Source organism: Crassostrea angulata, chromosome 2 (genome assembly GCF_025612915.1).
Source record: "Crassostrea angulata isolate pt1a10 chromosome 2, ASM2561291v2, whole genome shotgun sequence".
NCBI classification, from domain to species: Eukaryota; Metazoa; Mollusca; class Bivalvia; order Ostreida; family Ostreidae; genus Magallana; species Magallana angulata.
The window spans coordinates 51,562,301-51,634,389 of NC_069112.1; the positions used below are offsets into that span (position 1 = coordinate 51,562,301).

General features: G+C 31.9%; 1 protein-coding gene, 1 long non-coding RNA gene and 1 pseudogene across 2 annotated transcripts; 1 reads left to right on the top strand and 2 right to left on the bottom strand.

Annotated features, from left to right (window-relative positions):
- Window positions 1-826, top strand: part of LOC128174458 (uncharacterized) — a 1,371-nt pseudogene extending 545 nt beyond the window's left edge.
- A 6,295-nt stretch (window positions 827-7,121) lies between these two features.
- LOC128174459 (uncharacterized) lies at window positions 7,122-58,257 on the bottom strand. Its single transcript, XM_052840013.1, has 9 exons — window positions 58,109-58,257; window positions 41,284-41,473; window positions 41,064-41,174; window positions 39,984-40,041; window positions 37,849-38,048; window positions 37,444-37,548; window positions 32,748-32,807; window positions 32,229-32,288; window positions 7,122-12,831 (listed from the first exon to the last, which is right to left on the bottom strand). The coding sequence occupies exons 1-9, from the start codon at window positions 58,178-58,180 to the stop codon at window positions 7,640-7,642; spliced, it is 6,048 nt and encodes a 2,015-aa protein (XP_052695973.1). The 5' UTR covers window positions 58,181-58,257; the 3' UTR covers window positions 7,122-7,639.
- Window positions 20,936-23,507, bottom strand: LOC128173203 (uncharacterized). Its single transcript, XR_008242447.1, has 3 exons — window positions 22,371-23,507; window positions 21,878-21,976; window positions 20,936-21,484 (listed from the first exon to the last, which is right to left on the bottom strand). It is a non-coding gene; the product is annotated as an uncharacterized LOC128173203 (long non-coding RNA).
- Window positions 58,258-72,089: the final 13,832 nt, after the last annotated feature.

Here is a 72,089-nt window from a genome sequence, read left to right on the forward strand (position 1 = left end):
GTCCTCAAAGATGACTATAGTAACGGCCTAATGGAATCTGGGAACGTTCCGAAAAGGCTCCGGAAACATGCATTTCTCAACAAAGACGTACTTCAAATGGGCGACCATATTCAAGCATCTGGTGAATCCACTGGTGGTGTATACAGATTCAGAGGAGTTCAGAGAGTTGATGGAAAGGCTGCGATCTGACCGTGTCAACAACACGATGATTTACCTGACAAATCGGACTGACTTCTGGCCCTTTAGACTCCTTAATGACGTCAGATCTGTCTATAACGTTCCAGGTTATCCCAGAAACAACCCGAATACAGTGGTTCCAGAATACAGCGCGACTCAAAATTCCAAATACGCGGTGGTGGCCGACACCTTGCGTAAGCAAGTTTTCCAAAATCCCTACTGCGCTTGGCTCGATTTTTGATAATTTCGAGACGAAGTTGATAAAAATGTGCAATACGTGTTAGAAATTCCACCAGGATTTGACTCAAAGAGAGTGTCTTATAATCGCATCGGCGAGTTTTTTAAGAATGTTGACCCTTTCACGATTTTTCGGAATACTTTGCTGTGGGTTTGCGGGGGAATGTTCCTTGGAACAGGTGAGGTGTTCCTACAGTTTGAACAGCTTTATCACCGGCTGTGCTATATTTCCTAGACGAAAAGCTAATGAACACGGACCAGCAGTTGTTGTATTCTATATACAGTGAAAAGGGCAGGGAAGCTTCAACACCAAATGTTGAACTACAGTTGTACATTTCCGAAAGGACCTGGAAATCCCTTGTTTTATTTGGAATATCTTTGTCGGAAGGAAATTACAAAGACAAAATTATAAGAGAGTTATACTTTATGCATATAAACGAATTCTTAGTTGTATTTATGTGTTTTACATTTCTATCATACAATTCTAGACTTGCTGACTATGAAATACGGTATGACCAAACGTTACTGAACAGCAAAACAAGGACAAATACAAAGAAATTATAAATATGTTTCTCTTCCTTCCCACTTGTCATGTATATCAACGATATTCGTAATTCTCAGCTGAGTTGAAAGCTTTCATTTGATTTGTCCGTCAGGCGTTTATGGTATGATCCTCTTCTTAGCCGCCGCACGTCTATGAAGGATGTGCAATTTAAAGAAGATGGGTGGATAAGGCGTGTAAAATGCCCATACGCGGTCGGACAGTCTACTAAAAAATTAAAGTATCAACAAATCTGATGGGTTTTTTTAAAATCATTTAAAACAATATATATTTAACGAATCATTGATTTTTAACCTATAGGTATGTTCAATATTTGGAATATGTTGACTCAAACAGGCGTATACCTATCAAAACCTGCAAATACTGTCATTTTTTAGAACTTCAAGGCATTTTCTTTTATAGAGTGGGTCTGTGCTCCATATTTTTCTCATAGTCTAATTAAGGTCTATTGGAAAACAAACCGATTTTAATCAACAAAAACGTGGAGAGATGACCCACTATACATTAAAAATATCATTTTGTATCCCAACAATTGAACGTTTTGAAAAAATAATACAAGTCCGGTGGTTCGTGGCCTTAGTGACACATAATATTTAAAAGGCCCACTTTGTTGTGTCTGAAATGGCTCAGTGGTTAGAGTACCTGGCACATGCTAACCTTATATATCAAGGGTTTTTATGTTACGGGTTCGATACCACCAAAATTTCCGACAATACTTTTTTTTCTTATTTTTTGTTAAATATATTAAAAACTGACTAAAGTTAGAAATTTTGCTTTTGCAAAGTTGTATTATAATATATTTGAATAGATTTAATTGGGGAAAAATAAATTCAAAAATGTATTTCACTACTATATCGAATGGGCATTTGCGCCATCTTATTCCCCCATCTTCTTTTAAGTTTATCAGTTGAAACAAACAGGGAGAATTTGATTCGAGTGAAATTTTTAAATGTTTAATATTGTTGAATGAATTTGCTGAAGTCGAAGGATATATCCATGCTCGTATCTAGAGGGGAGGGGTTCTCAGTAAATTCAATTGTTTAAACTGACATAGTACTTAACTGAAAATAGGTATTAGACCCTTCTCCCTCCCGAGGCAAACAAAATTATCCCTAGGAGACAGATACGTACCCAAGACTGGAAATTTTTTAAAGATCCGCGTCTGTTCTCTATAATGGTGAAAATGTTTTATCCAAATATTATAGCACACGAAAAGATAGGGAATCAAAAGTAAAACAGGTCAGACAGGAATACTCACTTAATGAACAAATCTTTATTGTTATTATTACAAAATCAAATGAAATCATTTCTAACTCAACTCTCATACATCAATATAACGATAGACAAGAAGTATCCATCAACAGACGTCTATATACATGTAGATAAACTTTGATGCTGAAACTAGTACACCTCTTCAACAGTCTTGAGTTCTGGGAAGAAATCTAGAATTTCTTTTTCCTCCGTCTTTTGCTGCGAGTACTTAGTCCCTCATTGCTCATAGACCTTCATGGCACATAAGCCTTTTGATTACACGGTTATTTATTTAAACAAAACAAACAATTAAACATGGCAGTCCAATGCTAGGCGTAAACTACCGAGTGTTTTAGATGTTACATGTATATATCGAACTGACGATAAAACCCATACATACGCGAATCTTACTTAACAGCCCAGTATACAGTGTTTGTTTACAGAATAAGTTCCCTGGTGACGTATGCAGATTCACGAAAGATTCACAAATAATGTTATATAGTAATCAATCTGGTTATTGTGATGTCACGTTGAAGTTGGAAATCAGTTGTATATACTTCATTGGTGATTTATGAATTCAAAATTATTTTATATTAAATGCAAATTGATGACTTCCTTCCTAAAATTAATTATATATAATTATACCATCCCTGACATTAACACTTTTAATTATTTTGTAGATAAAATTACGAGATTCTCGGTTACAAAAGTAGTTTGTAGTTCAACCCACATGTTATTGTACGTGACCTTGCTTTTGACCTTGTTATTGACCTTGCTATTTTGCCATTCTTATTCCCTTTAAAGATAATCATTTCTCCTCTAGTATATCTGTATTTAATTGTTTGTTCTATTTCTCCATATCGTGATTTTCCCTGATTCATAATATATAATATATAAGCATAATGTAAAGTTGTTCCTCTTTTTTCCATAGAATGCTATCATCGATATTATGAAAGTAGTAAAGATCATAAGCGTTGATTCTTAGATTTTTATGAAAAATTTGGACAACTTTGGTTTCAAATACACAAATAAATTAAATAAATAAAGTGAGCTAATTATTTTCTTCAATGAGCGATTTTAGTTTTGATTGAAAGAACTTTTTCAGAAAGAACACTGGTTAACGTTGACTGTTATGGCAAAAAAGCGTAGGAAAAGTTCATTACAAGTTGCTGTCCTTTAAAAAAGGACTACAATACGTGGACCATTTGCATGTGTTTCCAACGAAAACATGAAAGCCTTAAGATTATCAGAGATTCCACCGACTCTAGCCCTCTGCTTTTAACCACTAAATTTGTACGTTGTATTACGTATACATGTATGTATAGCCCTGACTTTTTATCTCAGAATTTAAAGGGTTCATACTTCTCAAATAATTATGATCTATCTATGAATGAAATTTGCATGTATAGTATCAGGCATTCGGTGAATTCTACTATTTGAGCACACAATACGATGCGCACTACTTTGTTAACTATGCAGTGACAGCTTTGTGTAAATTAAAAATTTCATATATTGATGCATTTTTCTTGAGATTTAAACTTTTAAACAGTGACATAATTATTCAATCATACTTAAATGCTTAAAAAAATTTAATCGGGAAGTTCTCTAGCCTCGCCAACTATATAAAAGTAAAGTTAAGTTACATGTGTATTCGGAAAACAACAAAACATTGCAAATGCTATATGATGCATATTGTAGTTTCGGCATAACATTAACTTATTTCATGATACTGATAGTTCATATCACATGCCAATCATTTTTTTAAAAGGAATACTTTACTGTACTGTTTACTGACAACTTTACAATTACAGCACCTTTGAACTTATGTGTGCATATGGTACGGAATCCCGATCCCGATTCAGATAAACGTGTGCTTACCTGGTTCCCTGAGCTACTCATTACGCACAGGAACCAGGCTAGCTCATGCGCAGGCTGAATTTTCCCCATAGCATCCGGTTTAACCTCGCTTATATATTTTCTGCGTGGACCTCAGGGTCCACGCAATGAGTCGGGCAGATGGCTTGGATTTAAAAACTTTGCTTTAAATATACAAAAATATAAATGCACCCGCATTTATTTATTACATACATTTTAAGATCACTGACAGATTAGTATTAAACTTTGAATGTGTTATCACTACGTTTATACATGTAGGAATAAATGAAGTACGCGTAAAACAGGAACGTTGCTTCAGGTTGACCCCCCCCCCTTTTTTTTTAATAGGCTATTAGGAATTCTAATTTGGGACAGTGTTAAAAATTATAGTGAAAGTTGATCTGAAGAACAAAAATTTGGAAAATAGATACGACACACTATAGACCCCTTCCACGTTTTGAAATAAAAATCCTAATACATGTATATGCGACAAATTGTTGAGAATAGATATTGTAAAGTATGAAATTATTTCCAGATGCAAGAAGAAACTGCAAAAGTCATATAGAGCCCGAAAAGTTGGTAAATTACCAGTCAGCTGACAGTGCGCCCCCCCCCCCCTTTGGAAAATTCACATTTATAAATTCTTACAGTAAATTTACTTAAAATATGCATCCCCCCGGAAATATTTTTGGACTGCAAAGAAAAAAAATAGGTCATATGCATGTATAATCAATTTCAGTTTAGACGTTTTACATCCCTGTCTGCTTCTATCCAGCCAGTTGGTTTTTTTTTAATTTTAAATTTATAAAATAGGTTAAGATAATGCAATAAAAAAAATACCTCGGACTCAGTATATACAAAAAACATCTGGTTTAAATTAAAAAAAAATAAACAGCAATTTGAAAAGTTCTTCGGGATATGAAGTAAGTTGGTTTGTCACGTGATCAAATCCTTTGAAGCCCGAAGGGCTTCTCGGTAGATTTGATCACGTACCAACCAACTTCATATCCCGGTGAACATTTTAACATTGCTGTTTATTATTACTTACATGTGTTATTTCCAGCGCTTGCACGGAATATTATATAGTGACGACTACTGTTTACATGTATAATAAAAAATATGATTCAGCAAAAGTTAAGTACTTTAAGAATAATTACCCTGGTATGTGTAATGCAGTGCAATAGCATTATTCCCAGTATTTCAAGATTTTTGAAATGTGTGTCATTGAAGAGAAATGTTGTGACAAGTAGATGTTGTCCCTCTCTACTTTTTATTTGTATTTTGTTGAATGAAAATGTACAAAAGTAGTTTATAATTTTGTTAAACAAAAGCAATATACATGTAGTTCGCACTTTTATTTACAAATGGAATTATTATGTTTGTTTAAAAATTCTTTGATTGGAGTTATCATTTTAAATGTATATACATTGTCTATAAAGGCCACACGGCCCATAATGACCGTTACAGACGTTGAGTTTTAACGAAGTTCTAAGTAAAGGATATAAGCGGAAAACTGTCCATTCTGTGAGAGAATAAAGTGATCGAGGCCCGTTGTACAGTAGTACAGAATAGACAGTTTGAGGCTAATATACAACTTAAAACATTACCATCTATTACTGGTGTAAACCATCCATGTACAGATTAATACAGTTCCTAAGTGTTAACAATATTAAAGAATTGTGTAATTTAGGAAAATTCATTTACAAAGCCCTCACACTCAGAATGGTTTGACTATATCAAGTGTCATTTGCTGATTTCAATTGTTATTACTATCAATATATATATATATATATATAATATATGTGTTATTTCATTCTCCAAATACAAATTATTCTATAGATTTTTAAGGACTGACCGTCCACTATTATTATTTCCTATATTTATTCATGTATTGTTCACCTTTATAAGTGCTATTAGACGTATGTCTTTTGCAATAAAGAAATTGAAAATTGAAATTGAAAATTAAGAATGGACGGTATCAGTAATTTTATCTTTGAACAATAAAGCCAGTCTTGGATAGAACTTTCTGTTGTTCACTGAATAGATAGTTTCAGGTATGTGAAAACGGTTTATCAAGCTGTGCAGTGCAAATTTCATATTTGTTCACTCTTCTACAAAGCAACACCGTTTCATTCTCTACTGGAGAGAGAATTTTAATTTAAGAGTATTTAAGGATGTAAAAGAGATACTACATATGTTGTTCTACGTGATATTCTTGATATGGAGGGTGGGAATGCTGTGCCAAATTTTGATTTGACTAACAAAATGATTTGATAAAATGGTTAACAATTGCATCATTCTAGAATGCTCAGATGCAGAATTTTTTCCAGGGGTGTGGAGGAGGTTAGCGGTCAAGGTGTAGTTTTATGAACTTTTTCCAGGGAAAATGTAGCCCGAATGATCAAGAATCAACTTTAAGATATGGGAAGAATATGATTATCTTAAAGTGCAGTGAAATTTGTCTCAGTCTACGTTCTGATCATATCTGATCATGATGTGGTTTGTGGTTACAAGTAATTAATATGAAAAAGTGGATAAATTTGGATTCGTGATTCTGAAAATGGAGTTGATATGTCATACTGGATAATAATCACTAGTCTTTAGTGTTTCTTCGTTGTATCGCTAGTACCTGTCTCATTCTCAAGGTGTTAAACACTAATTCAGTATCTTTATTTGCAAATGTGATGTCTTTATTCTTGTTTCCAACTGACCTGTTTGCCGTCAAGTAAGTTAACAGTTTTACCTGTCTCTGTCCATTATTTTTAAGAAGGGAGATTTCTATCCATCATTTTTAAGAATGGACACCTACAGGTAGCTTATTGGATTGTTTTTTAATTTAGAAGTATTTTATTTGGTAAAAAGCCATAAAAAACAAAGGATTACGTAACATATACATATTCATTTCAAAGAACTCAACCACATATTAGATGTTTGGAGGACTTTTACATTGAGCCGTGCTCTGCGTTATTTCCGCAACCCTTTAATACAGTGAAAATTAGATTAAATCTTATGAGAAAAATTCAAAATTAATACAGTTTGATTCAGAAGTTTATGACAAGCATTTAGGTATGAAATATGTAAATATATGAACCCATTTAAATTGAAACAAAAAACTGCTATTGTCCAGGATCTTTTTAGACAACCATCGTATATAGTATTAAACACCCCACCAAAATTAACCTTTCTATATGAATACTTTTTTGTCACGTGGTATAGATCCCTGCCAATTATAAATCTGCATTTATGAACATAAAAAAGTATTCTTATCAGGATAAGCATCATATTTCATTTGTAAAAAAAATCTTAATACCGGTGTTGTACATGGACGCTGCTTCAAGTAAAAAAATAATTTCCCATTCTTCACATTTTGAAGAAGAAAGCAATGCTTAACAGATTTCATTTGATTTTTTTCCACTGTTTGAAAAAAACTTTTTCGTGAACGTATATCCAATCAAACATATGTTTGAAGTTATAAATGTTTTCATCGATATTAACATACTCTGGGATTGAAATGGTCTCCGTTTTCTTTGCAATAAATTATTTTTTTTGCAATGTTGTTCTTTTTAACACTTGAACAATGATTTCATGTCCGTATTGAAGTGCAACATCTTCAGCAGTTCCTTTAATTGTACGTATATTGATACTGGCTCCGTTTTCGAGCAAAGTTCGTACAGTTTCCTCATGTCCGTACTCACAAGCTAAAGCAAGAGGACTAAAACCCTCTAATGTACATAAATTGATATTTGCGCCGTTGGTCAGTAGAAGCTGTACAATTTCATTATATCCTTTCTGGCAAGCTATGAAAAGAGGACTGGTTCCACCTTCGTCACAGTTATTAATGTCTGCTCCGTTATCAAGATAAAGTTGGCATGCTATAAAGAGTGGACCGGTTTTGTCTTTTCTACCTAAATTCACATCTGCTTCATTACTCAGCAAAAGTTTAACCGTGCTTATATGGTCATTTTCGCAAGCTACGTAGAGAGGACTAGCGCCATTAAATATGCACTTGTTAACGACTGCTCCTTTGTCTATTAAAAGTTGTACAGAACTGTTATATCCTTTTTGACATGCAATAAATAGAGGACTGGCTCCAGAACTGGTACATAAATTAACCTCAGCACCGTGTTTTAGCAAAGTTCGTACAGTTTCCTCATGTCCGTTCTGACAAGCTACAACGAGAGGACTAAAACCCAATGTACATGAATATATATTTGCGCCTTTGGTCAGTAGAAGCTGTACAATTTTATTATATCCTTTCTGGCAAGCTATTAAAAGAGGACTGGCTCCATCTTCGTCACAAATATTACTGTCTGCTCCGTTATCAAGTAAAAGTTGTACCAAGTTTTCGTTTCCATTTTGGCATGATATAAAGAGAGGACTGGTTTTGTCTTTTCTACATAAATTGACATTTGCTTCATTATTCAGTAAAAGTTTAACCGTGCTAATATGGTCATTTTCGTAAGTTATGTAGAGAGGACTAGCGCCATTTTTCTTGCATCTGTTAACGGCTGCTCCTTTGTCTAATAAAAGTTGTACAGAACTATTAAATCCTTTTAGAGATGCTATAAATAGAGGACTTGCTCCAGAACTGGTACATAAATTAAGGTCAGCACCGTGTTTTAGCAAAGTTCGTACAGTTTCCTTATGTCTGTTCTCCCAAGCTATAACGAGAGGACTAAATCCCTCTAATGTACATAAATTGATATTTGCGCCGTTGGTCAGTAGAAGCTGTAAAACTTTATTATATCCTTTCTGGCAAGCTATTAAAAGAGGACTGAATCCATCTTCGTCACAGATATTAATGTCTGCTCCGTTATCAAGTAAAAGTTGTACCACATTTTCGTTTCCATTTTGGCATGCTATAAATAGAGGACTGGCTCCAGAACTGGTACATAAATTAACCTCAGCACCGTGTTTTAGCAAAGTTCGTACAGTTTCCTCATGTCCGTTCTGACAAGCTACAACGAGAGGACTAAAACCCAATGTACATGAATATATATTTGCGTCTTTGGTCAGTAGAAGCTGTACAATTTTATTATATCCTTTCTGGTAAGCTATTAAAAGAGGACTGGCTCCATCTTCGTCACAAATATTACTGTCTGCTCCGTTATCAAGTAAAAGTTGTACCAAGTTTTCGTTTCCATTTTGGCATGATATACAGAGAGGACTGGTTTTGTCTTTTCTACATAAATTGACATTTGCTTCATTATTCAGTAAAAGTTTAACCGTGCTAATATGGTCATTTTCGCAAGCTATGTAGAGGGGACTAGCGCCATTTTTCTTGCATATGTTAACGGCTGCTCCTTTGTCTAATAAAAGTTGTACAGAACTATTAAATCCTTTTAGAGATGCTATAAATAGAGGACTTGCTCCAGAACTGGTACATAAATTAAGGTCAGCACCGTGTTTTAGCAAAGTTCGTACAGTTTCCTCATGTCTGTTCTCACAAGCTATAACGAGAGGACTAAATCCCTCTAATGTACAAAAATTGATATTTGCGCCGTTGGTCAGTAGAAGCTGTAAAACTTTATTATATCCTTTCTGGCAAGCTATTAAAAGAGGACTGAATCCATCTTCGTCACAGATATTAATGTCTGCTCCGTTATCAAGTAAAAGTTGTACCACATTTTCGTTTCCATTTTGGCATGCTATAAATAGAGGACTGGCTCCAGAACTGGTACATAAATTAACCTCAGCACCGTGTTTTAGCAAAGTTCGTACAGTTTCCTCATGTCCGTTCTGACAAGCTACAACGAGAGGACTAAAACCCTCTAATGTACATGAATATATATTTGCACCGGTGGTCAGTAGAAGCTGTACAATTTTATTATATCCTTTCTGGCAAGCTATTAAAAGAGGACTGGCTCCATCTTCGTCACAAATATTACTGTCTGCTCCGTTATCAAGTAAAAGTTGTACCACGTTTTCGTTTCCATTTTGGCATGATATAAAGAGAGGACTGGTTTTGTCTTTTCTACATAAATTGACATTAGCTTCATTATTCAGTAAAAGTTTAACCGTGCTAATATGGTCATTTTTGCAAGCTATGTAGAGGGGACTAGCGCCATTTTTCTTGCATATGTTAACGGCTGCTCCTTTGTCTAATAAAAGTTGTACAGAACTATTAAATCCTTTTAGAGATGCTATAAATAGAGGACTTGCTCCAGAACTGGTACATAAATTAAGGTCAGCACCGTGTTTTAGCAAAGTTCGTACAGTTTCCTCATGTCTGTTCTCACAAGCTATAACGAGAGGACTAAATCCCTCTAATGTACATAAATTGATATTTGCGCCGTTGGTCAGTAGAAGCTGTACAACTTTATTATATCCTTTCTGGCAAGCTATTAAAAGAGGACTGAATCCATCTTTGTCACAGATATTAATGTCTGCTCCGTTATCAAGTAAAAGTTGTACCAAGTTTTCGTTTCCATTTTGGCATGCTATAACGAGAGGACTAGTTTTGTCTTCTTTACATAAATTGACATCTGCTCTATTATTCAGTAAAAGTTTAACCGTGCTAATATGACCATTTTGGCAAGCTAGGCAGAGGGGACTAGCGCCATTATACTTGCACATGTTAACGACTGCACCTTTGCCTATCAAAATTTGAACAGCATTGTTATATCCTTTTTGACATGCTATGGATAATGGGCTAGCTCTAGAACTGGTACATAAATTAAGGTCAGCACCGTGGTCAAGTAAAGTTTGTACAGTGCTGTCATGTCCGTTTTGGCAAGCAATGTAAAGAGGACTAACTTTGTAATCGGCGGTCCTTGAATTAACGTCAGCTCCCTTTTCCAGTAAAATTTGTACAATGTCGTTGTGTCTTTCTTGACATGCTTTATAAAGGGGACTTTCCCCATCCTGTGTACATTGGTTTATGCATGCTCCATTGTTGAGTAAAATTTCCACCATACTGGTATGGCCGTTTTGACAAGCTAAAAAGAGAGAACTAACACCGTCTTCCGCACATAAGTTAACTTTTGCTTTGTAATTTATCAACATTTGAACAGTTTGTTTTCGTCGTATTATATTTGAAGTTCCCATGTTATAAACATCGTCTTTAGGCTTGGTATCGTCTCGACTTGCAGCAATCATTAAAGGTGTCCACTTTTTTTCATTTTTTGTTATCATGTTCACATCAGCACCTAAATGAATCAGCTCATGCAGAATTTCAAAATTATAAAACAAGGCTGTAATGTGAATGGGAAATAGGCCTCCAAACGCTTTTGTCAACGAATCTTTGATGTATTTATCCGAAAACATTTTTAAGAAATCTTTTGAGCCATTACAACATACTGCAGATATCAAATATTTTCCGATCAAATCAGTGTTTGATTGGTATAGAGTTTTAAAACAATAGACTGACAATTCAGAATGACAAAATGCCACCAGTGCACAGAAAGGCGAAAATTCATTTTCCAAAGCCAAGAAGGCAAGTTTCGACACCGTGTCATCTGTATTCGGCCAATACTGTTTATGATCGTCATACATACTCTTTTTGGTTTGAAGTAACTCTTGTAGCTTCTTTGGGTGTCTTTCGAATTTTTCTAGTAGTACTTTTATTAATCTTTTATCCCTTAAAGCAGGATGAAGTATAACTTCTATATAACATTCTTCGAAAAAGGCCTTAAAAAATCTCTCTCCAAGTACGTCTATATTCCTATCACTTAAATATATGGTAAACGCCCGATTCTGTTCACTGCCATTGTATAAGGTTACTCGTCTAAGAAGGAACCTAATATCGGCATATTGTGTTAATTCTGCTGGATAATCCTTTCCAAGAATAAAACTTGTCACCTCCATAACGAAATCGTGATAAAACTCATAAGCATCGCCAATTTTTTTGACAAAAAATCCCTTTAGAAGGTCAAGATTGTCACTAATATCATAAAGTGGGGTATCCTGCGGCAATCCACACATGGTCAATGCACGTTTAAATTTGTAACTTAAGAGCTCATTCCTCACTGCATCATCACAGCGGAAGTTATTATTAAAAAGAACAAGAAGAACAAGGGCGCAGTACTTCCCTCTGTCCTCCTTTCTAAAACATCTTATTTGCTCTTCAACGACCTTTACGGGCTCTTTAAAAAATCTATATCTGTCACTTTGATATTTTATGTCAGAAGAAAAAAGTTTACACAATAACGGAAAATACGCTTCAGTATTTAGAATTTCAGCAAAATCCTCCTCAGATATTTTGTCATTTGACATGTATTTGTTCCAAATGCTTCGTTTTTCTTCATTAGTTAATTTATACTGGACATCTTCGATGTTTACGATATTTGTTATTTCCTGTAAAACTCCTTTCACTTTATCATCAAAAAGAATATAATTTCTACAAGAAATAAGAAGTTTTCCCTTTTTTAAAAAGGTAAATATTGCTAGTTCAGATTCTTTCCAAGAAAGATATGATGCTTTATCGAATGAATCTTTTCCGATAGGATCGTTAAGTACTAATATTGTAGAGTTCAAATTACATTCTTGTTCTAAGATGTATTTTATCATTTCCATCACACCTTTCAATGGTTTCACAATCCAGCCCTGATCCTTGTACTTGAGTGCAATATGTTGAACAATAGCAGATTTTCCGGATCCGGAGTGTCCTGTCACAATCACCAGGTTTTGTTTTTTTATTTTGCTCTCGACTTCTTTACATGCTCTGGTTGAAAAGAAGAAGGTGTCGTCCTCTCTCCATTGATCAAGAACTGCATTTTCAAAGCGTAATACTGAAAAAAAAATAACATGTGCTGCTATAATAACGCCTGTTCAATGAATATCTATACTACTATATTAAAATAATAGACTCGAATTTTTGGTCTTTAATACCGAGAAATCGGAAGAATACTGTCCTTTGTTTTATATGTTTTAAACATCATTGGTACTTGAAGATTACCATTTTGTTTTTATTTTTTCTCAGTTAAGCTTCGCTAATTAATAATCAACAAAATTCCTCAAAAAATCCCGGAAATCACCTAGATGTTTTGGATTTTACAATCTTGCGCTTGCGCAATACATTCACGCTAACGGGATCTTTAGTTTATGTTTCCACAATATCACATTTGCATGAATAAACTCAGAAATGATAATACAAATACGGATAAATTTTCAGTGGACTTTTGCTATATATATCACTGGATGAAATATCTGGTTTCAGTGCTGCGGAAACCCTTTGGAAACTCTGCGGAAACTTAAGGTTACTTTAAGTTTCCGACAGGTTTCAGCACGGAAACTTCAAGTTTCATTAAGTTTCCGCAGTGCTGAAACTTAGGCTGTCCATGAATCCAAATGGTTTCCGCAACGGAAACTTACTGAAACTTGAAGTTTCTGCATAGTTTCAATCTCCATATACGTTTGGGATACATATTGTTTACAAATGGTTTCCGCGACGGAAACTTACTCAAACTAGAAGTTTCTGTATTGTTTCAACCTCCATATACTATTGGGAAACATATTGTTTACAAAGGGTTTCCGCAACTGAAACTTACTGAAACTTTTTATATTTTTGCTTTCACAAAAGCTGAGCAAGGTTTCTACTTTATGTAAAAACAAAACAATTTCAAACAGTTCCAAATTTATTTTGTTCAAAAATCTGAAATTGTTTTCAATAATAGATAAAATACAGCCAAAATACAATAATGGAGAAACATCCATATGGCAATTCCCTTATTAGGGACTTTTATTAAAAAAATGATAAAATTGCACAAGAAAAAAAACTCCCATAGAAATCTTAAAATTTGTATTTTTTTTCATCTCGATTAAATGCCTATCAAATCTACCTTTAAAAATGCAACAAAGATCTTACTTTTTGAAAAATACGAATGCAATTTACAAAATAACTGCACGTACATGAATAAACAAAGAAAACTTCACTGTTACATGAACATGAAACACTTGTCTCAATTTGTTTTGAACTACAATGAATATGTACACCATAAAATATTTTTGAAAAGTCTAAAGTATCCATCTTTAAAAAAAAAAATACACTACAAGATAGTAGTTGACTATAGAGGTATGACCCAGATTTGATTTGAATATGTCAATAAATTCCAAAATGAGGTCAAAGTGACCCACTTACAAGTTGGGATAAACCTTTTCTTTGTTAGTAATATAATCTAATGTTTTACAATAGAACAGGATTTGATATCATTTTTTTGATAATCCATTAAGTCCAAAGTGAACTTTTCATTTCCACCCATAATGTACCAACTGATCAGATTTTAATATCATAAGCCTGTCAGTATTTAATAGATGACCCAGAGGGAGATATGAAAAATTTGTTGGCCAATAAAAAGCTAACAGTGGAGCAGTCTGTCAAATCATGTGCAAAAATATGATGTACACATTTAATTAATTATGCGGATTGCAACACACTTCATTCCTGATGAATAATCTTCTTTACACACGGTTTACCTTCCTACATTTCACTCCTTTACCTACATTAATATTTTTAAATCCCAGACATGAAGCACTGGATGAAAAATCAAGTTTCAGCAAAACTGAAACTATATGGAAACCTTGCTGAAACTTGAAGTTGAAGTTTCATGTATAGTTTCCGCAATGCGGAAACCATTATATCGATTCAGCAAGTATCCGTTAGGTTTCAGTCAGCAGAAACTTTAGTCTAAGATTCCTGATGGTTTCCGCAATGCGGAAACTAAATTTGAATCTTGTGAATAGTTGTGTAAATAATTATGGAAATATCAATCAGTTTCAGAACATTTCCGCTAGGTTTCAGTATGCTGAAACTTTAAGTTAAGATTCCTGATGGTTTCCGCAATGCGGAAACTAAATTTGAATCATGTGAAAAGTTGTGTAAATTATCATGGAAATATCAATCAGTTTCAGAACATTTCCGCTAGGTTTCAGTATGCTGAAACTTTAAGTTAAGATTCCAAATGGTTTACGCATTGCTGAAACTATTACCAAAATTGATTTGAGTTTAATAGTGATATCATTTATTTTCAACAGGTTTAAGTTTAATTCTAGCCTAATGATAATGAATCCGTACATACTAAAATGTATAGTAAGGTTTCAGCGTGACTGAAACTATATGTATACATGTTACTATCTTCAAATGTGGCAAATAAGGCGATTAAGAACCTTACTAAGTAATTAATTGAATTTGAAAAGAAAAACTGATGTCTGATCTTGTTTAATGCATATGATGAAATCATTAATCTTAGGTACTCGGGCACGTGTATACATGTGTATACATTCTTTGTCCAGGTGACCTCCTCTGTGATTTTCCTGTATATTCTGTGTGGATTGCAGGGTTTTTTCTGTCAGGAGTGAACAAAAGACTGTTACATAACATATACACAGTACGAGGCGTGAGTTTATAACTGGAGCCCGGCGGGAATTTTTTTTCAATTTGTGTGTACCTGAGTTAGTAAAACTGATAAGTAAATTATAATTATTCAGTAAAATAAATTAATATACCTATTTTGTAAGACTCCTTCTTAAATCATTTAGTTATCATTTGAATGAACCTTGAGGTACAGTAACTAATTAAGCAAACAAATTAAGGTAAAGTCGTTGTAAATTTTTACAAATCGTACCAAATATTCGTACAACCTGAAGTTTAGAGCTAATTCATTTCTTTTTTAATACCACGCCAACACATGTACACAGGAATTTTTTTTTTAAATTCTACAGTTGATAATAACAAGTAAAACCCACTTGGAGTTTGAGTCTATAATAATTGTTTAATTATTTACATGCACTTCAGACTTTACTGCATGTATGACTGTATCATGATTCACTGGCGTCGGAAGCAAATTGGAAGTGGGGGGGGGGGCTAGACTAATCCTCAGAAATATTGAGACAAAACCCTAATTCCCAAAATCATGAAAATCCTAATCCGTGGGGGGGGGGGGGGGGGGGGGGGGTATACCTATACGTAAATTTAGGAACAATTACATATCCGGCGAGATAAAGTGGGGGGGGGGGGGGGCTATATGCCTATTGGTTAAGTCTAACTTTGCACTAAGCCCCCCCCCCCCTACCCCCGGTTCGACGCCTATGTGATTCGTGCATTTCTATACTTTGTATTTACTTTCTGTACTGTAAACACAGATATTGATACATGTTTATGAAACATGCACATGTTTATGTTAAAAGATATAATAAGCATAACTTAAAATTTTAGTGAAGTTATACGTTATATTACAAAATCAGTTTAAAATCCAGCACTAGCCATGTGGTGCATGTGATTTTAATCCCATTTTTAAAATTTGATTATACATTCGTATACATTTGATGTAGAAAGTATACCAAATAATTAAAATTATATTTTGTTTATATATCAGTCCGACGTGTACGTCTTACTTCCTGGCTTGTTTAACGCGTTTGTATTTTAATTTCATAAGTATTCTTAACGTACTGTTCATCGCGTGACCAATCAGTGCACATGTGTAACTGTAAAATAATTGCCATCAATTCATCGTAGTTGTAAATTCACCGTACGGGTGAACGCTGTTAACCGGACCTCGTTAATTGATCGGCATCTAATTATATTTGTGATTTCTGTGTGTTCATGCAGAACCTGCTCTGTGATGAACATAATATTTTCACACCTCTATATTTTGAATAAGAATATGACCGTGCTTAGAATCGCGGTAAAAATTGGACAAGTCAAGACTAACTTGTCAGTAAACTATACTGGCAAAATCATCAGTGCATGTAAATAAAATATAGTTAAAGACAAAATCTGATACATATGTCTCATTAAAACTTGTTAAATTTCATTAGACATTTGTAAACAAACGGTCGGCCATTTTTTTGGTTAATCACGTGTTACAAATACAATTGTAACAAACACACGCCAATACTTTGTCGTATTTAACAAGGAAATACTGACTCCGACAGTTCTTATTTAAAATAAATATACATGTAAAAAGTATACTAGTCGGTAAAAAATGATAATTTTGATTAAACATTATTCATTTTAAACTATCCCCAGATGCACTTTTCCAAGATTTAGCGGGTTCTGATTGGTCAGTTTTGGCGCACTTTATTATTCCGAGCGAAGGTTAAAATGGACAAGGTGCTGTTGTAAAATGGAGAATTGAAAAGCATTAATAGCCTCTACAACAAGGAGATAATGCAGGAACGAAGAACTCATGTCAAGGTAACTTAATTCACAATAAAGATACTCCCAATAACATTTTCTAGGCTCTAATTTATCTCTCATTTGTAAACAAGATCTCGCGCCATCAAATCAAGATGGCGTCATTTTTTCAAACTTGGTTCGGCGTTTTAATTTTTATTACCGTATCTCTTTTAAATATACGTTTTGACCAAGTTAACCATTAACCAACTTTATATGCATGATAATCAAGATTATCCAGGGTATACACATATATAATTATATAAACGTCCCTAATATATGAATCCTTGGTTGGTAAACAAGACGAACAATGAATCTTTCGCACATTAAACAATTTACAAACTCTAAATGTAACGAAAAAAAATTATTGATTAAATCCGGAAAATGAAATCTTTCACGTTTTTCTTTTTCAGCATTGACAGCATACAAAGGCAATGTTTCCGGTGATTAGTTGCATCCTCTGTTCGGTGATTCGGGTGAATGTTTTGACCAGCTGGACGATGTGAACGCAAGGTATTGTTTTGAAATTGATTATTTTCACCATTAACTTATATATGTGTTGGATGTTTATAATTTACTGTAGTAATGTTTGGGAAATCCAGGTCTAAGTTCTTGAAAAGGAGGTTGATGGGGGAGGGGGGGGGGGGTGAAACACACTTATTGTTGATAAGTTTCCATTGTTCAACAAACAATAATTGAATCAAAATGAAAATAACATAGCTTCAAACATAAAATGAAACATTTTAGACCAGATACTACTGTAGTCATTATATGACATAGTTTAAACAGCAACTGGCAACTGCATAGTAGCTTCTGTATTCAGAATTTTATTCAGAATGCTTTTATTACATGTTAGGCTGAATGACTTATGCTTATTGTTTAAAAATTTAAATGAAACTTTATTATTCATGTTTAAGATAAATAGAACAGACATAAAGTACAGCCCAGTGAAAGGAACAAGTTCATCGCAAGAAAAAGAATTTTAATGCTACCACTGTCCAGAACTACTAAGTCTGCTGTAGCCAGGATGTGATCATATGAGTGCTTTACCGGTCTGGACAATGCTCGAAAGTCCCCCAAAAAGGCCTATTTCCATAAACTACGACTCGGGTTACATCAACAACAGCCAAGGACACTCCTTATTGATTCGAATGGACACATCTCTACGACCCGACTAAACCTCAGCAGAACAAGACTTTTTAACTGTAAAGTATTCTCATTTCAAAAAACCTTTTAACTATAAAAGTACTTTTTTTATATGATCAAATACCAGTATATTACAATGTCTGTCTGTAAGCTAGAATCTTAGAAAATCACATGGTTTTGACTTATTAAATGATTGATTAGACCTTGCAGATATTAACTTTCATTTTCTTAAATAATTTGTTATATTTGCAAATATTGGATAAAATATTAGACTCCATGTAACATATATCCTCACACCTCCAAGTTTATAAGTGTTAACTACTTTTTTTCCCATTTTCTTTGTTTAAACATTTATTGATAACTTAGTTTTTATTTGCAGCAATATATGAAAAATTAAGAAACCAATCTTAAATGTAAAAACACTGCATTAGGAGATGAATGCATGGGTCATAGAAATGATAAAATACACCAAACAATATTCAATTATGTTGTATATGAAAATATATAAAGACAACATATACCCCATGTATTACAATTTTTATATAACAAAATTACTTGGATGGAAAGTTGTTTCCATGTGGGTTTTATTTTAATCTGTGTTATGTAACTAATATATAATTGGAATTAGCTTTTATATCATAAGTAAAATGCTGGTATTGATGAGAATTGTAAGGTGAATGATCTGTGTGATACTTTGTATTTTATACATTCATGCTACAAAAAGCAAGTACATGTACATGTAGTAATACTTGTCATATATAAACAATGTATATTTTACTTCATGTCTTGGATTTAAAATATTAATGTAGGTAAAGTAGTGAAATGTAGGAAGGTAAACCGTGTGTAAAGAAGAATATTCATCAGGAATGAAGTGTGTTGCAATCAGCATAATTAATTAAATGTGTACATCATTTTTTTGCACATGATTTGACAGACTGCTCCATTGTTAGCTTTTTATTGGCCAACAAGCTTTTCATATCTCCCTCTGGGTCATCTATTAAATACTGACAGGCTTATGATATTAAAATCTGATCAGTTGGTACATCATGGGTGGAAATGAAAAGCTCACTTTGAACTTAATGGATTATCAAAAAAATGATATCAAATCCTGTTCTATTGTAAAACATTAGATTATATTACTAACAAAGAAAAGGTTTATCCCAACTTGTAAGTGGGTCACTATGACCTCATTTTGGAATTTATTGACATATTCAAATCAAATCTGGGTCATACCTCTATAGTCAACTACTATTTTGTAGTGTATTTTTTTTTTTTAAAGATGGATACTTTAGACTTTTTAAAAATATTTTATGGTGTACATATTCATTGTAATTCAAAACAAATTGAGACAAGTGTATCATGTTCATGTAACAGTGAAGTTTTCTTTGTTTATTCATGTACGTGCAGTTATTTTGTAAATTGCATTCATATTTTTAAAAAAGTAAGATCTTTGTTGCATTTTTAAAGGTAGATTTGATAGGCATTTAATCGAGATGAAAAAAAAATACAAATGTAAAGATTTCTATGGGAGTTTTTTTTCTTGTGCAATTTTATCATTTTTTAAATAAAAGTCCCTAATAAGGGAATTGCCATATGGATGTTTCTCCATTATTGTATCTTGGCTGTATTTTATTTATTATTGGAAACAATTTCAGATTTTTGATCAAAATAAATTTGGAACTGTTTGAAATTGTTTTGTTTTTACATAAAGTAGAAACCTTGCTCAGCTTTTGTGAAAGCAAAAATATAAAAAGTTTCAGTAAGTTTCAGTTGCGGAAACCCTTTGTAAACAATATGTTTCCCAATTGTATATGGAGGTTGAAACTATGCAGAAACTTCAAGTTTCAGTAAGTTTCCGTCGCGGAAACCATTTGTAAACAATATGTATCCCAAACGTATATGGAGATTGAAACTATGCAGAAACTTCAAGTTTCAGTAAGTTTCCGTTGCGGAAACCATTTGGATTCATGGACAGCCTAAGTTTCAGCACTGCGGAAACTTAATGAAACTTGAAGTTTCCGTGCTGAAACCTGTCGGAAACTTAAAGTAACCTTAAGTTTCCGCAGAGTTTCCAAAGGGTTTCCGCAGCGCTGAAACCAGATATTTCATCCAGTGAAGTAAAATATACATTGTTTATATATGACAGGTATTACTACATGTACATGTACTTGCTTTTTGTAGCATGAATGTATAAAAAACAAAGTATCACACAGATCATTCACCTTACAATTCTCATCAATACCAGCATTTTACTTATGATATAAAAGCTAATTCCAATTTTATATTACTTACATAACACAGATTAAAATAAAACCCACATGGAAACAACTTTCCATCCAAGTAATTTTGTTACATAAAAATTGTTATACATGGGGTATATGTTGTCTTTATATATTTTCATATATGACATAATTGAATATTGTTTGGTGTATTTTATCATTTCTATGACCCATGCATTCATCTCCTAATGCAGTGTTTTTACATTTAAGAATTGGTTTCTTAATTTTTCATATATTGCTGCAAATAAAAACTAAGTTATCAATAAATGTTTAAACAAAGAAAATGGAAAAAAAAGTAGTTAACACATATCAACTTGGAGGTGTGAGGATATATGTTACATGGAGTCTAATATTTTATGCAATATTTGCAAACATAATAAATTATTTAAGAAAATGAAAGTTAATATCTGCAAGGTCTAATCAATCATTTAGTAAGTCAAAACCATGTGATTTTCTAAGATTCTAGCTTACAGACAGACTTTGTAATATACTGGTATTTGATCATATAAAAAAAGTACTTTTATAGTTTATAGGTTTTTTGAAATGAGAATACTTTACAGTTAAAAAGTCTTGTTCTGCAGAGGTTTAGTCGGGTCGTAGAGATGTGTCCATTCGAATCAATAAGGAGTGTCCTTGGCTGTTGTTGATGTAACCCGAGTCGTAGTTTATGGAAATAGGCCTTTTTGGGGGACTTTCGAGCATTGTCCAGACCGGTGAAGCACTCATATGATCACATCATGGCTACAGCAGACTTAGTAGTTCTGGACAGTGGTAGCATTAAAATTCTTCTTCTTGCGATGAACTTGTTCCTTTCACTGGGCTGTACTTTATGTCTGTTCTATTTATCTTAAACATGAATAATAAAGTTTCATTTAGATTTTTAAACAATAAACAGAAGTCATTCAGCCTAACATGTAATAAAAGCATTCTGAATACAGAAGCTACTTATATGCAGTTGCCAGTTGCTGTTTAAACTATGTCATATAATGACTACAGTAGTATCTTATCTAAAATGTTTTATTTTATATTTGAAGCTATGTTATTTTCATTTTGATTCAATTATTGTTTGTTGAACAATGGAAAAACTTATCAACAATAAGTGTGTTTCATTCCCCCCCCCCCCATCAACCTCCTTTTCAAGAACTTAGACCTGGATTTCCCAAAAATTACTACAGTAAATTATAAACATCCAACACATGTATAAGTTAATGGTGAAAATAATCAATTTCAAAGCAATACCTTGCGTTCACATCGTCCAGCTGGTCAAAACATTACCCGAATCACCGAACAGAGGATGCAACTAATCACCGGAAACATTGACTTTGTATGCTGTCAATGCTGAAAAAGAAAAACGTGAAAGATTTCATTTTCCGGATTTAATTAATAATTTTTTTTCGTTACATTTAGAGTTTGTAAATTGTATAATGTGCGAAGGATTCATTGTTCGTCTTGTTTACCAACCAAGCATTCATATATTAGGGACGTATATATAAGTATATAAGTGTATACCCTGGATAATCTTGATTATCGTGCATATAAAGTTGGTTAATGGTTAACTTGGTCAAAACGTATATTAAAAAAAGAGATACGGTAATAAAAATTAAAACGCCGAACCAAGTTTGAAAAAATGACGCCATCTTGATTTGATGGCGCGAGATCTCGTTTACAAATGAGAGATAAATTAGAGCCTTGAAAATGTTTTTGGGAGTATCTATATTGTGAATTAAGTTACCTTGACATGAGTTCTTCGTTCCTGCATTATCTCCTTGTTGTAGAGGCTATTAATGCTTCTCAATTCTCCATTTTACAACAGCACCTTCTTGTCCATTTTAACCTTCGCTCGGAATCATACAGTGCGCCAATACTGACCAATCAGAACCCGCTAAATCTTGGAAAAGTGCATCTTGGGATCGTTTAAAATGAATAATGTTTAATCAAAATTATCATTTTTTACCGAATAGTATACTTTTTACATGTATATTTATTTTAAATAAGACCTGTCGGAGTCAGTATTTCCTGGTTAAATACGACAAAGTATTGGCGTGTGTTTGTTCCAATCGTATTTGTAACACGTATTTAACCAAAAAAATGGCCGACCGTTTGTTTACAAATGTCTAATGAAATTAAACAAGTTTTAATGAGACATATGTATCAGATTTTGTCCTTAACTATATTTTATTTACATGTACTGATGATTTTGCCAAACTAAATATGATAGAGCCATAAATAGTTTACTGACAAGTTAGTCTTGACTTGTCCAATTTTCACCGCGATTCTAAGCACGGTCATATTCTTATTCAAAATAAAGAGGTGTGAAAATATTATGTTCATCACAGAGCAGGTTCTGCATGAACACACAGAAATCACAAATATAATTAGATGCCGATCAATTAACGGGGTCCAGTTAACAGCGTTCACCCGTACGGTGAATTTACAACTACGATGAATTGATGGCAATTATTTTACAGTTACACATGTGCACTGATTGGTCATGCGATGAACAGTACGTTAAGAATACTTATAAAATTAAAATACAAACGCGTTAAACAAGCCGGGAAGTAAGACGTACACGTCGGACTGATATATAAACAAAATAAAATTTTAATTATTTGGTATACTTTCTATATCAAATGTATACGAATGTATAATCAAATTTTAAAAATGGGATTAAAATCACGTGCACCACATGGCTAGTGCTGGATTTTAAACTGATTTTGTAATATAACGTACAACTTCAGTAAAATTATAAATAATGCTTATTATATCTTATAACAGAAGCATGTGCATGTTTCATAAACATGTATCAATATCTGTGTTTACAGTACAGAAAGTAAATACAAAGTATAGAAATGCACGAATCACATAGGCGTCGAACCGGGGGGGGGGGCGGCTTAGTGCAAAGTTAGACTTAACCAATAGGCATATAGCCCCCCCCCCCCCCCCCACGTTTTCTCGCCGGAAATGTAATTGTTCCTAAATTTACCTTGAAAGATTGAGAAGTTGGAGTAATAGGCATACTTGCACCCCCCCCCCCCCCCCGCCGACACGGATTAGGAATTTCATGATTTTGGGATTTAGGGTTTTTTTTAGGGTTTTTCCTCAATATTTCTGAGGATTAGTCTAGCCCCCCCCCCCCCTTTCAATTTGCTTCCGACGCCAGTGAATCATGATACAGTCATACATGCAGTAAAGTCTGAAACGCATGTAAATAATTAAACAATTATTATATTAGACTCAAACTCCAAGTGGGTTCTACTTGTTATTATCAACTGTAGAATAAAAAAAAAAAATCCTGTGTACACGTGTTGGCGTGGTACTAAAAAAGAAATGCATTAGCTCTAAACTTCAGGGTGTACGAATATTTGGTACGATTTGTAAAAATTTACAACGACTTTACCTTAATTTGTTTGCTTAATTAGTTACTGTACCGCAAGGTTCATTCAAATGATAATTTAAGAAGGAGTCTTACAAAATAGGTATATTAATTTATTTTACTAAATAATTATAATTTACTTATCAGTTTTACTAACTCAGGTACACACAAATTGAAAAAAAATTCCCGCCGGGCTCCAGTTATAAACTCACGCTTCGTACTGTGTATATGTTATGTAACAGTCTTTTGTTCACTCCTGACAGAAAAAACCCTGCAATCCACACAGAATATACAGAAAAATCACAGAGGAGGTCACCTGGACAAAGAATGTATACACATGTATACACGTGCCTGAGTACCTAAGATTAATGATTACATAATATGCATTAAACAAGATCAGACATCAGTTTTTCTTTTCAAATTCAATCAATTACTTAGTAAGATTCTTAATCGCCTTATTTGCCACATTTGAAGATAGTTACATGTATACATATAGTTTCAGTCACACTGAAACCTTACTATACATTTTAGTATGTACGGATTCATTATCAATAGGCTAGAATTAAACTTAAACCTGTTGAAAATAAATGATATCACTATCAAACTCAAATCAATTTTAGTAATAGTTTCAGCAATGCGTAAACCATTTGGAATCTTAACTTAAAGTTTCAGCATACTGAAACCTAGCGGAAATGTTCTGAAACTGATTGATATTTCCATAATAATTTACACAACTTTTCACATGATTCAAATTTAGTTTCCGCATTGCGGAAACCATCAGGAATCTTAACTTAAAGTTTCAGCATACTGAAACCTAGCGGAAATGTTCTGAAACTGATTGATATTTCCATAATAATTTACACAGCTATTCACACGATTCAAATTTAGTTTCCGCTTTGCGGAAACCATCAGGAATCTTAGACTAAAGTTTCTGCTGACTGAAACCTAACGGATACTTGCTGAATCGATATAATGGTTTCCGCATTGCGGAAACTATACATGAAACTTCAACTTCAAGTTTCAGCAAGGTTTCCATATAGTTTCAGTTTTGCTGAAACTTGATTTTTCATCCAGTGTATATATATATATATATATATATATATATATATATATATATATATATATATATATATATATATATATATATATATATATATATATATATATATATATATATATATAGTTAAATCCAAAAAATATCGCAGTGTCCGGTTTTATATATAGAAAATTTGAAAAACGAAAGACAACACAGAGTAAAACGTTAGCGCTTTCATTCAATCTTCAGACGTTTTTAAAATAACAATTACGTTACTTGGTGACGTCTACAATACAATGACGTCGTAGTTAAAGTTAACGTAGTAGAGGGATATTGCCGCGTAATCTATAGGGTAATTCAATGAAATATATACACAATACATAAAACGTTAAATTATAGCAGTCTGTTGAGGCAAGGTTTTAAAGTTTGAATAAATTTAAAGTGTTTCCATTTTATAAACTTTTTACAGAGAGTGCAACGGAAAGAAGAGAAAAAGAAAAACATTTTATTCAAACTTTAAACTCAGAACCTTAAAATAACTGTTAGGGAAATGTCTCTATTTTATCATCCAAGTTATAAACAAGTATTTGCTGTTTTGACCCTGTAAACGTTTTAAATTTAATTTTACTTTAAAGGGACCTAGACACGATTTGAAATAAATAAAATAATAATGTATAAAATGGTTAACTAGTGCATTTTGAATATTTTACCAAAATTTGAGTGCCAAAAGTCAAAACACAGGGCGAAAAATCTTCTTTACGAAAGTCCATGAGGATGGCTTAAATGGGATTTAAAAGAGCTTATAGGATATACGATCTTTGAGCCACCTTTTAGCTAGAGCTTAGAGATCGTCAGTATTCAAATTTCTTTAAGCCACAGTTTGTAATAAAAATTTTAAATTAAATTAAATTGCGATTTAATTAAACTAAAAAAGAAAATAAACTTTCTGCAATTTATACAGTTTAATTCAAACGCATTTAAAGGTATTAAAGTAAATTCTAATTAATTTATTTTAGACCGGGTTATGTTAAAACATTTATTTGAATGCACATTTTGTTCATTGGTTGGTGGGAATCCAAGGAAAAAACGATTTTCTTGGGGATGGGGTGGGGTGGGGGGAGGTAAACATTTAAAATACATGAAATTAGATGCAAGAACTTTTTGTAAGGTTGGTAGGGGTGGTCCGAGGGATAATCAAATTTCCAAGGAAATGGGGAAAGGGTAGCGAGATCCAGGCGGTTTTTAAAATTGCCAACACAAACTATGCAAAACAGGTATCTATAGATATACCACAGTTTTCTTTTATTGAACACAGCTAGCCGTAATCAACGCCGCTCCAATAAATTGCTTTTATAAATTTTAATTAATATTTTTATTGAACCGGATTAAAATACTACGTGAATGTGTTCATCCGGTTATTTTATTAAAAAAAAAAATTAAATGATTCAATAATTATATATATTTAAGGAATGAATTCAATATTTATTTGTGTTATACGGTATAAAATGGTTTGGGGTAGTTTACGCTTTATAAACCGCGAACCAGTTTATAATAAAGCGTAAACTAGATACTAATAAATGTACAGTTTATCATAAATGACGGTAAATTAATAAGTCACACCAAGGGTGTATCGTTTGTGCACACTATATGCATGTGCACATGCCACATGCAGTAATTACATCGGCAGAGCGGGTGCTAGCGAGCGCTTGCCAAAATTTGTGTTGCAGAGGCGTGTTCAACAGAACGAGCACTCGCTCTGCTGAAAACGCCGCTGGTGTGGCTCACTGGAGGAGTATGTTTTAACTGTTAAGTTAAACTGAATCTCCTGGTTATCTTATTCATTTTTTTATACTCGAAATGATGTTCAGCTATAACGTTTACTTTAAACTACTGTATTATTTCTATTTGTCAACGTGTTCAAATTGCATACTTTAAAGTTTGCAGCGTGTATTTGTCTTCAGTTAAAGTATAAGTAATAATGTTTACTTGGTACATGTTAATATGCATGGTTTCATTTTTAGCTCACCGAGACAAAGTCTGGGGTAGCTAATACTATACCATCGGCATCGGTGTTGGCGTCATGACCTGCTAAAGGTCATGCATGTAAGATATTACCTGCCCTATCTGCTCTAAACTTGCATGGATCATTGTATCTTGACCTACTTATGGACTTGACAGTGAATGGGCCATGACTTTCAGATACTAGAGGTGGTTAAAGTTTTTGGAGCAGTGTAAGTTTTTACTGCAGGTGTCCTTTGATAGCAATTTCTAAGTTAATACTAGCCTTTACTTCACCAAACTTGCATGGATGGGGCATCTTATGATACTAATGCACTTGACAGGCTTGAATGCTGAATCTGAGCCATAGGTTTTGGATGCTGAATGAGGTAAATGTTTTTTTTTAATGCTGGTTAAAGTTTTTGAAGCAGGTGCCCTGTACTCTGATGATTATATCATAGTTATTACTGGCCCTAACTTCGCTAGACTTGAATGGATGGTGCGTCTTATGGTACTTACATGTATGCACTTGACAGGCTTGAATGCGGAATCTAAGACATATTTTTTGGATACCGGATGATATTAAGGTTTTTGAGCTGATCAAAGTTTTTAGTCAAGGTGCCCTTTCAGTTTGATAGACAAATCTTCTAAGTTATTCAAGGTTCAATCTATATCAAATTAAAGTAGATGCATCATCTATTTTAATTTGATATAGATAGAACCTAGATGCATCATCTTGTGATTCTGATGCACTACATGGGCAGGATGCTGAGTCAGAGCCATAGGTTTTAACTGCTTGAGGAGGTTTATTTTCTAATAGATAATCGTACTAGTTTAAACTTTCATGGTTTATTTAACAATAATATGAATAAATCTCAGAGGTAGTTTCACACACAGAGCCTGATCTTCATTACCAAGGATGCTAAAAAATCCTATCTTACTCAAACTTGCTTGTTAGATGTGTTTTTTATTAAATGATATAGCATGGTTTTTATAATACATTTCATAATATAAATTTTATCATATTATAGCCTTTAAAAGTATTAAATGATACAATTTCATATCATATATTGTTTTGCCTCGGAATAAAATGTCACGACGTCATTGGATGAATCGCGTCACGAGCTTGCCTTATAAATTTCTTTACACGACAGGCGTCAAAATTTATACGGCAACATGGCGGATGTAACGTTATTTGAGCTGAATTTTTACAATGTTCCACCATACCTTTAATTTTTAAGCCCCAAAATATTAAGAGTGACCCCACCCCTCTTTGCCTGTGACGTAATCAAACGATTCTACATTGGCATCCAGATTTGCACAGACGACTGACAAGGAAGTTTAAAAAATAAATAATTAAGCAATGAATTTAATTGTTATATATTATATTTTGTTTGTTTACCTATCAAACTTTAGGTCCTCGACAGAACAAAACACTTATTAGGTTTGTTACTGACTGTTTACAGAATTTGTGGGGTCGGTAACCGACCCCATAAATTTTTGTAAACCTAATAAGTAATAATATAACATTGTAAAAACAATTATATGATACAATTTACTATTGTAAAAACTTTTTGTTTTTTATGATATGATAACTGACAATGTATCATATGATATTGTTATATAAATAATTGTATACGATATTGTATTATATTATATTGTATTATATAATATAATGTTGTAGCACATAAATATCACGTATTTCGCAATTCAGAATTGCTGCAGAATAATGAGTCTGTTTTAGCTTTTTAAAAACATTAACATTACTGTTGGATTTTTTTACTAATGTGAACTAATGGTATGATACTTGGGTTTCAGAATATATTTTTAAAATATCATTTGCCTATCAAATTACATTTTTATAAGCTTTTTAAAGCACCCATTCTATACATTAATTTCTATTAAAAAATCACTAAAATCAGTTTTTCTCTCTTACGAAATGGTCAGTATATTAGCTTTTTTGTCAATTTATATCTTTATATAAAGTCTTCATAATACATAAAAATTAGAAATATTTCATTATTGGACGCATAAAAAAAAATCAAAATTAAAGAAAATTAGAGGAAATTCGGGCTAAGCAATATCAATTTTAATAAAAATATTTATTCCAATTTAGTAGTATAGGCTGATAGACATTCTGATATTCTATCATTTCACTGAAGAATAGAATCTTCAAATCTTAAACAAATATCTACAGAACTGAAAAAAACTACACTTATTTTTATCATCCTTACGTTGAGGAAAAAGGTAGTGACCTTGACCTGACCTTTATGCGAAAACAAAAAGGTCAAATTTGATTAAACTGATAGAATCATTAGGTAATATGATCCGTTTGACTGTGTCAAAATTTCATGAATTTCTTATTATAAGAAGTATGTTTGATAACGATAAGAATCCTTCCTTAAAGCTGTACTGTTTGTAATTTGCTTAAGCGTTTGGGACTTTTTTTACGACAGCCTTGTGATAGCACTTTTAATCATATTTTGTCGACAAATAACTATATATGATATTAGTCAAATTTGGCCCCCATGATTCGCTATTTTTAAAGTGATTCAGGTACATTAATTTGTTGTGTTATTTTATAAAAGAGTTGACATAAAATATGTTTTTCACCTATTTATTTGATTTATATGCACTCACTGGCAGTATATGACGTCAGAAGTGACGCTATTTTCCTAATTCAATCAAAATCAGTCAAATATTGACATTTTTCTTATCTTTTTTCGAATAAGAAATATAGAGCAACTCTTTGAACAAGAACAAACTTTTTGTCACTTATAAGTACTGGAGAGATACATCTTTGGTGAAAGAATTTTGTTTGTTCAAGCAGTCGCTCAATGATTCCTTAAAGAAAAACTGCTTCAAAACAAGCCGTTTTATGCTTAAAATGCGAAAATGGCGGGAAAAGGTAAACTTTATGATGCCATATTTTTAAATTGTGGGCACTGAAATCAAAATGAAAATTATGAAAAAACTTCAAATGTATATTTGTACAAATAAAACAAAGAATTACAGTAAATCAACAATGTTCATTTAAGGGGGCCATTTTAGGCTCAAACCATATATAGTCCTTTGTTGAAGGTTCTCTCCAGGTTTTTCTCAGTCGAGCTTTATGTGGTGATAGAGTTTTGTCGACGGTCGTGGAGAACTTCCCTAGGACTAACGTGTGGGCGAGTCGACTGAATCATGGTTTTTTGAAGACCGGATGTTCATAGACGTTGTGACATTTGGGCAGTACAATGGTCGGGGCAACAGCGTACATTACAAATGCAGAGCCACTTAGTTAGCACTGAGGATATCGAGGGTTACCGTGGGCGGATTCCACCTAGAATATCGATACCTGGACCTAGGAAGCATGAACTCTCTCTTATTTAAATTTACTTTGCATATATATACATATTTTTGTGTTATATAAAGTTTTAAAATTTAAAAGAAACCTGGTGTGTTTTACTGATTGAGCCAAATAATTTCGTTACAACCGGTAAATAATACAGTACTTTTTGCCTGTTTATTACCCGCTCATTGTATAAAAATATCGATCAATGCATTTTTAAAGAGAAGGGAAATAAAACCACATTTTTTACAATATAAAAAGGTTTAAATTATCATAAGAAGTCAAGCTGTTTTGAAAATAAACTGCATAATTAAACTTAAATGCACGATTAAAGTGAGTGAAATCGTATTTACTGGAGGTTTACATGATGTAAAACTCTCTTGAATCAAAAATAAAAAAAAACATAATTATCTTTATGTCACACCATCTATTCCGGTTTATTTTACATATACAATGTACACAGTGAACTGAATAAACACCGATTTATGCCTTTACAAAATTGATAATGTTTAGGTTCACACGTTCATCTAAAGAATAAATACATGTATGCATAAATATATGCATTTTTATTACAAAACTAACAGAAGTCATGTGCTATCATTCAAAGTTCTCACTCCAAGTAAACTGAAAAGTTTTTATTATTGTAATAGGGATGTTTAAAATACATTCTCTTGAGTAGAATAAACTATGTCGAAATAACGGCGGCACACATTTTCTACGATAAGTACTTAGCATCTGTTGATAATGTTCACAAGTACGCGGAGATTCCTCCGACACTTAACTCCGCTTTAAGATTTCAAAAGACATGCTCTGTTTGACGATGGTATGAAATTTAGTTGAAAGTCAAAACTATGTAAAAGAACTTGCCATCAAGAGCAAATATCATGATTTGTTAATACTGAGCTAGGTTGATAACACAAACCAGAATAGATGGTGTGACGTCATAGATTAAAGTTCAATGGCAGCGTCCATTATAGCGGCGAGAAACTTTTAAAAAAATTAAGCGATCGATTTTCTTGATTTAATCACTGTTCCGGGGGGTTTTAATGAAATACAATTTACAGTTATAGTAGATGATAATTATTTGATTTATTTTAGAATATATTTTCATTTTCCTTGCCCTTTAAAAACTTCAGTTTCATCTTCTTCCTAGCAGTTAATAGATTAGCTGATATATATATACCGACTCTACTTAACAGTTTTCAATTTTTTTACTGAAGGCCAAGTACGGTTAATCTTTATAAATACATGCATGTAAATGGGTATAAATTATTAAAACAGAATGGACACGTAATATTATATAATAATAAATTGATGGATAAATTTCATTAAAACTAGCATTTATAGCATAAAGGTGGCTTAAAGATCGTTTAAAGATACCTTTAGGCATCTTAAAGTAACCTTTTAAGTATATAATAAAGATGACTATTATTCTCTGAGAAATACGATAAAAATTCAATGTTAGGTAAACAAAGCTCGAGTATTATATATTAGTTTTCAAATAATATAAAAGAAGGAAATACAATCTATTAATATTTCTTTGACAAAATGACGCGTGGTAAACAGGATAATATGATTAAACTTGTTCTTAAATAGCATCATCAACAAAAAAAATGTTACATTTGATTGTAACTTATACCAATAAAACACATATATAAACAATAACAAGGCTCGTTTACAAAACAAAGAATTTTAGACTCTTTATCTTGCTTGTAACTCAATATTTCATCTTCAAACTTTGACGAGGCATTTAAAATATATATCAATATTAACCATCCTAAACATTAAAATCGAAAAATGAAAATTGAAATTAACGTTAATAAATTGCTAAATATTTATGAAAAATTACCCATGTCTTCTTCAGTCACTGTATTTTGTTGATTATACAAGTTGTCCAACAATGGAAGCGCTGCATTCAGGGATAAAGAAATAAAGTTTATTGACATTTAAAAAAAATCTGTTAAGTCATACACAACTGATCACATTTGAAAATTTTCTGGGCAATGTTGCAACTATTAATGATACAACGCCGCTTTATGATTGAAATATCATGAAGCGTTGCAACTGCAAGGCATTATGCTAAAGATTATTGCAAAAAAGGTAACATTTGATTGCAACTTAATACCAATAAAGCACATATGTAAACAATAACAAGGATCGAGCTTTGTTTACAAAACACAGAATTTCAAACTCTCTTTCTTGCTTGTAACTCAATATTTCATCTTCAAACTTTGACGAGGCATTAAAAATATCAATAATAACCATTTGAAACATTAAAGACGAAAGATGAAATTTGAAAACTTGATCTCAAATCATGTTTAATTCCCCTTTAACGTTAATCAATTGCTAAATATTTATGAAAACTTACCCATGTCTTCTTCAGCCACTGTATTTTGTTGATTATACGAATTGTCCAACAATGGAACCGCTGAATTAGGGGATAAAGAGATAAAGTTTATTGACATTTTTAAAAAAAAAAAAAATTAAGAAAATCTTTTCTTTGATACCTGCAATAATAGAATTTCAGCCGGATCTACTATTTTCGGCTGTTATTCTCAAGTATTTATAGAACAGGAAACTGTCAACAAAATGTACAGTTATTATTCTTTAATTGTACGCAAACAAAATTGAACTATCTATTGAAAGTATAACCCTGATATATTAACAAAACACATCAATTGATTCCCAAAACAGAAAATAAAAGGTCTTCTAACGATGTTGTCTGTTTAAATCTGCTTAAGGTTACAGTCAACATTTCCGCCGAGGCTGGCTGCTCCAGGAATCATTAAATACATGTGTTCACTGCCACGGTAACATTGCTGTTCAAGTTTATAACGATTAAGAGTTTTTGATTATCGTATATTGAAATTCAGAATACTTATTATAGCGTCGTTATTAGCTTGTATACCCCCTCGATCCTTAACTCAGCGTGTTCGAATGCAGATATATCAGTATCACTATGTCTATCGAATAACCAGGAAATTCATAAAAGTCGCACAAACATATTATTTTAGTCGACATATCAATTTTGTTCGTCCACGATCGCGTCCACTGTCTCCTTGTGTCACGTTTATGCCCAGTTGCATATTCCATCGGTCCAACTCATTAACACTGTATCAAGTTTAATAGGCCTGATAACGAAATTCGCTGCACAGGGAAAGAATTAAAAGTCATCGCATATATTTTGCCTTTTCTTATTCGAATCAGCCGTTAAGATTACAACTTTAATTCTTGTTTATTTAATCCATTAAATTCTGTCGGTACCTCAGCATCAGTTGAAGGCACATTCAATCTTTCGGTTCTTGCAGTGTATTCCTACCCGCCGTTTCAATTACATTATTTTCAATTTTGGTCAATGACACTCTACGTTTAATGATTTGAAAATGTTTAATAAAATGATTAGAAATGAATTTAATAATTTTTCTTTTGAACAACGTATCAAAGAAAAAAAATAACCGGAAAACTTTTTTCATCAATGCACTACGCATATTATATATTAGTTTTTATGTTAAAACAAGGACTTTTTCCGTAATGCCAGTCATCAAACATATTTTAAGATAATGTTAATCTAATATATACATTGTAATGATTTGGGGAATCATTGTTCACTACTATAAGACTGCTCATCGTAAACTGACTATATACTGTATTCTGCTTTTCGCCCCCACCCCCCCCCTCCCTCCCCCCATTTAAGTTTAATAAGAGCTTAAAAAATGGAAGATAGTTGAAATCGTAAAAAAGTGTGTAAAAGGTTATCACCAAAGTGATAGATAAACAGTAAAAAATAGAAATATAAATAAAAATAAGAAATAAAACATATGTAAAAATCGTACTTAAGCAGACCTGCGCTTTATGCTTTTAAATGGATTATATAAACCAAAAAATGGCAATATTTTCATTGAAAAATTGCGGAATACGCTCGTTTAGATAACGTCATACATGTAGATAAACAGCACAGCTATAGGACATTGATAACAAATATCAAGAATAAAGTGACAGGCACCCTCTGTATAATGATTTAAGAAGATTTTATATTCATGTGATGCTATTTAAAATACTTAAAATTGGTGGCAGATATTTGACCACATTAAATATAGTCCATTAAAAAGAAATATGACACCATAACACTACAAGCATACTGTTAAATGTCTAATCTTATAATACTTTTGGCAATTTAGTATATTCTGTATAATTTAACAACACTAGGGAATGTAGTGAACTCATCGGAATCTCAGCATAAAACTTTAGGTTTAAAATGATAATTGTGGTGTTATTACATTGCAAATTAACGCATATCATTATATTTACATCTTTCGAGTATGATTCCCTCTATTTCTTACGGGAAATTGTAGCTTAATCAAAGCTCTATAGAAACAGCTAGACTGAAATCTACAAGCCCAGTTTATCGATCGGTCGGAATCTACAGCGGCTGAAACTGACAGGAAACTGACAGGACTGAAATCGACATGCCCTGTTTATCAATTAATTGAAACCTTTAGCGACAAAAGGAAAATCATGCACTGCACGAAATCATCATCATGATGTCAGACTCCAAGTCTCACAGTAGACGACTTGGATGTTTCTTTTAGCGAACGTACCTATGTACATTAACAGTAATTTAGTGAATTTTACTTACTTTTTATAATCAATATATTAATCACGTGATATGTGTCCCGTTCCCCTTTAACAAAAAGTTAAGATTTGACAAATGCTGAATAAATAAAATAAGACAATTTGTTTCTTGAATGCGCGATTTTAGTTTTAATGCATTAAGTGAGGAAGTTCAATTTGGGGGGGGGGGGGGGGGCACCCTCCCCAATTTTTTTTTCAATTCAGTCCTTTATCTGAAATTTTCATTTGAGTCAGTGGTAAAAATTGTAGTAAAATTTGAACTGAAGACCAAAACTTAGAGATACATGAGATATGGTGTCCTGAATACCTACTCACTGGTTTAAAAAACTAATTGTTATCATTTTCCACTTAACTGCAACAAAAAGAATTAAGGCCATGAGCATAAATATATCATCCGATTAAGTTGAGATTTAGATTTTCTCCTCCTCCGTTAAATGTCCAGCTATGCAGTTTTTGGGGTTTTTTTCAATTTGAAAGAATATATTAAGAAAACAATTAAGAAAAAATCGGACACAATATCTACGAAAATGAAAAAAAGTATGGTTCAACATTTTAACATTGTGTCATTAAAGGGGCATAGTCACGATTTAGGTCAAAATTTATTTTAAATATTCACAATGCTTTAGTAAGGCATTTTAAATAGGCACCCAAAATTTGAGTGTCATTTGTTGAATTATAAGCGAGTTACAGAGCTTACAATTCTTTGCTATGTAAACAAAGCTTTTGTTTACATTTGGAATGTTGAAGTGAAATTTCAAGTTTTAGACCTAAAATAAATATGCTTAAAATGAATAAGAAGATAGACAAATCAGCTTGAAAAAGATTTTTTACTGGTAAATTGAACCTATGTACACAAAAACAGGGCACGAGCCTTGTTTACATGACAAAGAACTGTGAGCCCTGTATTTTTGCTTATAACTTAATGACTGACTCTCATATTTCATTTGATCATGCATTCTTGAAACATTGTAAATAATAAAACAGAAAAATAAAATTTGACCAAAATCGTGACCATGCCCCTTTAATGCGTAAAGCGCAGGATAACATCTAGTTATGTCCTACGTGTATATCTAAGATGTAGTCAAAATGATGAATAGTTGCACATTTTCTTACAGCTTTTAAAGAGGTAAAATTTCATTGTGAGCGACGGCTGTGGACGTTGTTTTTCTATTTAAAAAAACACTACTGAACAATTGGTGTCTTCTGCTCATTTTAATGAAAAATACAGCAAATGCACTTTTTGAGACGTTGTTAGAAAAATGAGTTTAAGATTTGATGTAATCTTGTTTAAAGAAATGTTACATTTCAATTTGTTGTGAAATTTGAAACAATCGTTTTAAAACAGGGGGGGGGGGGAAATGACTGATACTGTACATACATGTAGTTCTTTATATCACAATTCATCTATGTAACATAAGTACCTTTTTCTGCTTTAGTTACAGTAATCGCACTTATCATTTTTATACAAAACCATATTCATACACATTTTATAGCTATTAACAATTCTACTGCAAAAAAAAATCTCTTTTTTTCATACGAATTTTATTTAACAATATAAATCTGAAGACAAGAACTTTAAAAAAAATGCTTTACTTTGTTAAAATTTCTGTTTTGTTTTAATTTGCCCTCAGAAGAAACGTATTTCCCATTTTTTTCTGAAATTAAAACCCCCTCCCCCCCCCCCCTCCCAAAACCGTCTATGCAAAAAACTTCCCCTCCCCTTTTGAACCGATTTTATCTTCAGTTGATAAATCGCTTAAAAGTATGAGTCGTCACTCTACATGTATGTACTTTTATATACTACTGTTATTTGCAGCGCTCTACGGGGAAATAAGTGATTTACTATGGGGCGTTGCATACAACGTACATACTTTCGGGAAGCGCTTTATTCCGTTAAAATTCCTGTAATAGTTTTACTTAAACAATAACATGGTTTCTATAGTGATTCATACGGGATATAAAAGTAGCGATCTGCATAAAAATACATAATCCGCGTTAACGGGATGCAAAACTTTTTTTTGCAATGATCTGCAAAAAAAAATATTTTGCTTTTTATAATTGAAAAAAATATTTAAAAGAAATAATTCATACAATGGTAATTCTGATGAGTTAACCCACCATCTGAAACTCACCGAAACTAAACTTCACAATACTTTACAAAAATACGCGTACAGTAAATTCAAATGTTTTTGCCCTACGCGTACTGTATGAAAACTCATGGCTCACATTACGAGAAATAGTTAAAGTATTATTTGCAATGGCATCAAATGCAAGGTCAGAATTGTCCCTCTATTCACTTTTCAGTTTTCGACTCATATTTTAATTTTCAGTCGATGTAAATATAGTATTTGGAAATTAATCTTCTGACCCATTACTATAGCATTTGTGAATTTACGATGATATATACAGTGTTTGAGAATTTGATGCCAAACCTTCCTTGGTTGTATCCACATTATATAGCTTTGGGTTTTCTATGAATGGATTTAGTTCGTCGTTATTAATCTCTATATCAGTCTCTCTTTTCCCCTTTGAGAAATCTGCGAAGACAAAAAAGAACGACAAAAAATATAATAACAAATATCTTGCATTGCAGAGCCAATTCTTCCAATAAAATGTGTTACTATAGGATTGGTTTGATATACAAATATCTCACTTAATATGTATTTACGAGATAGAATTGGATCACTTCGATAATAGTCACCAAATTTCTAATAATCCAGTTATTTGTTTTAATTATTAAATCCTCATTGATAAATACAGATCCCGATTTCATCGAAATTCATAATTCAATTGAGCTTAGTTAACAGAGGGGAATATGAATTCATTAACAATCGTACTTCTTCTTCTACGGCAGATATACAAAATGATGGAGAATGACACAACCAAAATGCAGATAACGGCTCCTAAAAGAATCTCGATGAATCTGTCGTTGGAAAGCTCATTCTGTACATGTATATGTTTCGTAGTTTCTTTGTATATTATAGTAGAACTGTCACTCCATTCCCGGTAAGTTTCCTTTGGATAAGTTATTGTTGTGCTTTTAAAATAAAAAACGTGCTTTTAAAACAAATTGCACTTACACATTTTTATTAACAAGGGACATAAGCTTATTTCCAAATTATTTCCAAATAACTTCGAAAATGCAACACCGTATCAATGCGAAGATAGTTACAATTAATAAATCTATGCGTATGTATGTTCAAATACCATCTCAAGGCGAAGGTAGGTACAATGAACAACACAAGGCGAAGGTAGGAACAATGAAAAACACAAGAGGCCCATGGGCCACATCGCTCACCTGAGGAACAATAGGTATGATAAAATCAGCTTAATCTAGTCATGATACAAACTATCTGGACAATGTACAATAATACATGTAGATCCTGTATAGATAAAATCCATTTTTCCCTTGGATATTCTAATGTTTATAATCATTAGTCCCTTTTCTAACGGGATGAATTTATAGTCATATCACATGTTGAGTATTGCAGTTCTCAAAAAGATCCTTAACAATTGTTTATATATGGGATATAAACCTACATCAAACTCTGAACCTTCTTGAAAGGCTGAAGAATTGTCCTGGGGCCAAAGTTTTAACAATTATAAAGAATCATCTGGCTGATTAGTTTATGAGCAGAAGATTTTTAAGATTTACTCTATATATTCCTATGTTAAACTTTGACCCCTCCCCCTCCCCATTGTGGCCCCACCCTACTCCCGTGGGTATCATTATTTTCACAACTTTGAATCTACACTACCTGAGGATGCTTCAACACAAGTTTCAGCTTTCCTGGCTTAATTTTTTCCTAGAAGAAGATTTTTAAAGATTTACTCTATATGTTCCTATGTAAAACTTTAACAACAACAACCCCCCCCCCCAATGTGGCCCCACCCAACCCCCAAGGATCATGCTTTCCCCAATTTTGAATCTACACTACCTGAGGATGCTTCCACACAAGTTTCCTGGCTGATTATTTTCCTAGAAGAAGATTTTTAAAGATTTACTCTATATGTTCCTATGTAAAAATTTAACAACAACAACAACAACCCCCAATGTGGCCCCAATCAACCCCCAGGGATCATGCTTTTCACAACTTTGAATCTACACTACCTGAGGGTGCTTCCACACAAGTTTCAGCTTTCCTGGCTGATAAGTTTCTGAGACGAAGATTTTTAAAGATTTACTCTACATATTCCTATGTAAAATTTCGACCCCCCCCTCTCCATTGTTGCCCCATCCTACTCCCGTGGGTATCATTATTGTCACAACTTTGAATCTACACTACTTGAGGATGCTTTCACACAAGTTTCAACTTTTGTTTCTGAGAAGAAGGTCTTTAAAGATTTACTATATATCTTCCTATGTTAAACTTTGACTCCCCATTGTGGCCCAAACCTACCCCTGGGGGTCATGATTTTCACAACTTTGAATCTACACTACCTGGGGATTCTTTCACACAAGTTTCAGCTTTCCTGGTCTTACGGTTCGTGAGAAGATTTTTGAAAATTTCTCGAAAATTTTCAAAAATTCCTAATTATCTCACTTTGCAAAAAAGCGTGGTCTAGGCTAAGGATGCTTTGTGCTAAGTTTGGTTGAAATTGGCCGAGTGGTTCTTGAGAAGATGTTCAAAATGTGAAAAGTTTACAGACAGACAGACAGACGGACAGCAGACAAAATGTGATCAGAATAGCTCACTTGAGCTTTTAGCTCAGGTGAGCTAACAAGACGAAGGTAGGTACAATGAACAACACAAGGCGAAGGTAGGTACAGTTTACAACCCTATCTGTTCACTTTGCAGCACGTGAAACATATTCAGTTTGAAACCTTAGTATTAACAGAATACACAAATATCAAAGCAAATCTATGATAAAAGAGAAATTCACCGACCGAGCAATTATCAGCAATTTTAAACCATCTTACCATAGAAGTATGCGATTGTTAAAAAACTTTAGGAATTAATAGGCATCTTACCTCTCACAAGATGGCTCGGCAAGGAAACATCCATCTTTAATAGATATACAAGTTGGATCTGTAAAAAAAAGTTTAATCTATTAAAATGTTTTATTCATTATCGCTTATGTAGGAATGGGTTTTTATGTAATTTATAAATAAATCTCAAATTTAAGAATCTTTTAAAAATATATATTTACAAATTCAATTTAATAAAAAACTTAAATTGGTCGTGTACTAGGTTCAACATGTTCCATAACATACAAAATATTTATTTCAACTTGTCAGAATCAATTTATTCCTCAAAACGTTTTAATTTAAATGACTGTATTAAAGTAAACAATTCGTAATGTACAATATCATTTGAAAGATTTCTCTTTTTTATCCACTTTAGTTATGTCCTGAAATCTATCGATAATGATTGAATATTAATTATTTGATGAATTAATACGTTCATTTAACTATTCCATTAGAACGAGGAATGTGTGCACCCAAGTTTGTTGGTTAAATCATTTTCATTTTGACACTAGATTTCAATTTTGCCTTAATATTAAACCATTTTCAACAGCCGTTCAAATATGGAAAAAGAAGCGTATCTCACAAAGATGTTTTGTGTCTTAGACAAACTACCTAGGCGGTCCAAAACAAGTAATAAAGTGATTTAGTTCGATTAAAAAAGAATTCATTCGGAAATAAAAATTTTAAAAGTTGTAGTTTAACAAAGATTAATTAAACTTTTGCCAAATTGTGAATTTTGTAGTTATGTAACTGTTATTAATAAAAATGAAAATAAATTGAATTTAATTTTTAATTAGGACTGTCCTGTATAGCCTCCACATATTTCTATGCATGTAAATGTAATGGAGTCGAATAGTTTACAATTCATATCGTTCATGTACTTAATAGATATTTATTAGAAAGTGCGTGCCTGAATATAAACGTTTATGCATAACGCAATATTATATGTTGAATTGTTTACATCATAACGTAAGAGATATTGCCTTGCAATTCAACTCTTCTTTCATAATTGCTTTATTAAAAAAGAATTGATAGATCGAATTACGAATCAGTTATTAATAAACTAAATATCTTTGAACTTACAATTATATACTTCAGATGTAAAATAATTGGAATCAGGACATCCATATCTAAAGTGACTGCAGTTGTATGAATTCACTCTCGAATATCGTTTGTAAAGGTAAAGGCATATGCCTGAAAATATAGGATTGTATAAAATAAAATTTAGGATTGTATAAAATAATATAATAAAATTTATTTACATTAAAATAAGGTGTTGCTTAACTTTCTTTGGCTGGGTTACCTTTTGTAATTAATATCCGAGGATATACGTAGCAAAACTCTAACAGCTCTGTGAAGTTTTCGTTAGGTAAACATGTGTAGCCATTACTCTGGGTACAGTTGATAATAGAAGATCTCTCGTTCCACTCGGCATGATTTCGGGGACAGCTTTCAGTTGAAAATACCGGGAATTCATAGCCCTCAAGCTTTCTCTGAAATTTATGTCAATTAATTTAGTACACAAAACTAATTATGCATTAAACTAATTTATATATATATATTTATTTATTTATTTATTTATTTATTTAAAAAATATCACTAATCGCAAAATGTAGGCGCTTCCATTTCTTCCTCAGACGTTTTACAATACATTTTGTATAACTATATAAAGAACATTGTAAATCGATAAATTGGGTCGGCCGGGTCTTGAGCTCACGACCTACGGAACCCACTATCCACCGCGCTAACAACTCGACCATCTAGGGAAGACAAAATTCTTGCTTTCGATGACAAAAGGAACCTAGCGAACCAGTCGCTCACTAAACAGTCGTTTGAGATACAGGCGGAATACAGTTAAACAACAATTTGAGAGGATCATGAAGATGGTGCTTTTTTATATAAAGATGGTGCTTTTTTATGTGATGGTGCTTTTTAAAGTGAAGGTGGTCACTCGGAACTTTATTTTTGAAGACTGAGTTAAACATTTATTATGTCTAAATTTCGAAGCTAGAACTAAAATTCTTTACTGCAGTAAAGTTAATTCGTTCCTTGCTTTTTTAGAAAGAAACAAAACAGTGCGATTTGCCGTTTTTATGCTTATGTTACTTCTGGTATAACATAAAAACAGTTCATGATGACAACTGATATCACATGCTGATCACTTTTTTAAAAGAATACTTGTTTAAGTTTGAATTGATCGAAAAAAATTGATCAGATCATATATTATTTTAAATTTAAATTTTACAAAAATATTCATCTGCAGTTTGTTAATTTGTCAAAGCCATGAAAAAAATGATATGCATTGTGAGATTAAAAAAAATGAAAAGATCATTTTACACTTCAACAACAAAGAATTCTCACAAGAGTGTGGTCTATCTAAAAAAAATGTATTAGATGATTAAAAAGTGAGATTGGTCTCATTTCTGTTCAATCATATTTAAAAAAAAACTTATTGATCCATCATATAATTTACTGATGTGTAGAGCTTTCCTTCTCAAAGAGATCAATGTAATCTTACAATGACCATTACCACCCAGGTCTCTTAACTGTGTTTATATCGATCCAACGCTTGTTTTTTTTAAAGACATGTATAGGGATAACGTAATATCAATGTTTCGCGTAAATACGCTTTATCACCTTTGTCGACTATCTAGACCACATTGAAAGACACGTTTGTAGAATTATCATAATAATAAAATGTCTAGTTTTACAAATGAGCGATTTGAACTGTGACTCATAATTCTGGGATTCCTTTTTCCGAAATCCATTATGATTCAAATCTATAAAAAGAAATGTGTGTCACACCAAAGAATTCCAGGAAGAAACAGAAAATTATCGAAATCTGATACAATACCACATTCTACTTAAAGAATGACATTGAATAACAGTTTTACATAATCATAGCTGAAAGTAGAAACCTAGCTCGTTGTGGACAAAGAGAAAACCTAAACAAGGTTCGTATGAAGAAATGCGATTGTTCTCTTAGTGCACGCCTCTCGTATGACTTCAAATTACACAACAGCTAAGTTTCACATCTTTCACAAAACGAAAATAAATTTTTCAGGATCAGTGGGTGACGGGAACCCCCTCTAGATCTGTTACAATGCAAACATATTAGTGCGTGTATGTGATAAATTTATAAGCTGTTCACCTGGAAAAGTTTGTTAATTTACCTATACAGTGGTAAAAAGTTTAATATAATAGCTATAAAATAATCGGTATGTTTTAACAATACATTTTTTATTCTCATAATTGATTATGAACATTTGATTAAAAAGCACTTGTCATGTATAAGATTACCCTTATCCAGCAATGTGTGCAGTGATTAGGAAAAGGGAATTTCTCGAACAATCCTAATGCTTTTTGTAAACGGTTTTGCTTACAGACATCAATCCCCAAAAAGGAAGTGTAAAACATTTTTAGAACAAAATTCCAAGTATTGAGAACTTTTTAAAACAGAACAAAGAAACTACGCTCTACCGACGTTGAATGGATTTAAAGCAATATGAGCTGCATTTTTCATGTTGAATTTGTTTTTTACTAAAATGTTCTTTTCTGCTTAAATGACAAAAATATCATGTTTTTTAACTTTCTGTTTGCCGTATTTTTGTGAAAAAGGCCGTTAAGAAGACTTATTTGGAGCAAAATTGAATTATTGTCGTCCTGTACAAAAAATGATTTGCTATATATTCCTTACAAGAGAAACATTTCCGTTGACAAAAATTAACAATTTTTTCAATTTTATTTATCATAAAAGTATAAGTTATATGCAGACTTATCATACTAGCAGGTTTTTGCAGCAAAATAAAATTCTAAAAAATACAGCTCAATGGTGTTAGTGTTTAAAGTGGATTTAAAGTGGGTTATATTACAATACGAATTAAACAGATGATGTAATCTTCTGAGTCTACCTTACAAACATATTATGAAATAGGGTTTTTGTCGCGCTGTTTGATTTGATATGTGATGGCACATATGAGGAGATGTAGTGTATATCTACATGTATCTTATTTTACAATAAATGAAAAAAAAAATTCATTTACCTAGTTTCAAAAATTCAATGTATAAATGCATGTTTCACTACTGGACCAATATGTTAACATTAAAACCTCACAACCAGGGTTCAGAAACTCGGTAAAAGCTTCCTTGCTCATGTTATCCACTTTCCTGATAAGCATGCTCAGAAATTGAGAGGAATACTTTTAACGAACAAATGTACGGCTGAATTTTATTTTACTTATTCTATCAGATTTGTGAACCAATATGAATGATTAACATAACAGTTTTATTCTTCTTATCCATACTTAATGTAATTGAGGTAGATCACTTAATCCAATTAAGATAACGGAATAAATTAAATATGTTTAAACAATAGACTTTTGCTGTCGTTAATTCGATCTGATCTCATCTCATCTCAAACCTTTCTTATTCGGTTATTTAAAGAATACTTAACAAAAAAAATTAAACAATTTTCTGAGGGTCAACCGCATGTACCACTCATCTATCGTTTGTCTGGGTTATTGATAAAATCAAACAATTAAAAATTTAATTCTTTCAAACTGAATTCACGACAAAGACAATTAATTCACAACAAAAGAAACTAAAGATTGTTTTTGCTATCCTGAACAATCGAAATATGTTAAAGCCACCTACTGACAATTAAAGAGACGTGTTTCAAATTACACGATTTAACTGATACCGACAGTTGGTTTTCTAAATAAATGTAGAAATACGCAACCTGATGGTGATTTGTGGTGGCACTTAAAGCTATGTTTAAGATAATTACCAGAACAATTTTAAATAAATTATGATGACATATTCATCGTACATATAATATAGTTAACTTGAAAAGAGTCCATTCAAATGTTAACGTGATATATAAATAATAATTTCATATACAGTTACATGTATTTATAGATTGGTTACTCTAATATTAAATAAACAGGTGCCTCTTTTTTCAGACTTGTATAGACCGCATATATTAATATATATAAGCTAATTTGTATTAATAGCTTAACATGTATGAGAGGCCCTTCGGGCTCACAGGTTTGACACGTGACCAATCAAGTTCATTTCACAGTGAACTTTTAATCTTGCTGTTCATTTCTTAAAGAAAATTCAATATTGAGTTCCTGCGCGAATAGTCACCAATTTTCCTTATATAACATGCATGTACTTTGATACATATTACTATAAAAGTAGCAAGATACAATAAATTTGTCGCTAAGAGCAACAGCTAGCATGGTAACGGAAACTAAAGATACAAATATTACAAAACCTAGCAGTTTTACATTAAATAGAGAGTTATTGCATCATATATTAGGTATGACATTTTGATTTAAAATACTAGTATATTATATGGCCAATTTTAGAATAAAAGAAGACAAATAAAAACTGGGGGGGGGGGGGGGGTTATATAAAAACAATGCAAATTTTTAAACATGATTTTTTCGAAATTTTATAGACGTAAACATAATATACAATGTATAAATATATACACCTGATTGACCTGAAATAAAACTAATTATGTTGAATAAATGATAATGATGTTATCTTTCATGTACTATTAAGTTACCACAATAACACTTTAAAACTATTCATTCGCATTGAAAACTTTTCTATAATTTAAAAATCACATTATTTTGTATACGATTATCAAATTCTGCATAGTTGAAACTGTTGTAATTTCTAATGCTTTGTGTTCAAAATAGTTTAAAACGGACATTTTCTAAATCGTTTGCTTCTGTTTACATGGTTAACATGACCTTTGGGGTTTCCCCGAGCAGGTTCGAGTCCTGTCGACGACCTCTATTAATTGGATAGAAGTGATTTTTTTTTATCATATGTATACGCAATAGTTAAAGATATCAATATTGAACTACGTGAAAATATATTAAATTTTATTGCACTACATAAGGTGAAATGAGTGATGTGTTTGTTTAAAATTATGTTAATATAATTTTCATAATTTCCCAAAGAAGTGGTAAGAAAGAAGAAATACTTGTATATCGATTATGCAGTGTCCAATTTCTTCTCGTACATGTATAAGTTTTAAAAGTAAGGGATTTGAAAATTGAATCATGTTTCTGGGGTTTCCTTTATTTTAATTGATCTGCAATATAAGATCAATAAATGAATGAACAATTTTCTAGCTATACAACATTGATTTCTTGCAAAATTGTGATATACATGGACCCCCCCCCCCTCCATAGAAATATAAACAAAGTAAATGAAAACCGAGATTTGTCTCATTTTGTGAAATCATATTTTTTTTATTGATCCATCAAATAATATACTGTTGTGGCGAACCACCTTTAGGGGACTGGGTGGTCAACGAATTCAACATAAGATATCTACCTATTAAATAAAATTTAGATATGATTTTTAAACTAAAATCTTTTCTTTCTCAATCTCAAAGAGGTAAATATATATATTTTATTTTGAACAAATTGTAGTATTAAAATTACCATTACCATCCAGCGTCAAGTAAATATTTTTTTTATGGAATGCGAACTGTTTTTGTTATACTATGTTAGATTAATTTTCCTGTGTTTATATCGAATTGACTTTGGTTGCTTTTTCGTTTTGAATGCATGCGTAATTAATGACGTAATTCGTGTATAAATACGCTTTAGTAGCTTCGTCGACTACTGAGTATCTAGATCAATCGAATGGCCACGTATGTTACATAGAATTATCATAATGAGTTTAGTAATGTCTTTGTTAGAAAATTATGCAAATATCATTTACATCAGTTCCCAAAGTAGTGGCAAGAAAAAAGAAATAATAGTATATCGATTATGCAGTGACTAAATTTCTGCTCATACATATTTTAGTTTATATAAGTGATTTGAAAATTTAATCATGTTCCTTGGGTATAATTTTCCAATTATCTTACATAATGATTAAAATCTTTTAAAAAACAAATCTTGTATGACATGAAAGAAATTCCAGGAAGAACCAGACATTTATTGAAATATGATAAGGTTCCGTATTCTTTTTTAAGAATGGCATTGAAATAAAGTTTCCACACATTTAAATGAAGAATATAAAGCTTCGTGCATTGTCGACAAAGAGAAAAAATTAAATATAGGTTCGTATGAAGAAATGTCTTTGTCCTCTTAGTGCGCAACTCTAGTATGACTTTAAATAACAAAAGTTTCACATCTTTCATGAAACGAAAATAAAAACACGTAATTAATAGTTCTAAAATTGACTACTGGTATTCGTTATAGCCCCCCCCCCACCCCACCCGGTTTATGAATTTCAGGATTTTGGAAAGTAACATTTTCCCTTTTTTTTTTCCTTGTCAAGATTTTTTGAATGAGACTGCCCCCCCCACTTAAAAAACGATGCTCCGTGCCTGTCCAAGTCTTTCCATCGATAAATTTACAATCTGATTTTAATGTAAGTTTGACATTTTATAATCTCATGATTAGCTATAAACATATGATTAAAAAGCACTTAATTATAACCCTTATCCCTAGTGCTCAGTGATTAGGAAAAGGAAATTTCCCGAAATATCCTAGGGCTATTTGGAAACGGTTTGCCTACAGATCCCAAACACGTCGTGATTTAAAAAAGAGGGAAGTGTAAAAGACTTTTATATCGCCTGGAGAAGTTATAAAACAGAAACTACGCTCTACTGACGTTGAATGAATTTATGCAAGAATCAGAATGGTGCTTGTGTTTGAAGTGGTTTATATATCTCTATGAATTAAATAGATTTTGTAATCTGCTGAGTCTGTATAACAAACACAAGCATATTATGGAATAGGGTTTTTGTCGTTCTGTTTCATTAGATATATGACAGCACAGATTGAAACTGGCCATCATGTATACACTGAAATATACGGATTGAGATGAAGAGTCTGAAATGTATATCCATCTTATTTTACTATTAATGAAAAATAAGATTCATTTATATATTCTTTATAGGATCAAGAATTCAATGTGTACATACACTTTTTACTACTGGACTAATATTCACCATTAAAACCTCACAACCAGGATTCAGAAACTTGGTAGAAACTTCCTTGCTCATTCTATCCACTCTCCTAGTAAGCATGCTCAGAAATTGAGAGAAATACTTTTAACAAATAAATCTCCAGCTAAACTGGGTTTTAAAAAAACAGTTACTATTCGATCAGACTTGTTAACCATATGAATAATTAACAAAACAGATTTATTTTCTTTTTATCAATACTTATAACGTAATTGAGCTAAATCTTATTAATTAAAATAGCAGAATTTAATCAATGTTTGTTTGAACAACAATGTTGCTGTCGTTAATCCAAAAGATACCTCAAAAAATCTCATCTGACCTTTCTTATTCGGTTATTTAAAGAATACGTAACCAAAATAAATTTCAACAATTTTCTGAGGGTCAACGGCATGTCCCACTCATCTATCGTTTGTGTGGGTTATTGATATAATAAAACAAGTATAAACTTAATCTTCTTCCAAACTGAATTCACGACAAAGACAACTAATTCACAACAAAAGAAACTGAAGATCGTTTTTGCTATCCTGAACAATCGAAATATGTCAAAGCCACCTACTATTACACGTTTTAACTGATACTGACAATTGTATTTCAAAATGCATGTAGAAATACACAACCTGGTGGTGATTTGTAATGGCACTTAAAGCTATGTTCAAGATATTAATGACAACAATTTAAAATGAATTAGGAAGACATATACATCGTACATGTATATAATTATTAATAATTAACTTTTTCTATCTATGTGGATTTAAACTTTGGATAAGATTTAAAAAGTCAATTTGAAATCATTAGGGTGAAATCATGAAATGGTATAAAGAGCTGTGTCGCTCTAGGTAAAGAAAAAGTTTATAGTTGTAATTACAGGCTCGCGAAGTGGAAAAGTTGGCAAACATATTCCCAACCGTAAAAGATAAAGTTTTGTTCGAACTTCCATGGTTTAAAAAAAATTGAATACTTCCTTGTCTTTAAAGGACAATTCTCAAAGAAAAGACTACATATCTAAATATAGGTACAACCTCATCCCGTCGGTTCTTTAAATGAAGTCAAAGTATTTCAGTCGAAGTTATTTTTGCCAAAAAGGGTCAAAAGGTATATCTTACTATTGTCGTAATCGTATTTTGATGCCCATTGCGTCTTCTTTAAATATACAAGGATCTCATTCAAACTCGGAATAAAATATTTGGTTTTTAAATACCGCTTTGTGTAATAATTATGACTGCAGTATTACAAACAGATGCGTTGTTAAAGCGTGAAAACAGAATAGCGGACACCGGTATTAGGTGTTTTATTGGTATTTTTATGAATCTTCCTTGCATAAATTTTTCATTGAATTTTGCTGATCGGTTTTCTAAAACGCCGAACGGAAAAATAGTGTTATTAGTTCATATGAACATATTTTAGACTTTGTATCTAACTATCAAATATGATAAACATGTATTTTAGGAAACCAACATTAATGAGCTCATGTTTCCAGATGATATTTTATTGAAGTTAAGAGTCCCAAGTCTACTTTGTACACACGATAACCTTCGTGTTTGAGACCTAAAAAGATCATATATTTCTTTAGAATTGTTCTGTCTTAAATAAAGATATTATTAGATTCAGATTTTATAAGTGGTATTTTACTGTTGTGATTGTAATCACAAGATCATGCTTAAAACCTTTACATACAGAGAAGATTAACTAATAAAATATCGAATTATTTTCTTTGTTTAGAAACACAACTGTATAAAACATTGATTTTGTTATTGAATATGCACCATTAAAATTCAAGTAAAATTTCATATTGCTTTGTGAATACAGGAGCACCAATAAAGTCTGCAACATTAGAGAGATAATATGATTCTTCGTGAAATAGTTTTCTTATTACATGTATTTTACATAACTGTCTATTTGATTGTGTTAAAAAATATTATAAAAACATTTGGATCTGTCATTTCCATCCACAATCTGAATGGTCTAGCTGAATTGTTTTTGATTTATTCTATCAGACTTGTTAACTAATTTGAACAATTGACAGAACAGGTTTTTTGGGAGTTGATTTTAATCAATTCTCCTATGCAGTTACCCAGACAAACCGAAAGTGAAACAGTGTTTGGACCTCAGCACAAATCATTGCTGCTCAAGGAAACTTATTTATAAATACCTTGAAAATAGTCAGATTTTAAATGGTTCGAACAATTTAAATCTTTTTTGTAGTCGTATGTATTCCTACGCCAGAGTTCAATATAGTCTAAAAATTCTGATTTAACCTTTTTTATTAGGGTTTTTAAAGAATATCTAACTTTAAAAAAAGTTAAAAATTTCCTTAGTGCCAACTTGCATGTACCTCCTACCGTGTGCTTGGGTTATTGATATAATATTACAAATAGAAATATTATATACATATAATATATAATATAATAGTCCTTTCAAATTAATTTCACAGTCGACAAAGACAACAAATTCACATCAAAAGATTTTTTTGCTTACCTGAACAATCGTTTAAAGGCCACTTATTGACAGTTAAAGACACTTTAAAAAAGACATTCTTAATTCAAAGACACATCTAACTAGTACTGTGTTTTAAATTACATGTTTCAACTGATTCTGACAATTGTATTTCAAAATACACGTAGGCACATGCAACCATGATGATAATTTATGATAGTTTTTAAAGCTATGTTTAGATATTTACCAAAAGGATTTTAAGTGAATTAAGATGGCAGATGAACATCGTATATATGATTCACGTGACAAGAGTCCATTAACGTTGATATATCGATAGAAATTGTATATACAGTTATCAATAGACTAATTACCGTACTATTGGAGGCTGGATGGTCAACAAAGTCACCATCAGATCTACTGAAATTTTTTTTAATATGATTTTGCTATCTAATACTATAGAAAAAAATATTAAGTAAAATTCAGATTTTAAATTTGAACATTTTCCTATATCTTTATACAGGGATCTTCTTCTTAAGGAAATAAAAATATTATAAAAATAGCCTCGACTATCTGGCTCTCTTAAATACCTAGAGTGTATCTATTTTTTAAAATTTGTACATACCGTATTAATTGACGTCTTGTATTTATTAAGTTAAGAAAAGTTTATACTTACAGGCTGGCAAAGTGGAAAGTAAAACAAAAAGAATACTGATCGTAAAAAACAAAATGGTGCTTGTAGTTTCATGACTTTTAAAGAAGGGTTTATGCTTTGTAGCTTCCTATGTTTTTTTTTCATAAGAGCACTTTTGAACGTACAGAAATCTTTATTTAGGTAAAACCTCATCTGCACATTCTATGCATGTTTTCTCTGAATTCTTTTGTGCCATTTAAAAATATGCGTATAATTAGACAGAGATTTGGTTTCTCGCTTTGTTGGACCAAAAAGGATATCCATGCATCAGCATTACGTGGGAGGAAAAAACCCAACAATTTAAGTTTTATCCATCTTTGGAGATTGAATACCAATTTGTATAAATATGTCCATTGAGATTTAGTCATATTTTTAGAACGCCGGCCTTTGCAGAGATCAAACATGTATTTTGATATCAAAAGTAGATTTTTATTCCATGAACACATGATCGCAGTCTTAGAGTTAATTTAGAATGATAGAAACTGTATATTTCTTATCATAATTTCAGAAACTTATAAAATAATCTTGTATAACCTCTAAAGGATTAAGCAAATATTGGTTATTGGGTATTCTAATTTTTTTTAATATTCAGGTACATGAGGATGTCTTTCACGTTGTATTCTGTCAATTTATTTTAAATAATTTATATAAAATATAAATTGCTTTCTTGAAGATTCATGCACAATATGATGGTAGCGAGATTGCAGAAAAATTACGACATGCCTGTTTTTTTTTTTTTTTATATCAGATTCAGGTGTACAGTAATAAAAATATAGTTAAATGCACGTTCTTGTAAAAAATAATGTATTGTTTGTTTAAAAAAAAAGATGTTAATATACACAACAAATTTGTTGTTTGATGATTAATGAGGGTTTTGAAAGTAAAGATCATTGCATAAAAATTATATAACCCCCTGACACGGATAACGTCTTCTAGGGAAATTTGAGTCTGACTTCATTATGTTTATTTTGTGCAATTCGTGATTTTTCTTAGGTTATCTTAACTGCATGGTTAGAACTGGGTCAAATAGATTTCAGACCTTTTATTCAGCTGTGAATGACAGTAAGTTTCCGTTAGAAGTAAAAGAAACATACTTAGTGGGTGTAATTATAACTGTGTTGATTGACGTTTTATTTGTATCAAATATACATTTTATTCTTTAAAAAATGTTGAATGTTAAACTCCTTCTAACGTGTTTGATGTTCATGAGGAAATTTTTATCATTTTTTCAAATTCGTAAATTATCATATATTCAAATATAATCAAATGAATAAAATATGCAATGAAATACTGTTATAAACAATTTATAAATTAAAAGTTCACCGAGATATGCACTCGAATGATACGTATTGAAATCTTCTGAATGGTCTTTCGGGCTTCACACGTTTGACACGTGAAGGACCAAGTTCATTTCAAGATGAACTTTCAAATAAACTTAATGCTGAACACTTCTCGTAAAAAGGGACTGTTCGCCATATTTCTCTTTCAGCACCGCTATCCCTACAACTCTTATATAAGCCACATATACAGTTCAAAGTATTTTGCTATAGAGGTCTCACCAACTAATAGATATACAGCTGTATTTGAAAAATTCATGATAACTAAGAATATCGTCACCTTACATAAAACTTGATTATGCCTGATAAACTGATAATACTGTTTTGTTGTTGGGTTTTTTTAAGTGTTAACGTATTTAAACAATTCATTTGCCATGAAAACTTTTCTATAATATAAGAATCACAATATTTTGTGTAAGATTATTTTATAGTTGAAACTGTTGCAATCACTTATGGTTTGTGTTCAAAATGATTTTAAAAAGGCATTTTCTAAATTGTTTGTTTCTGTATCCATGGATAACATTTCTGTTGTAGTCATTTGGTATCCGTTTTACTAGGGTCAAACTCCTTTAATCAGAGCAGTGGAAATTTGAAATCATCACTTCAGATGAAAAAAATATGAATTTTGATATTAAAATCATTCTTAAGATCTTTACCCGTAATGTATAGACATAAGAGATTGAAAAACACAATCATGCCAAATTTTATTATATTTAAAAAATTGAACATAAGATAACTTTTCAAAATTTCTCTGCTGTGGTTAACATGTCAAAAATTGGTGATTTTCAAAGTTAGCTCCTCCCATTTCCTTACATACCCCTGGCTGGAGTTAAGGTGTAATATCCCTCTGCTATTAATTTTGCCATATATTATTAACATTTTTCATATTGATTTTCATCAAAGTCAGTATCAATCGATTCATATAAAAAAAAAGCTGAAGTGATAAAGCGCTGCTAGAATTTTCAAAAATTTATAAAATGTGTAATCATGATATGAAGAAAACTAGACATATTGATTAGAAAAAGCAAAATTTTACCATTGTAGCATAAAATTAAAAATCTAAAATGTATATGAAAATAATATATAGTTATATACATTTTCATTTCATCTTACAAAACATATTGAAGCGCTGCATTTTAGTTCAGAATAGCACTTTGTTGTATAGGTTTGCAACAAAAATTGCTTCAATCAGCAAGAGTTATCTTTCTTTATCATAGACTTTTGAAGGTTTTACATACGTGTTTTACATACAGTGCATGATCAATTGCCACAGTTTCTAAATTTTCAGAAAAAGGTTTTCTGTTTTTAAATTTGGATAAGATAGTAGTAAATGGATCCATATATTTAAGAAATCCTAAAAATGTAAACCAGAGCATAAATGTTGTTATAACACAAAAAGTGGATCAAGCGAATAATCTTCCAGTAATTGGTATAATATCAATATAGGGATTTATTGCCTTGAATCGAATGAGATGTTGTTTTGTTTTGTTTTTTAATTTTGTTTTCCCATATCTGCTCTCTCAGAATAGAAAAGCCCTATTCAATTTTAAACATTTGAAATGTTATAAGTTTTAAACGATTGTAACCAAGTATAGAATTTGTAATAGTTGTCTTGATCACATTTTCCCCAATTATAATTAATTCAGCTCTGTGAACGAGCTTTATATAGAGAAATAAAAATATTCCTTCCAAATATTCTCTGGCCTAAACCATCAAAAATGAACTGTTCATGTTCTGATCAAGTACATAAAATTCAGTTTTATTTAAAAACAGAATTAATCCATCGGGAGGTGGGAGAGGGAGGAATAGTCATGTAGATATTGCCTCATAAATACTTCATCATTATGATACATTTCTTGTAATATTTTTTAAAAAGTTTTCTATACTTTTTGCCACCTGATTCAAAAGAGCCCTGGGGTTCAGTTCGTTCCGTTCAAATTTTCTTTTTCTATATTTGAATTTAAATAAGTGTATCGCCTTCCAACATAAATTGGGGCCCAGCACCATCTCCCTTGTTGTTACATGCCTTAATAATTGTGAGTTAACAGAAACAAAGTGATATTATTTTCTACAGAAGTTATCTCTCTTATCATAGGGACATTGTACCTTAAGGTCTCCCGTGCAGGTTCGAATCCTGTCGACAACCTACATTTTGGCAAAAGTGTATTATTTTATGTATCATATGTATACACAATACAAAACAGAGACTGATATCGGCTTTCAATTATTTTAATTTTTATTTGAAACCGAAAAAAAAATATTTTACGACGAACAGGATATTGCAAAGCTGAAATTTTGGTCTTAGTTGATGCGTAAAGTAATTATGATTAAATACATGCCAAAATAATCTGGTCAAGATTCTAATTTATTAAATTTAAAGATATTTCTGAAATCTAAACTCTTTATTCTTTCATATCTTTCAAATCTAAAGAATAATAATCAGTCGCATCAAGCACATATCAAAGTTTGATATTTAACAAAGAAGTTAAAATAAAAATGCAGAATGTTACATTAATTGTAATTTCTGTTAGCGGTCGACGGTCGATCACATTTGTGTCCTTATGAGGCATCCGATAAACTTTACCTATTGCGCAACCTTGTAACTTTGCAATGACAGATTCATGTAAGTCTTTAATCAAAAGAGGTTTAACTATGGAACATTTTTTTAATGTATTCGACGTAAGATTATACATTTATACAGTAATATAATGATTTAAATAATGCTCCTATTTTTTTCTTAACATGCGCAAGAATTTTATTAAAAAATGTACTTTTTCTACTAAATGTAAAGTTTCTTGGTATTTTTGAAGGCAACACAACAGCGCGATCAACCCTTTTTATGTTTTTGGCATGCCATAAAAACAGTTTATGCTGCCCATGCCGATCATTCTTTTAAGGAATACTTGTTTAAATTTGAACCAATTGAAGAAAAAATTACAAAAATACTCATCTGCAGTTTGTTATGAACAATCGATATGCAATATACGATCAAAAAATGAATAAGCCATTTTTACTTACACAACATAGAATTCTAAAATAAATTGTAATCTATAAAAAAAAAGTATTAAATGATTAAAAGGCGAGATAGGTCTTATTTCTGTTCAATCGCATTTTAAAAAAAACTTCATTGGCCTATCAAAAAATTTACTAGTGTGTTGAGCTTTTCTTCTCAAAGAGATCAATGTAATTACCATCCATCCCTCTTAACTATAGTAAATATCGTTTTACGATTCAAGTAATCATTTATTCACGAAATGGGATTTTTTTTTTTTGTAATTTTATGTAATATCAATTTTCCGATCGACCTTGTGTTTATATCGAGCCAGCGTTTGTTCCTTTTTTAAAGACAGATTTAAGAATAATGTAATATTGAAGACACGTTTGTAGAATTATCATAATGAGAACAATGTATTTAAATGAGCGATTTGAACATTGAATCATAATTCTGGGGTTTACTTTTCCAATTTCCATACATGTCTAAAAGGATTATTTGTCACACCAAAGCATTCCAGACCATGAAATCTCATACAGTACCGTATTCTTCGTAAAAAAAAAAATGACATTGAAATAAAGTTTAACATAGTCACAGATGAAACTAGAAACTATAAACCTGCGTTCATTGTGGACAAAGAGAAAAACTAAATAAAGGTTCGTATGAAAAATTGTGATTGTCCTCTTAGTGCACACCTCTCCTATGACTTTAAATTACAAAAACAGCCTGGTTTCACATCTTTTATGAAACGAAAATAAAAACACGTAACTAACAATTCTGTAATTGACTGTCTGTATTTGTTATATTTCACTTGTAAAACTGTAATTGTTCATGCTTAGAAGACTCTTGAGGTAGCTAGGGATAGGAATGTCAATGGACTATGCTAAGCACACTTTTGATGTAAACTGCATGGTAGTATGAAATCAATATTGCATGCGCGGATCTAGATATTTCCGAGAGTGGAGATTGGGTGGGGGATCTTGTTTACCTGGTTGGGGTTAGGGGTCCGAGTCCTACCATTTGTAAATTTACAATCTGGTTATAAAATAAGTTTAAATTTTTCAGTATGAGTGGGTAGCAGGAACCCCCTCTAGATCCGCTACAACGCAAACAATTATTTATTAGGACGGGTATGCAATGATTTTATAGGTTGTTCACCTGGAACAGTTTTTTAGTTTACCTATACAGGTAAACTGTCCAATATAATAGCTATAAGATAATCGGTAAGTTTTTACAAGACATCTTATAATCTCATAGTTTATTATTTACATTATTAACATGCTTAAAAAGCACTTTTTATGTATAATATTACCCTTATCCCTAGCAATGTGTGCAGTGATTAGGAAAAGGGAATTTCCCGAAATATCCTAGGGCTATTTGTAAACGGTTTTGATTACAGATCCCAAAGAAATCGTGAATTCCCAAAAAACAATTTTTAGAAACAAATTCCAAGTATTGAGAACTTTTTAAAAACAGAACGAAGAACCACGCTCTACCGACGATGAATGGATTTAAGCAAGAGAATCAGAATGGTGCTGGTGTTTGGAGTGGGTTTAAAGTGGGTCATATTACAATACGAATTTAACAGATGATGTAATCTTTTGAGTCTACCTTACAAGTACGAGCATATAATAAAATGGGGTTTTGTCGCGCTTTTGATTAGATATCTGACGGCACATCTGTGGATTTAGAAGTGTATAGTCATCTAATTTAACAATTAATGATTAAAAAAATATGTTTTCTTTACATAGTTTCAAAAATTCAATGTATAAATGGATGTTTCACTACTGGACCAATATTTAATATTAAAATCTCACATCCAGTGTTCAGAAACTTGGTAAAGGCTTTCTTGCTCATTTTATCCACTCTCCTGATAAGCATGCTCAGAAATTGAGAGGAATACTTTTACCGAATAAATGTTTAGCTGAATTTTTTAACTTATTCTATCAGATTTGATAACCAATATGAACAATTAACATAACATTTTTATTTTCTTCTTATCCATACTTAATGTAATTAAGGTAGAACACTTAATCCAATTAAGATAGCAAAATAAATTAAATATTTGTTTGAACAATAGACTTTTGCTGTCGTTAATTCAAAAGATACTTCAGAAAATCTGATCTGATCTTTCTTGTTCCGTTATTTAAAGAATACTTAACCAAAAAAAATTAAACAATTTGTTTAGGGTCAACTGCATATACCACTCATCTAGCGTTTGTTTGTCTGGGATATTGATAAAATCAAACAATTAAAAATTGAATCTTCTTTCAAACTGAATTCACGACAAAGACAATTAATTCACAACAAAAGAAACTTAAGCTTGTTTTTGCTATCCTGAACAATCGAAATATGTTAAAGCCACCTACTGACAATTAAGGAGACATGTTTTTTAAAATCACACGTTTTAATAATTAACTTGATCAGAGTCCATTCGATAGAAATAGTATATGCAGTTAAAAATTGACTGGTTACTGTAACAGGGTCACGTGTGTCTCTATTTTTCTCAGACTTGTATAGACTGTATATATTTATGCGGTTTGAAATCTCGAAATAAGATTTTAAAAATTGATCAAAATAATAACAGCTAATAACTGTATCAATAACTATAAATGTAATATGGTTTAGCACCATATCTCTTGTATATAGTGAAGAAAAGTTGATACTTACAGGTTCGCAAAGTGAACAGTAAAACAAAAAGAATACCAATCCTAAAAGACAAAATTGTGTACGTTGTTCCATGACTTTTAAAGAAGGCTGAAAGCTTATTCCCTTCCTGGTCTATTCTTTTTTAAGAAGTTGAATGTTAAGAAATCTTAATTTAGGTGCAACCTCACAGAGCTCATTTTTTGGCATTTAAAAACATGAGTATCATCAGACAAGGGATTTATTTTCTCACTCTGTTGGTGCATGAAAGACATCCGTGGGAGGGAACAAAACCAAAATTTCAGTTTAAGTAACTAGTCATCTTTGAAGACTGAATACAAATTTGTAGAAATATTTCAATTGAGGTTAAGTCATTTCTTTCAAAGGCCCACATTTTGATATCAAGTGTGGATTTTTATTTCAAGATCACAGTTGAAATGAAATGAAACTGTATATTTAAGGACGTTGGATCCTGCGATCAAAAGTCTTAAAGCTTTTTTTCTTAAGTATTTTTTAAAAATCTACACACATTGTATGGTGGGCGATATCGACAGAAAAGAAAACATTTAAAGGTATGGTTGTCTATTTCTACCCATATACATTCAACGTCAGCGGGTTCAAATTCAGGACGTCTAGTAGCACGTATTTGATCCGAAAGGTAAATCATTGCACCACCACCAAAACAATTTCTATTCAAGTTTTAAAGGTAGCGATCATTTCAGAAAAAAATTAAATAAACCCCTAACGCGGGTTACGTATTCTATGGAAATTTGAGTCTGACTTCATCATGATTATTACATGCAATCCGTTATTTTTCTTTCGTTATTTAAACTGGTTATAGAGAGGATTGGGTCATGTAGATTTTAGTTATGTCACTTTTATACAGCTGTGAATGACAATAAGTTTCCTTTTGAAATAAAGGAAAACATACTTAGTGGATGTAAATATAATTGTGTTGAATACCGTTTTATTTGTATTAAACATATACACTTTATTTTTAAATTCGTATGTATTATTGTATATTCAAGACACTTTCCGATTTCATAAAGACTAAATGAATCTTTCAAGTTGATATGTCTTAAAATGTTTAAATACAGTAAAAAAAAATTCAAAGGAATATAATATGCATTAAAATACTGTAGTAAACACTTACACTAATTTAAAAATTGAAGTTCACTGGGAACGTGGTTGATACGTGATCAAATCGTCAGAGAGGCCCTTCGGGCTCACAGGATTTAATCACGTGACCGATCGAGTTCATTTCACGGTTAATTTGCTGTTTAACTAGCTGTTTATCTCTTAAGTAAAAATCAATATATAATTCCGGCGCGAACTAATATTGTTGAATAAATGATAATAAAGTTATCTTTCATGTACTGTTAAGTTACCACGTTAACACTTTACAACTATTCATTCGCATTGAAAACTTTTCTCTAATTTAAAAATCACAATATTTTATATACGATTATTTTATTCTCCAAAGCTGAAACTGTTGTAATTTCTTATGCTTTGTATTCAAATAGTTTAAAACTGCCATTTTCTAAATCGTTTGCTTCTGTTTCCATGGTTAACATTACCTTTGGGGTTTCCCTGAGCAGGTATGAGTCCTGTCGACAACCTATATTTGACCAGAAGTGGGGGTGTTTTTTTCGTCACATGTATACGCAATAGTTAAAGATATCAATATTGAACCACGTGAAAATATATTGAATTTTATTGCACAACATAAGGTGAAATAAGCGATATTAATGTCTTTGTTTAAAATTATGCAAATATAATTTCATCAGTTCCCAAGATAGTGGTAAGAAAAAAGAAATGCTAGTATATCGATTATGCAGTGTTCAATTTCTTCTTGTACATGTATAAGTACTAAAAGTAAGTGATTTGAAAATTGAATCATGTTTCTGGGGTTACCTTTCCCTTACATAATGATTCAAATATCTAACGAAAAATATATGACATCAAAAAGTCCAGCTAGGAAGAAATCGATACGGTACTTTATTTTATTCAAAGAATGGCATTCAAACAAAGTTTTACGTAATCTCACATTTAAATGAAGAAAATAAACCTTCGTTCATTTTGGACAAAGAGAGGGAGAAAAAAAATAAAGGATCAAATGAAGAAATGTCATTGTTCTCTTAGTGCACACCTCTTTTATGACTTTAAATCACAAAAACAGCTAAGTTTCACATCTTTCTCGAAACGAAAATAAAAACACGTAACTATCATTTCTAAAATTAACTAATGGTATTCCTTAATATTGTAATTGTAAAAACTACTTGGAAGACTGTTGAGGTAGCTTGGGGTAGGAATTTCGATGGGCTATGCTCAGAACAATTTTAGACAGTTAATATAAACTGGTAGTTTGAAATCAGTATTACATGCGTTCAATAAATATTTTTGCGCTGATTTCTGGGGGAAGGGGGTAATATATTCTTCTCGAGGTGGAAAATTCAAGGACGAGTTTCCGTAAATTAACAAAGTGATTTTGATACGCTTGAATTTTCCAGGAGGATGTTGGTCAAGAACCCTCTCTAGATCCGCTACAAAGCAAACAATTTTTTATTAGTTCGTGTATGTATTAAATTTATAAGTTTAGGGGTTTACCTAAACAGCAGTAACAAAACAAATATCATAAATATGGTTTAATTGTTCTGTTAAGCAACACATTTCACGTTCTCATAACTGATTATTAACATTTGATTAAACATAACACGCATTAGGTATAAAAGTATCCTTACCCCAGCAATGTATGCAGTGATTAGGGTATAGAGAATTTTCCGAAATATGTTAGGGCTATTTGTAAATGGTTTCGCTTACAAATGTTTAAAAAGACAACCCAACACCTCGTTAATGCAAAGAACAGGATGTTTAAAACATTTTAAGACCGTGAATTCCAAGTATTGAGAAGTTTATAAAACAGAACGAAGAAACTACGCTCTACTTACGTTGAATGGATTTAAAGTTCTACTGACATCATAAAATAGCAACGAATGTAATGTGACCCACGGAAAATGTAAAAGTCGTCGGTTTTTGTTTTACAAGATTTATTAAAACTCCGCAAACTAAATTATTACAAAATTCCGCTAGGTCGGGAGTCGGTGGTACGAGCGCCTTGACTGTCGCTCTCCAACATGGCCAACAATTACTTAAAAGATATTTTGAAATACTGTAGGCACATGCAACCATGATGATAATTTATGATGGTTCTTAAAACCATCTTCAAGATTTTTACCAAAAGGATTTTAAATAAATTAAGACAAGAGTCTATTCAAACGTTAACGCTGATATATCGATAGAAATTGTATATACAGTTATCAATAGACTAATTACCGTAATATTGGAGGCTGGATGGTCAACAAAGTCACCATCAGATCTGTCTTAGTTTTTTTAAATATGATTTTACTATCAAATACTACAGAAAGATATAAGTAAAAATCGACTTTTAAATTTGAACATTTTCCTATATCTCTATACAGAAATCTTCTTCTTAAGGAGATAAAAATGTTATAAAAATAGCCACGACTATTCGACTCTCTTAAATATACAAAGACCTAGTTTGTCTCTATTTTTTCAAACTTGTACAGACCGTATTAATTAATGTCTTGTATTTATCAAATGAAGAAAAGTTGATACTTATAGGCTGGCAAAGTGGAAAGTAAAACAAAAAGAATACCAATCGTAAAAAACAAAATTGAGATTGTATTTTCATGACTTTTAAAGAAAGTTTAATGCTTAGTAGCTTCCTAGGTTTTTTCATATTTTTTTCAATGTTAATGTTTAATGTTAATGAGGACATTTTTTCAGTTTTTCAAATTCGTAAATTATCATATATTCAAATATAATCAAATGAATATAATATGCAATAAAATACTATAATAAATAATTTATAAATGAAAAGTTCACCGAGATATGCACTCGAATGATACGTATTCAAATCTTCTGAAAGGTCTTTCGGGCTTCACACATTTGACGCGTGACGACCAAGTTCATTTCCAAGATGAACTTTTAATTAAACTTAATGCTTAACACTTCTTGTAAAAAGGGACTGTTCGCCATATTTTTCTTTTAGCACCGCTCTCCTTAAAACTCCTATATAAGCCACAGACCTCATAACAGTTGAAAGTATTTCGCTATAGAGGTCTCACCTGTGTGGACGTACATCTTGCCTCGCCGTGTTACTCGGTCGTGATGAAATTATCAAGTTTTACGCACTTTTTTAAACCAGGAGAATACTAACATTAAATGAACAGGTCAATGCATTATTTATAAACATAATATGCACATAAAATAAGAATTGAATGCAAAAAATCCAGAGACAACGAAAGGAGCGCTACACGTCGGCCACGAGTTTCAGATGTGCAATTTGATGTAACGAAATCGAAGGGTTTATATACCAGGTACCCGCGTGAAGGTGCTTATTTAAGAGCGGTGGTTCACCTTTAAGTAAAAGTCAATATTGAGTACCGGCAAGAGTAGTCGCCAATTTTAATTATATAACATACTTTCATACATTTTAATATAAAAGTAGCAATATACCATTAATTTGTTGCTAAGAGCACCTGTTGGCATGGTAATGAAAACTAGAAAAATAGAAAAATACAAATCCTAGCAATTGTAAAGCAATGTAGAAAGTTATAGCAGCATGTACTAGTATTGGTTATGACATTTGCCATTAAGATATTACATTCACTAAACGGTCAATTTAAAGAAAAATATAAATTAAGACTGTTTTAATTGAAGGTTTTCCTTACATTTTATGAACATGATTTTCCCCCGGATATTTCATAGATGTTAGCATAAAAACAAACTGTATATAGATATACAGCTGTATTTGAAAAATTCATGATAACTAAGAAAATCGTCATCTTAAATATAACTTATAATGCTGAATAAACTGATCATAATGTTTTGTTGTTTTATTTTTAAAGCGTTATTTAATTACCATGGTAATGTATTTAAACAATTCATTTGCCATGAAAACTTTTCTATAAGTTAAGAATCACAATATTTTGTGTAAGATTATTTTATTCCGTAATAAAACTGAAACTGTTGCAATAACTTATGGTTTTTGTTCAAAATAATTTAAAATAGGCATTTTCTAAATTGTTTGCTTCTGTATCCATGGATAACATTTCTGTTGAAGTCATTTGGATTCCGTTTTACTAGGGTCAAACTCCTTTAATCAGAGCAGTTGAAATTTGAAATCATCACTCCATATGAAAAAAGTATCAATTTTGATATTAAAATCATTCTTCAGAGCTTTAACCGTAATGTATAGACATAAGAGATGGAAAAGCACAATGATGCCAAATTTTATTATAGTTAACAAATTGAACATGAGATAACTTTTCAAAATTTCTCTGCTCTGGTCAACATGTAAAAAATCGGTGATTTTCAAAGTTAGCTCCTCCCATTTTCTCACACACTCCTGCCTAGGATTTAAGGTCTCCCCATGCAGGTTCGAATCTTATCGACAACCTACATTTTGGCAAAAGTGTATTTATGTATCATATGTATACACAATACAAAATAGAGACTGATATCGGCTTTCAATTATTTAAATTGTTATTTAAAACCGAAAAAAATGTTTTTACGAAGAACAAGGTATTGCAATGCTGAAAATTGGTCTCAATTGATGCGTAAAGTAATTATATCTATATACATGCAAAAATAGTCTGGTCAAGATTTTAGTTTTTTAATTTAAAGATATATCTGAAATATAAACTCTTAAATCTTTCATATCTTTCGAATCTATTGATAGAATCTAAAGAATCAGTTGCATCATTCAAGGACATGTCAAATTTTGATAGTTAACAAAGAAGTTAAATGAAAATGCAGAATGTTACATTAATTGTAATTTCTGTTACCGATCGACAGTCGATTGCAGTTTCGCCTTATGAGGCATCTGATAAACTTTACTTATTGCGCAATCTTCACGCTTTGCACTACATTGTAACTTTGCAAAGACAGTTTCAAAAGAGGTTTCAAAAGAGGTTTAACTATGGAACATTATTTTAATGCATTCTACTTAAGATTATACATTTATACAGTAATATAATGATTTTAAAAATACTTCATTGGCCCATTAAATACTTTACTGGTGTGGACAGCTTTTCTTCTTAAAAGATCAATATAGTCTTTAAATGACCATTACCACCCAACCCTCTTAATTAAACGTAAATATCATTTGACGATTCAAGTTATCATTTATTCCTGTAATGGGTTTTCTTTTGGTAATTTTATATGATATTAATTTTCTGATCGGCCCTGTCTTTATATCGAACCAACGTTTGTTTCTTTTTACAGACAAAAGGGATAATGTAATATCGAAGACACGTGTGTAGAATTATCATAATGAGTTAGAATAATGTTTATTTTATAAATGAGCGATTTGAACATTGAATCATATTCTGGAGTTTCATTTTCCGATTTCCATACATGTCTAAAGAGATATTTGTGTCTCACCAAAGAATTCCATGAAGAAACAGACAGTTATTGAAATTTCATACAGTGTCGTATTCTTCTTTTAAAAATGGCATTGAAATAAAGTTTTCCATAATCACAGATGAAAGTAGAAACTATAAACCTACGTTCATTGTGGACAAAGAGAAAAACTAAATAAAGGTTCGTATGAAAAATTGTAATTGTCCTCTTAGTGCACCCCTCTCCTATGACTTTAAATCACAAAAACAGCCTGGTTTCACATATTTTATGAAACGAAAATAAAAACACGTAACTAACAATTCTGTAATTGACTTCTTGTATTTGTTATACTTTAATTGTAAAACTGTAATTGTTCATGCTTAGAAGACTCTTGAGGTAGCTAGGGATTGAAATTTCAATGGACTATGCTAGGCACACTTTTAATGTAAACAGCATGGTAGTATGAAATCAATATTGCATGCGCGGATCTAGATATTTCCGAGAGTGGAGATTGGGTGGTGGATCTTGTTTACCTGGTTGGGGTAAGGGGTCCGAGTCCTACCATTTGTAAACTTACAATCTGGTTATAAAATAAGTTAAAATTTTTCAGAATGATCCGCTAGATCCGCTACAACGCAAACAATTATTTATTAGGACGGGTGTGTAATGAATTTATAGGTTGTTCACCTGGAACAGTTTTTTAGTTTACCTATACAGTAGTAAACTGTCCAATATAATAACTATAAGATAATCGGTAAGTTTTTACAAGACATCTTATAATCTCATAATTTACATTATTAACATGCTTAAAAAGCACTTATGTATAATATTACCCTTATCCATAGCAATGTGTGCAGTGATTAGGAAAAGGGAATTTCCCGAAATATCCTAGGGCTATTTCTAAACGGTTTTGTTTACAGATCCCAAACACATCGCGAATTCCCAAAACAGGAACTGTTAATCATTTTTAGAACAAAATTCCAAGTATTGAGAACTTTTTAAAACAGAACGAAGAAACTACGCTCTACTGACTTTGAATGGATTTAAGCAAGAGAGTCAGAATGGTGCCTGCGTTTGAAGTGGGCTTAAAATGGGTTATATAACAATATGAATTAAACAGATGATGTAATCTTCTGAGTCTATCTTACAAGCATGTTATGAAAAAGGGTTTTTGTCGCTCTGTTTGATTTGATATATGACGGCACATATGAGGAGATGAAGTGTTCATCTATCTTATTTTACAATAAATGAAAAAAATTCATTTACCTTGTTTAAAAAATGCAATGTTTAAATGCATGTTTCACTACTGGACCAATCTGTTAACATTAAAACCTCACAACCAGGGTTCAGAAACTTGGTAAAAGCTTCCTTGCTCAGTTTATCCACTCTCCTGATAAGCATGCTCAGAAATTGAGAGGAATACTTTTACCGAATAAATGTTTAGCTGAATTTTTTACTTATTCTTTCAGACTTGTTAACCAATATGAATAATTAACATAACAGTTTTCTTTTCTTCTTATCCATACTTAATGTAATTGAGGTAGAGCACTTAATCCAATTAAGATAGCAAAATAAATTAAATATTCGTTTAAACAATAGACGACTTTTGCTGTCGTTCATCCAAAGATACTTCAGAAAATCTGATCTGATCTTTCTTATTCGGTTATTTAAAGAATACTTAACCAAAAACTATTACAACAATATGCTGAGGGTCAACTGCATGTACCACTCATCTAGCGTTTGTTTGTCTGGGTTATTGATAAAATCAAACAATTAAAAATTGAATCTTCTTCCAAACTAAATTCACGACAAAGACAATTAATTCACAACAAAAGAAACTAAAGGTTGTTTTTGCTATCCTTAACAACCAAAATGTGTTAGGCAACCTACTAACAATTAAAGAGACGTGTTTCAAATTACACGTTTTAACTGATACCGACAGTTGGTTTTCAAAATACCTGTAGAAATACGCAACCTGATGGTGATTCGTGATGGCACTTAAAGCTATGTTTAAGATAATTACCAGAACAATTTAAAATAAATTAGGATGACAGATACATCGTACATGTATATATAGTTGACTTGACAAGAGCCCATTCAAAAGTTAACGTGATATATAAATAATAATTTCATATACAGTTACATGTATTTATAGACTGATTACTCTAGTATTAAATAAACAGGTGCCTCTATTTTTTTCAGACTTGTATAGACCGCATACATTTGTGCGATCTGAAATCTCGGAATAAGATTCTAAAAAATGATTCAAAAAAAATAATAATAGCTAATCTGTATTAAATTTTTTATATGTAATATGGTTTAGAACCAAGTCTCTTGTAAATATATAGTGAAGAAAAGTTGATACTTACAGGCTTGCAAGGTGAACAGTAAAACAAAAAGAATGCCAATCGTAAAAGACAAAATTGTGCTTGTCGTTTCATGGCTTTTGAACAAGGTTGAATGTTAAATCGCTTCCTGGTTTTTTCATGAAGGCGCTTTTGAATGTAAAGAAATCTTTATTTAGGTGCAAGCTCACACTGCACATTCTACATATGTATTACTCAGTTTCGTTTAATCCAGTGTGGATTTCCATTCCATGAACACAAGATCACAGTCCGAAGGAAATGAAAATGTATATTAAATACAATAGTTTGATAAACTTAAAACAGCTTTTTATCTTTTGTGGTTTGAATGGTACTTTTCGTGGTGCGGCATGTTTATTTCCCAAGTCATAAACAAAAATGCTTAGGGTGTTGCTAAACGCGGATTGTTGATTTTACTTTCTTGTAACGATCAATTTGTAAATTTGTTTAAAAAGATCTAAATGTACACAACAAAATTGTTCGATGATCAATAAGGGTTTAAAGGTATGATCATTGCAGAGAAAATTAAATAACCCAATACTATGGAAATTTGAGTCTGACTTCATAATGATTATTTTATGCAGTCCGTTTTTCTTATGTTACTTAAACTGGTTAGAGAGAGGACTGGGTCATGATTTTAGTTATTTCTCTTTTATACAGCTGTGAATGACAATAAGTTTCCGTTAGAAATAAAGGAAAACATACTTAGTGGATGTAAATATAAATGTGTTGAATGACGTTTTATTTATATTAAACATGCACTTTATTTTCAAATTCGTATTCATTATAGTATAAACCATTTTTGAATAAGTTTTTTGTTATGTCACAAATGAGATAATTCTATTACTCTGCCCCGAAAATTGCTGAATCACACCGGAAACAGTTATATTGCCCTCCCGGAAACAGTTATATTTCACAGGAAATAGTTATATTGCCCTCCCGAAACTGAAATATCACCATCGCGTGCAAGAATTCTGCATATTAATTACGTCGGGTTCGAAATTCAACAAGCCAGTTGCTAAGCAAACGTAAACAGATCCGCGAATTTTAAACATGTCAGGCCAAATCTGCGGTTTGTTCATCTAAATTCAGATGAACTCGATCGTTTAATTGATGAAAAAATTCGGCAAATACGACAAAAGTGATAAACTCAAGCGTTAGTGTTTTAAAAATATGTGCCTCTGCCTTGTGAATTAAATAAATATGTTCATAACCCGACTTTGATTTGTTTAAAAATGTTATATAACATATATTGCATGTCTTCTCGGGCGACAATAACAGAATATTTGTCCCTCGGTGACAGCAAAGCCCTGGAGTGTTATGTCGCCCGATGCCGAAGGCAGAGGGCGACATAACACTCCAAGGCTTTCCTGCCACCTCGGGGCAAATATTCTGGTATGTCGCCCTCGATACCATGTAAAATATGTATAATATTCAAGACACTGTCCGATTTTATAATGACTAAATACTTCTTTCAAGTCGAAAATGTCTTAAAATGTTTAAATACAGTAAAAAAAAACTCAAAAGAATTTAATATGCTTTAATATACTATAGTAAACACTTACACCAATTTAAAAATAATGTTAACTGGGAACTTGGTTGATACGTGATCAAATCGTCTGAGAGGCCCTTCGGGCTCACAGGATTTGATCACGTGACCGACCGAGTTCATTTCACGATTTAGTTGCTGTTAATCTTGCTGTTTATCTCTTAAATAAGAATCATTATATAATTCCGGTGCGAACTAATTATGTTGAATAGATGATTATAAAGTTATTTTTCATGTACTGTTAAGTTACCACGTTGACACTTTAAAACTATTCATTCGCATTGAAAACTTTTCAATAATTTAAAAATCACATTATTTTGTATACGATTATTTCATTCAAAATAGTTTAAAACGGCCATTTTCTAAATCGTTTGATTCTGTTTCCATGGTTAACATGACCTTTGGGGTTTCCCCGAGCAGGTTCAAGCCTGTCGACAACCTATATTTTGGTTAGAAGTGATTTTTTTATCATATGTATACGCAATTGTTAAAGATATCAATATTGAACCACGTGCAAATATATTGAATTTCATTGCACTACATAAGGTGAAATGAGTGATAGTAATGTGTTTGTTTAAAATTATGTAAATATAATTTTCATAATTTCCCAAAGAAGTGTTAAGAAAAAAGAAATACTTGTATATCGATTATGATGTGTCCAATTTCTCCTCGTACATGTATAAGTTTTAAAAGTTAGTGATTTGAAAATTGAATCATGTTTCTGTGGTTTCCTATTCCTTACATAATGATTACATAATGATTCAAATATCAAACAAAAAATATATGACATCAAAAAATTCCAGCTAGGAAGAAATCGATACAGTACTTTATTTTTATTCCAGCAATGGCATTCAAACAAAGTTTTACGTAATCACACATTTAAATGAAGAATATAAACCTTCTTTCATTGTAGACAAAATGGTTTCGCTTATAAATGTAACAAAAGACAACCCAACATGAAAGCAAAGAACAGGATGTTTAAAACATTTTTAGACCGTAAATTCCAAGTATGGAGGATTTTATAAAACAGAAAGACCGAAGAAACTACGCTCTACCGACGTGGAATGGATTTAAGCAAGAGAGTCAGAATGGTGATAGTGCTTGAAGTGGGTTATATTACTATATAAAGATGATGTAATCTATTGAGTTTTACATAGTTTTACGTAATCACACATTGAAATGAAGAATATAAACCTTCGTTTATTGTGGAAAAATGAGAAAAAAAATGAATAAAGGTTCAAATGAAGAAAAGTCATTGTTCTCTTAGTGCACACCTCTCGTATGACTTTAAATCACAAAAACAGCTAAGTTTCACATCTCACATTTTCTCGAAAATAAAAACACGTAACTGTCATTTCTAAAAATTAACTAATGGTATTCCTTATTTTGTAAATGTAAAAATTGACTTCTTGGAAGACTGTTGAGGTAGCTTGGGGTATGGATTTGGGCTATGCTCAAAACAATTTTGGACAGTTAATACAGTGGTTGTAGTTAATAATACTGGTTGTATGAAATCAACATTACATGCGCTCAATAAATATTATTGCGCTGATTTCCGAGGGGACCTGGGGGTGATATATTCTTCTTCAGGTGAAAAATTCAAGGACGAGTTTCCGAAAACTAACAGTGATTTGAATAAGCTTGAATTTTCCAGGAGGAGGTTGGTCAAGAACCCTCTCTAGATCCGCTACAATGCAAACAATTTTTTATTAGTACGTGTATGTATTAAATTTATAAGTCTGTGGGTTTACCTAAACAGCAGTAACAAATCAAATATCATAATATGGTTTAACTGTTCTGTTAAGCAACACATTTCATTTTCTCATAACTGATTATTTACATGTGGTTAAACAAAACACTCAGTAGGTATAAAATTACCCTTACCCCAGCAATGTGTGCAGTGATTAGGGTAAAGAGAATTTTCCGAAATATGCTTGTTGAGGCCCAATTGGCCACATCGCTCAACTGAGCAACACTGGCTTTATATGGGCGTTCAAAGGATATTGTGGCATGTGACCCCTCGGTAGATTAACCAAAAATGAATATCTGAATTTTCACTTCTTATACTTAATCTTTGACATATCTACCTTTATGGAATACCATTTTTACCGAAAATAAGATCATATGCAATATAAAGAACTAAATTTTCAGTTGGTGTTCACGGTTAACTTCCAGTTCCCTTTATTTAAGCCCCCCCCCCCAAATCACTTTATAAAACGATTAAAATACATAAGACCATAAAGGTACATTTTCTCCCTCCACTACTTATTAGTCATTGTATTTTAAAAAATCCTACATGCGAAAGAAGAAAAGTGTACCTCAATGCACCAGAATGAATGCACTCAATTCCTCAAATTAAAAAACATTGAAAAATCTAATTGGCCTTCTCCATTATAGACGATTGTCATTTACCAGGCATGAATTTATTTCGTATGACGTTTTGATATCCTTACTCACTTGATTGAAGAATAAACTTAACTGAAAATGTTGTCACATATGATAAAGAGCTATAATTCAAAATAATGTATGGGCAGGCATGTCGCTCTATTGTACCAAGGCCCATCCATTTTTTTCATCTTTATTAAAAAACAACAAATGTGTACAATGAGGATTTTCCGTTGCAATATTTTTTTAAGAACACAGATAATGCTTTTATCCTCATAATAATAATGTGTCAGGACTTTTGAAACTGTTTAAAAGGCGTCGTTTCCATTTACTTGTGTTCGAAAAATTTTAAAAGATTTGTGTAGATTTTATGCAATTCATCGTTGAAGAAGGGGCACCAGAAAGTAGTTACAGCATATTATCTTTTTAGCAAAACTTTTCTATTGACCAACCAAAATTTCAGCGTCAATCGTAGAATTATAAGCAAAATACATAGCTTGGTTTGAGTCATGTTTTTTGTTCACATGAGTTTATTACATTCATCTTAAGATTTTTAAACCTGGTATTTCCTATAAAGCATAGCTGCATTTAAAATATAAACAAACTAAAGCATGACCTCAGCTTTGTGTACAAACATATGGTAGCATCTTGCGCAAAGCTCTGTATCTTGCTTATAACTCGAAGCTTGACTCTTAGGTTAGTAAAATTACAGGAATTTGTAAACAATTAAAACAAGAGAAAACTGCACTAAAACAAAGAAAAAACTCAATTTATTTTTCATCATATATATATTTTAGTTATATATTTCTAGCAGCGAGAATAATCTCCGTTTAGATTGAAATTGCTGAGCATCTCAATAGAACATGTTGCATAAATCAACCATTACGTAGAGATTGACCAAATTACACGCACCGACATAATTTGACCCCCCAAGGTGGCCCAACCCTACCCCCTGAAATCATGGTTTGAACAAACTAGAATGAATTAACACTACCTGAGGATGCTTCCCTTCTACACAAGTTACAGCTTTTCTGGCTAATTGGTTTTTGAGAAGAATTTTTTTTTAAAGATTATCGCTATGTATTCCTATGTAAAAATCGACCCACCCACTGTGGCCGCACCCTACCCCCGTGATCATGGTTTGAACAAATTTGAGTCTACACTACCTGAGGATGCTTCCAAACAAGTTACAGCTTTTCTGGCCTACTGGTTTTTGTTGAGAACATTTTTCTCTTTGTTTTCCTATGTAAAAATTTCAACCCCCATTGTGGCCCCACCTTAC

Bases quoted from the DNA above. Each gene is read 5' to 3' on its own strand.
- LOC128174459 (XM_052840013.1), bottom strand. From the start codon at position 58,180: ATGGAACAACGTACACAATTTTGTCTTTTAGGATTGGTATTCTTTTTG. The intron at 38,049-39,983 runs GTAAGATGCCTA...TTATTTTAAAAG, and splicing joins GCCGAGCCATCTTGTGAGAG to CACAACAATAACTTATCCAA. The intron at 32,808-37,443 runs GTTTGGCATCAA...CCCCTAATTCAG, and splicing joins TGTGGATACAACCAAGGAAG to CGGTTCCATTGTTGGACAAT.